Genomic DNA, 72089 nt, shown 5'->3' with positions numbered 1-72089 from the left:
GTATAGGAGGTACATGGGAGGCTTTTGTGAATGCATTCCAGGAGAAGTTTTTATCTCCGGCAGTCAGGGAGAAGCTACGAGACCAGTTTTGTCAGCTTAAGCAGGCGAGTTCTTCAGTGGCCGAATTTGAGGCTGCATTTACTAGTTTGTCCAGGTTTGCACCTGAGTTGGTGGCGTCTGAGGAACGCCGTTGTATTGAGTTTGAGAAGAAGTTGAGGCGTGGCCTCAAGCTGAGAGTTGGGGGAACTATGATTCGAGATTATGGGCGTATGGTTGATGCTGCAGCCCATATGGAGATCATGATGCTGGAGGAGGAGGAAGGGCAGAAGGGCTCCAAGAGGAGTCAGGATGGTCAGAATGATGGTAGGAGACAGAAGGGTTATAATTCCCAGCAGTCTCAGGGTAGCTTTTCTCGATCGACTTTTCCTGTACCGAGTGTTAGTTCGGGGAAAGGCAGCCAGGGAGACATTACCTGTTTCAAGTGTGGCCAGCTAGGCCACAAGTCTCCAGTTTGTCCTCAGAGGGGAGGAGTTCAGAGAGCAGCATCATCTTCGGCTCGATCTCAGAGCCAGAGTCAGGGTAGAGGCCAGCCACTCTCGTGTTATCAGTGTGGTCAGCCAGGGCATATGAAGAGGTATTGCCCGCAGTTGGGTGGCACACCTGGTGCATCCGGTATGAGGCCGATTCAGGGACAGCAGCCAGCTCCGTCAGGTCAGGCCTCGAGGGCCAATCAGGGGGCTTCATCGTCCCAGTCAGTACAGCAATCTTATGCTCCTAGGGTTGAGCAGGTTGATCAGAGGTCGTCTGGGCGAGTGTATGCTGTTACCGCACAGGATCTTGTGCCAGCACCATCAGTTGTGAGAGGTACCTTCTTGTTTTGCAACTCGGTTGCTAATGTTTTGATTGATACGGGTGCATCTCATTCCTTTGTGTCTGCTGCATTTGCATCTGTTTTGGGGTTGGAGTTAGCACAGTTAGCATCTCCTATTTGTGTAGTGTCACCTCTTGGAGGTGAATTGATTTTGAAACAAGGTGTTAGGGGTTGTGATATAGAGGTTGATTATCATAGAATCCCATTTTCCTTTGTAGTTATGCCTATGAGGGGTTTCGATGTTATTTTGGGTATGGACTGGTTATCGTCATACCGGGCAGTTATTGATTGCTACCGCCAGAGGGTCACTTGTTGTACCGTGAGCGGAGAGTATTTTCATTTTCTGGGGGACCGGGTTGGTGATGTGTTGCCACCGGGGTACATTCCGCGAGGACAGAGTGAGCTTAGTAGTCTACTTGCTAACTTTTTGATTAGTGAGGATGATGAGACTCAGATTGTGTTGCCAAGGGTGGTTTGTGAGTACTCGGATGTCTTTCCCGAGGATCTTATTGGTTTGCCACCGCATCGGGAGATTGAGTTCTCTATTGACCTAGTGCCCGGCACGGCGCCGATTTCCATGGCACCTTATCGTTTTGCCCCAGCCGAGCTAGTTGAGTTGAAGACTCAGCTCCAGGAGTTGCTAGACAAGGGTTTTATTCGTCCTAGTGTTTCGCCGTGGGGAGCACCAGCTCTCTTCGTTAAAAAGAAAGGTGGTGCTTTGAGACTTTGTATAGATTACCGGAAGTTGAATCGGGCTACGGTCAAGAATAAGTACCCTATGCCCCGTATAGATGACCTGTTTGACCAGTTGAAAGGTTCCCGTTGTTTCTCTAAGATAGATTTGAGATCGGGTTACCACCAGTTGAGGGTCAGGGAAGAGGATATTCCGAAGACGGCATTCCGTACGCGGTATGGCCATTATGAGTTTTTGGTGATGCCATTCGGGCTCACCAATGCACCGGCAGTTTTTATAGATTTGATGAACCGGATCTTCCGGGAATTCTTGGATCGGTTTGTAGTCGTTTTTGTGGACGACATCCTTATTTATTCACCTTCTGAGGAGAAGCACAAGGAACACTTGAGAGTGGTGCTTGAGTTACTTAGAGCCCATAAGCTTTATGCTAAGTTTGGGAAGTGTGAGTTCTGGCTAGAAGAGGTCAAGTTTTTAGGCCATGTTGTTTCTGGGGAAGGAGTGTCTGTTGATACATCCAAGGTAGAGGCAGTGCAGGATTGGGCACAGCCTAAGAACGTTTTTGAGATCCGTAGTTTTCTGGGATTAGCTGGTTATTACCGTCGGTTTGTAAAAGATTTCTCCAGATTAGCTTCGCCTTTGACTAGGTTGACCCGGAAGGAAGTCAAATTTGTATGGAGTGAGACTTGTGAAAAGTCGTTCCAGGAGTTGAAAGTTAGACTGACCACCGCTCCGGTCTTGATTATTCCAGAGAGAGGGTTGGGTTATGCAGTCTATTGTGACGCCTCACGAGAGGGTCTGGGTTGTGTGTTAATGCAAGAAGGGAAAGTAGTTGCCTATGGCTCTCGTCAGTTGAAAATTCACGAGCAGAATTACCCTACGCATGATCTAGAGTTAGCAGCTGTGATATTTGCCTTGAAGATTTGGAGGCATTATCTTTATGGTGAGAGATTTGAGGTATTCTCGGATCATAAGAGTCTGAAATATTTGTTTACACAGAAAGACTTAAACTTGAGGCAGAGGAGGTGGATGGAATTTATAGAGGATTATGACTTTGAGTTGCATTATCATCCGAGAAAGGCCAATGTGGTGGCCGATGCCCTTAGCAGGAAACCTATTGGTGATATGGCTGGTATAGTCATCCGAGAATGGGAGATGTTGGGTGCACTTGGGGAGTTTGACTTACTTCTGGGCGAATCCGTTGAGGCTGCGGCCTTATTTTCTGTTGTTGCACAGCCCACACTTGTGACTCGAGTGTTAGAGGCTCAGAGAGGTGACCTTGAGGTAGAATCTCTCCGTGAGAAGATTTCCGGTGGGAAGGTAGAGAAGGGTTTGACGGTGTATTCCGACCAGAGTGTGAGATATCGAGACCGTCTGTTTGTGCCGAAGTCTTGCCGAGAGGAAGTACTCCGAGAGTTCCATCATTCACGCCTTGCGGTGCATCCGGGAGGCACTAAGATGTATCGGGATTTGGGTCGCCAGTTCTGGTGGCGGGGTATGAAGAGAGATGTGGCAGCTTTCGTATCTAAGTGCCTTACTTGTCAACAAGTGAAGGCCGAACATCAGAGGCCAGCGGGTTTATTGCAACCCTTGCCTATTGCCGAGTGGAAGTGGGAGCATGTCACTATGGACTTCGTTGTGGGTCTTCCGAGGGCTCAGCGGGGTAGTGATGCTATTTGGGTAGTTGTGGACCGGTTGACTAAGTCGGCGCATTTTATTCCTATGCGTGTTAGAGATTCAGTAGATCATCTTGCTGACTTGTATATTCGGGACATAGTGAGATTGCACGGGGTCCCAGTGACGATCGTCTCAGATAGAGATCCTCGTTTTACTGCTAGGTTGTGGCAGAGTTTGCAGAGTGCCTTAGGCACTAAGTTGACCTTTAGCACGGCTTACCATCCTCAGACTGACGGACAGTCCGAGCGTACTATTCAGATACTTGAGGATATGCTTCGGGGTTGTGTTCTAGACTTTAGTGGGTCGTGGGAGAGGCACTTGCCGTTGGTAGAGTTTGCCTACAACAACAGTTTCCAGTCTAGCATCGGTATGGCACCATTTGAGGCCTTGTATGGCCGACCGTGTAGATCTCCTGTGTGTTGGGCCGAGGTGGGTGATGCACCTCTGTTGGGTCCAGAGTTGGTGAGGGAAACGACGGAGAAAGTTGAGCTTATCCGTAAGAGACTTGTTACAGCACAGAGTCGTCAGAAATCGTATGCCGACCGTAGGAGGAGACCTTTGGTGTTTGAGGTAGGTGATCATGTCTTTCTGAAGATATCACCTAGACGGGGTTTGATGAGGTTTGGGAAGAGTGGGAAGTTGTCCCCTCGGTTCATTGGTCCGTTTGAGATCCTTGAGAGGATTGGCGAGGCTGCTTATCGTTTAGCTTTGCCGCCGCAGTTGTCCGGAGTACATGACGTGTTTCATGTGAGTATGCTTCGGAAGTATGAGCCGGATCCATCACATGTGTTGGATTGGACCGATTTAGTAGTTGATGAGGTTGTTTCATATGAGGAGAGACCGATTCGAGTCTTGGATAGGCGGGATCAAGTTTTGCGAGGCAAGACCATCCCTTTGGTCAAAGTTTTGTGGAAACACCATGGAGTGGAGGAAGCCACTTGGGAACGTGAATTGGAAGTCCGCGAGAAATATCCGGACATGTTTGTTGATTTGTAATCTTACAACTAGATTCTGTTATATTGTTGAACTTAAGAGCTTTATATATGTCTTAAGTTGTAAAACATTGAATATGTTTTGGTAATTGATTGTATCTTGAAACTTGTTTCATTATAGAAAATTAGTTTAACATTGTATATGTTGGTTACATTGTTGGATGTGTTATATATATCATGCAATTGAATATGATATGGAAATTGTTAACATTGAAGGGAATAATGCGTAATAGTGGTGCAGGTTGAAATATATGTTATTTTATATATTGTGGGATACCTCTTGATAAAAAGATGAAGTGACCAGTATTGGGTCAAGTTGTTTATTATGGTTATATTATATCATTGGAAAAAAAAAAATCTGTTTTCAACAAAAATTCATGCTTAATTTCGGGGACGAAATTCTTTGAAGGAGGGGAGGTTATAGCGACCCTGGTCTTTTCCCATTTAATTATTGTATCCGGACTGTTCCGTAGATTTTGTCATTGTATAATGGTTGTTGTTGTTTTTCCTTATTTTCTCTTTTGGAATTATAGGATGTGTTGGGCAGGTTTGTTTCAGGTTGGTTGGGTTTAGAAACCAAGAGTTGCTGTCCAGGTTTTTGGTTCTTCGCTCGAGCGAGTAGTTGTTCGCTCGAGCGAGAGGTAGTGTTTGATTTGGACCTGTAGCTGAGCATTCTTGGCTCGAGCGAGCTTTTCTTCGCTCGAGCGAGTTAGTTCATCCTTCGCTCGAGCTATAGTTCCTTCGCTCGAGCGTGTGTCTGGGTTCAGACCTGAGGGTTTGAGTTTTTCGCTCGACCGAGCTTTCTTTCGCTCGAGCGAGCATTTGAGTTGTTGGCTCGAGCAAGGCTTCCTTGGCTCGAGCGTAGTTTCTCTGTGTCTGGTAGCTCGAGCGACCAAGTCTTCGCTCGAGCGAGCCTGTCCAGTTTATATACACAGCAGCGGGATTTGATCAGTCTTTTTCATATTCTTTTGATTCAAAACCCCAGGTTCGACTTCTCTCTCTCCCTACTCACCTTCTTTCTTAGATTTGATCCACATAGGGTGTGTTTCTACCCTAGATCCTTCATTAAAAAGATAGAGTGAGGCAAGGGCTACCATTTAATCTGAGCATTTGACGATTTGGAGCACTTTGGTATTTTGGGCATTCATCTATTTCTTCACCTTTTTGGGTTGTTTTCTTTGAGGTAGGGATTTCCTACTCCATTTTATAGGTTTTGCTCTAAGTTTTGGTATTTTGATGTGTTGGGTTACTTTGGTAATTTTCGGGAAAACCCTAGTTGTTGTAATAAATTAATTTATATAATCAATTCAGGGAAAATTGGGGAATTTAGTTGAATTCATGGAATTAATGAATTTATTGATTAAATGGTGTAGTTGGTTAGTTTAATCACTCACCTATGAAAATGTTGGAATTATGTTAGTTGATACATTTATTTCCTGTTTAGAAATAACTGTTTTGGGCTATCGGTGGAGGATAGTCGTGATTGTTGTAGACATTGCATGTGGATTAGGAATAACTGAAACTAATCACATTGGTTAAGTCATTTACTTTGATTATTGCATTGATACAGAAAATACGTGTATTGATTGAGCATTGCATTTGCATACATTGTTTTGTGTGGGAGGAGATAGGGGATGTACTCCACGGTTTAGGGGAAGATAGGGGATGGACCTCTAAACCGGATTTTGTTTGGGAGGAGATAGGGGATGGACTCCATTAGCATCACTTTTATGTGTGCTTATTTATATAGAAGTGTTTTATTGATACAGCACTAAAATGTGTATCAATCTGGAAGTATGAAGTGTTGTGAATTGAGCTTGAGTCTCATTTGTTTGTTGATATTGGAAGGATATGAATATGGTATATGTAATTCACTGTTGTAGGTTGGCCAGGTTCTGAGCCATGTTGATAAAATTGGAGAGTAAATTGTATCTTAGACAATAGTGTCATGAGACTGTAAAATGAAGTGGTTGATTATCTTGGTTAACCATCTGTCAAATACTATTGCTTTATTCATTGCTTATATGTGGTTTAGTATATTCCTACTGGGCTGTGGCTCACCCTTTATGGGAACATCATTTTCAGGTTCAGGTGATAAGCAACCTCCCAGGAATTAGTTTGGAAGGATGCGGATTTTGAAGACTTGTCTTTAGTTATTTATTTTAAATAAGGTTACATGTAAACATTCAAGCCAAGGGCTTAACTTGTAAATGGGTTAATACTCATTCTTTTGTGTCCAAGTGTTAGCTTGGAAAGATGTAAGCCCTTAGGGCATTTATTTTGATGTTCCATGTAATGACTTTTAATAAAAGTACTCTGATGAATAATTCAAAAGATTCATTTTCTTTTAATAATGCACGTTAATGCTATGTACATTATGGGTTTAATTTGAGGGCGTTACACTATCCATCAACATTCACATGGCATGAAAGTCAACCTTTTTTTAACTTAAAATATGCCTCGCTTCTTTTTCTTTTTATTTACAATACCCAATTGGCTCATATCCGTTATTTTATTAAAGGATTTTAACATTTCCTCTTTTCGGTCCATCTACATTGACATGGCATGAAAGTCAACATTTTTTTGACTTCAAATCTGTCTCTCTTCTTTTTCTTTTTGTTTACAATACCCAATTGGCTCGTATCCGTTACTTTATTAAAGGATTTTAACATTTCCCCTTTTCTATCCATCTACATTGACATGGCATGAAAGTCAACATTTCTTTAAATTAAAATATATCTCTCTTCTTTTTCTTTTTATTTACATCACCCAATTGGCTCGTATTCGTTATTTTATTAAAGGATTTTAACATTTCCCCTTTTCTATCCATCTACATTCACATGGCACGAAAGAAAACTTTTTTTTAACTTAAAATATGTCTCTCTTCTTTTTCTTTTTATTAACGTTACACAATTGGCTCGTGTCCATTACTTGTTGGAACAATCTTCTGTGTAAATAAAATAAACTGAAATAAATTCAAACAAAACAAATAAATAACATACCGGATTTATTTTGTCGAACCAAATAAAATTACAAGACCAAGTCGAGTGTGTGACACTCCGTCCTTAAGACAGATTCGCCCCGCTATGGTACTTACGGTTGAGTGGCGTCTATCTCCCAGGATACAATGATCTTCACAAATTGTAGTAGTACTCCAAACAATTTGTTCGGCGAACCAAACCTGTGTTCTAACTCTCTGAATATTTTTCCTAAAACTAAATATGAAGAATAATGCACTAAAAGAAATGAACAGCAAAGGGACCAAATATCAGACTGAATTTCCGGATTGAACTTTTATATCTCAGACTGATTTTTTTTGGAACTTTTAAACTGCTAGAATAAGCTCTATTTATAGGCAAAAAAATACACAATCCGAACAGGTACTGATAGACAGAACCGGTGCAACAGTTTTCGAATTCAAAAAAGAGATTCTAACTGAAGCACATTTGAATACAAATATTCAAACCAATTGTCCGCTAGTGGAAATTTTGTCCGTTAGTGCAACTGATACAAACTATTGCATCTTTTATTTATATAAACTATTTTGAACAAATTGAATAGTTTACTAAATAAATAAAGAGGTACAAACTTTAAGAAATCACTTAAGAACTTAAAATTTGAATTTAGAATTAAATTAAATTCTCATAATTACAATTTTTAAGAAACCACTCAGGAATCCAAAATTTGAATTTTTAGAATTAAATTAAATTCCCACAATAATTTTTTATTGAAAAAATTCAAATGAATTTTATCTAAAAAATTAATGTAAAACCCGAAAACGACGTCAACTACCCATTCACTCATAAATGGTTTTGACGTACCGTCTTCACCGTGTGACTTGCCACGCGGCAAGGAACACGTCACCTCTTCGGACCCACCCCAAAAGACGTTTGGGGCCCACCCAAAATGGGCTTCAAAATTATGCCTATATAAAACCATTTTCCAACAATCCCCCACATGAATGGAATTTGACGGAGAGAAAATGCAACAACATGATCTAATTACAGAGAGTACAAAAAATGAAAATATTCTGCAAAGGATAGGTAGCTTTTGGCTTTGAACCTTCCCTTGTGAGACACTATCGGATTTACTAGCTAACCAGTGAACATGATGTCTTGAACTGTTCAGCCGTTTGTGTAAACCAAGACAATAGAACTCACACAGTATATTCCCAGACACAGTTTAGTTCTCACTATTGTGTTCATTTTGGCCCTGAACAACCTGGTCTTTCATGAGTGCTCTAAAGACTTGTAGCCTTTCACAAATCTTATAGAACCGGCCCAGTTCACACTCACATAGGTGATTCTTATGAAAAGTATCCTGCCATACTCCACTAGGTTTACCTAGATATAAGAATCATTACAAGTATTACTTAACCTAAATCGCTGCAGACATCACTTATTTCATCATAGAAATGGGTAGGAGTTGGACTCCACAGTGATCCTTCTGAGTCAATCACAACTCGGTTGTCCCTTTGAACCTAGATCTTGGGATCTCCAGTCAACTAGGTTGGGTTGCCGTTGTGGGAACTCTTATTAAATAGGCTTTAGTCCCATTCCCCTCGATGAATTCTCAACTAACTCTCTTGCTAACCCTTTGGTTAGTGGATCCGCTATGTTGTCTTTAGACTTAACATATTCTATGGAAATAATTCCATTAGAGAGTAGTTATCGTACGGTGTTATGTCGACGACGAATGTGTCGTGACTTACCGTTATACATATGACTCTGTGCTCTACCAATTGCTGATTGACTATCACAATGTATGCATATAGCAGGCACCGGTTTTGGCCATATTGGAATATCTTCAAGGAAGTGGCGAAGCCATTCTGCCTCTTCCCCTGCTTTGTCTAAAGCTATGAATTCAGATTCCATAGTAGACCTAGCAATACAAGTCTGTTTGGAAGATTTCCAAGATACAGCCGCCCCACCAAGAGTAAAGACATACCCACTGGTGGACTTCGAGTCTCTAGTATCCGATATCCAATTTGCATCACAGTATCCTTCAAGTACTGCTGGATATCTAGTATAGTGAAGCCCAATGTTACGAGTAAATCGAAGATATCTTAGAACCCTTATCATTGCTTTCCAGTGTTCTACTCCCGGATTACTCGTGTATCTACTTAATTTACTTACTGCATAAGCTATATCTGGGCGAGTGCAGTTCATCAAGTACATTAAGCTTCCAATAATTTGGGCATACTCTAATTGAGAAATACTTTCCTGTACATTTTTAGAAAGATACAAATTAACATCTACAGGTGTTCTAGCTAGATGATCATCATCTTTGCTGAATTTGTCAAGTATTTTCTCAATGTAATAAGATTGTGACAAAGCATATCCTTCTGATGTTTTGGTAATTTTCATACCAAGTATTACATCAGCAATGCCCATGTCCTTCATGTCAAAATGTTTATTCAACATTTTCTTGGTAGTTTTAATCATGTCATTATTACTACCAATGATGAGCATATCATCTACATAAAGACATACAATGACATAACCTTTATCTGTGTTTTTAATATAAACACATTTGTCACACTCATTAATTTTAAATCCATTTGACATCATTGCCTTGTCAAATTTCTCATGCCATTGCTTTGGCGCTTGTTTTAAACCATATAATGATTTAACCAATTTACACACTTTCTTTTCTTTCCCTGGAACAGAAAACCCTTCTGGTTGTTCCATGTAAATTTCTTCATTTAACTCACCATTTAAGAAAGCGGTTTTAACATCCGTTTGATGAATTTCTAGATTGTATAGAGATGCAATGGCAATTAGCATTCTAATGGATGTTATTCTAGTAACTTGTGAGTATGTGTCAAAGTAATCAAGACCTTCTTTTTGTCTAAATCCTTTGACTACAAGTCTTGCCTTGTATTTGTCAATTGATCCATCCGCTTTCATTTTCCTTTTGAAAATCCATTTATATCCAAGAGGTTTACAACCTGGTGGTAAATCCACTAATTCCCAAGTGTGATTTTGTAAGATGGATTCAACTTCACTGTTGACAGCTTCTTTCCATAAAGGAGCTTCAGGACTGGACATAGCCTCTTTAAAAGTTAAAGGCTCATTTTCTAACAAATATGTTAGAAAATCTGGACCAAAAGATTTTGAGGTTCTAGCACGTTTACTACGCCTAAGTTCCTCTTCCTCATTTTGATCTAACTCTTGTTCTTGATCATGTTCTTGATCCTGACTAGTAATAGCATCAAAAGATCTTTTATTAGTACTAGTCTCTTGTCCAATCTTCTTTGGAAATATATGTTCAAAGAAAGATGCATTCCGAGATTCAATAATAGTATTTACATGCATTTCGGAATGTTCTGATTTATGAATCAAAAACCGATATGCACTACTATTCTTGGCATAACCAATGAAAATGCAATCAATGGTCTTAGGACCTATCTTAGTCTTTTTAGGACTAGGAATAGCCACTTTAGCAAAACACCCCCACACTTTTAAGTATTTGTAGGATGGTACTCTTCCATGCCACAATTCGTAAGGTGTTTGATTCACTTTCTTTCGGGGTACTTTATTAAGTATATAAATAGCAGAAAGTATTGCTTCCCCCCACAAGTTCTGAGGTAATCCAGAACTTATTAACATGGCATTCATCATTTCTTTTAAAGTCCTATTTTTCCTTTCAGCAATTCCATTTTGCTGAGGTGAGTAAGGAGCAGTGGTTTGATGAATTATTCCATGTTCTTTACAAAACTCACCAAAAGGTGATTCATATTCACCACCTCTATCACTTCTAAGTTTCTTGATTTTCTTACCAAGTTGATTTTCTACTTCATTCTTATATTGAATGAAAGTTTCTAAAGCTTCATCCTTGGTTCGAATTAAATAAATATAACTATATCTAGTATAGTCATCTATAAAAGTGATTACATACTTTTTTCCACCTCTGGTTTGAATTGATTTAAAATCACAAATGTCACTATGAATTAATTCAAGTGGTTCCGTACTTCTTTCAATTGAATGAAAAGGAGTTTTAGATAATTTTGCCTCAACACAAATTTCACATTTATGATTTGAATCAATGTCAAATTTAGGTAAACATTCCATATTAATTAATCTACGCAAAGATCCATAATTAACATGTCCTAGTCTACCATGCCATAAATTTGAAGACTCAAGCAAGTAAGAAGAAGATGTAGTATTATTAATAACTGAGGGTACAACGGTCATTACATTTAACTTGAAAAGGCCATCAGACATGTAACCTTTTCCTACATACATCCCATTCTTAGTAAGTACAAATTTATCACTCTCAAATACTAGCCTAAACCCATTCTTACTCAACAAAGATCCGGAAACAAGATTCTTACGAATGTCCGGTACATGCAGCACATTGTTGAGAGTGAGTTCCTTTCCAGATGTCATCTTGAGTACAATCTTTCCTTGTCCTTCAACTTTGGAAGTTGAGGAGTTGCCCATAAAAAGTTGTTCACCATTATCCACTGTAGAATAAGATGTGAACATCTTTTTGTCGGCACAGATATGGCGAGTAGCACCAGTGTCCACCCACCATTCTTTAGGATTTCCGACAAGATTTGCCTCGGAAACAACTGCAGAAAGATTGATGTCATCGACACCATTGGAAATATTATCCACTTCGGTCATGTGGGCTTGAGCAGGCTTCTTGCTTGTTCTTCTTTTGTTTTTGCCTTTGCTACGGCAATCTTTGGCCCGATGTCCCTCTTTGTCACAGATGTAACATTTGCCATTAAACTTGTACTTTTTATTATCCCCCCCTTTAGAGCCTTGTGATGAACTTTCTCCAGAAGACTTTCGTTTCTTGGTTTTTGAAGCATGTTCCACCACATTTGCCTTAGACTCCATAGGAAGCTTACCAGCCCGCTTTTCAGAATTGCGGTTGTCCTCCTCAATCCTCAAACGCACAATCAACTCGTCTATAGAAATTTCTTTGCGCTTATGTTTGAGGTAGTTCTTGAATTCCTTCCAGCCTTTTGGTAATTTTTCAATTAAGGCTGCAACTTGAAAGGATTCACTAAGAGACATACCTTCTGCGTGAATGTCATGCAGAATGAGTTGGAAATCTTGAGCTTGGCTGATCACAGTTTTGGAATCAACCATTACAAAATCTAAGAATCTGCCAACTACAAATTTCTTTGAGCCGGCATCTTCTGTTTTGTACTTTTTCTCCAACGATTCCCAAAGTTCCTTTGCAGTCTTGATTGGACTATAGACGTTGTATAATGTGTTGTCAAGTCCGTTCAAGACGTAATTCCGGCAAAGGAAATCGGCATGTTTCCAAGCATCAACCGCAGCAACCACTTGCCGGTCGGTTTCATCCTCTTTCAGGATAGGAGCATCTTCACGAAGAAAACGAGCCAGGTTCAGAGTTGTAAGATAGAACAACATTTTCTGTTGCCATCTTTTAAAGTCAGTTCCTAAGAACTTCTCTGGCTTTTCACCGTGATTTACCGGTACTGTTACAACAGGAGAGGGGGTTGGCGTCATTGCAGCCACCACAGTAGTACTTGTTTGGGCATTTGTTTCAGTAGCCATCAATTCTAATATATAAAACAAAATTATAATTCGAATTTACACTACACAGAAAATTAAACCAAATTCACAGAATTAAATTCCGTAAAAATAAAAGAAACAAGAATGTAACTTTTATTTTCCAATTAATTTGAAAATAAAATAAAATTTTATTTAAACAAATTAATTCCACAGAATATTAAATTCTGTAAAATAAAATAAATAAAAACTATAACTTTTATTTATCAATTAATTTGGAAATAAAATAAAATTTTATTTAACCAAAATAATTCCACACAAGAAATTAAATTCTGTAAAAATAAAAGAAATAAAAACTATAACTTTTATTTTTCAATTAATTTGGAAATAAAATAAAATTTTATTTAACCAAATTAATTCCACACAGAAAATTAAATTTCTGTAACACTTCAATAATTAAAATACTGAAACAGAATTTTAATTAAAGAAAACTCAGAAAATAATTTCTAAAAAACCAAAATTAATTTCTGAAAAAATTTCACAAAAATATATTCTGAATTGTTAATGACACCAGTATCGTACTACTAGTTGTTGTCAAAGAAAAGAGACAGTATATTACTACTATCTGTCAAATAGCATATAATCACTATTTGTTTTTCCAACCAGAATATTATTTTGTAAATTCACAGAAAATAATTTTCTTCCGAAATTATTTACGAAGTATGAAAAAGGAAAACAAACGAAAAATTCTGTAAACAGAATAATTCGAATCTGTCTTAAGATTGTTGGAACAATCTTCTGTGTAAATAAAATAAACTGAAATAAATTCAAACAAAACAAATAAATAACATACCGGATTTATTTTGTCGAACCAAATAAAATTACAAGACCAAGTCGAGTGTGTGACACTCTGTCCTTAAGACAGATTCGCCCCGCTATGGTACTTACGGTTGAGTGGCGTCTATCTCCCAGGATACAATGATCTTCACAAATTGTAGTAGTACTCCAAACAATTTGTTCGGCGAACCAAACCTGTGTTCTAACTCTCTGAATATTTTTCCTAAAACTAAATATGAAGAATAATGCACTAAAAGAAATGAACAGCAAAGGGACCAAATATCAGACTGAATTTCCGGATTGAACTTTTATATCTCAGACTGATTTTTTTGGAACTTTTAAACTGCTAGAATAAGCTCTATTTATAGGCAAAAAAATACACAATCCGAACAGGTACTGATAGACAGAACCGGTGCAACAGTTTTCGAATTCAAAAAAGAGATTCTAACTGAAGCACATTTGAATACAAATATTCAAACCAATTGTCCGCTAGTGGAAATTTTGTCCGTTAGTGCAACTGATACAAACTATTGCATCTTTTATTTATATAAACTATTTTGAACAAATTGAATAGTTTACTAAATAAATAAAGAGGTACAAACTTTAAGAAATCACTTAAGAACTTAAAATTTGAATTTAGAATTAAATTAAATTCTCATAATTACAATTTTTAAGAAACCACTCAGGAATCCAAAATTTGAATTTTTAGAATTAAATTAAATTCCCACAATAATTTTTTATTGAAAAAATTCAAATGAATTTTATCTAAAAAATTAATGTAAAACCCGAAAACGACGTCAACTACCCATTCACTCATAAATGGTTTTGACGTACCGTCTTCACCGTGTGACTTGCCACGCGGCAAGGAACACGTCACCTTTTCGGACCCACCCCAAAAGACATTTGGGGCCCACCCAAAATGGGCTTCAAAATTATGCCTATATAAAACCATTTTCCAACATTACTTTATTTAAGGATTTTAGCATTTCCCCTTTTCTATCGATCTACATTCAGATGGCATGAAATTCAACTTTTTTTTAACTTAAAATTTGTATCTCTTCTTTTTCTTTTTATTTACGTTACCCAATTGGCTCGTATCTGTTGTTTTATTAAAGGATTTTAACATTTCCTCTTTTTTATCGATCTACATTCACATGGCATGAAAGTCAACATTTGTTTAACTTAAAATCTGTCCCCCTTCTTTTTCTTTTTATTTACGTTACCCAATTGGCTCGTATCCGTTATTTTATTAAAGGATTTTAAAATTTTCTCTTTTTCTATCGATCTTCATTCACATGGCAAGAACAACAACATTTTTTTTAACTTAAAATATGTCTCTCTTCTTTTTCTTTTCATTTACGTTATCCAGTTGGCTCGTATCCGTTATTTTATTAAAGGATATTAACATTTCCTCTTTTCTATCCATCTATATTCACATGGCATGAAAGTGAAATTTTTTTTAACTTAGAATATGTCTCTCTTCTTTTTCTTTTTATTTACATTACTCTATTGGCTCGTATACGTCATTTTATTAAAGGATTTTAACATTTCCTCTTTTCTATCGATCTACATTCACATGGCATTAAAGTCAACTTTTTTTTAACTTAAAATATGTCTCTCTTCTTTTTCTTTTTATTTGCGTTATCCAATTGGCTCGTATCCGTTATTTTATTAAAGGATTTTTAAATTTTCTCTTTTCTATCGATCTACAGTCACATGGCAAGAACGTCAACATTTTTTTAACTTAAAATATGTCTCTCTTCTTTTTCTTTTCATTTACGTTACCCAATTGGCTCGTATCCGTTATTTTATTAAAGGATTTTAACATTTCCTCTTTTCTATCGATCTACATTCACAAGGCATGAAAGTCAACTTTTTTTTAACTTAAAATATATCTCTCTTCTTTTTCTTTTTATTGACGTTACCCAATTGGCTCGTATCCGTTATTTTATTGAAGGATTTTAAAATTTTCTCTTTTCTATCGATCTACATTTACATGGCAAGAACGTCAACATTTTCTTAACTTAAAATATGTCTCCCTTCTTTTTCTATTCATTTACGTTACCCAATTGGCTCGTATCCATTATTTTATTAAAGGATTTTAACATTTCCTCTTTTCTATCGATCTACATTCACATGGCATTAAAGTCAACTTTTTTTTAACTTAAAATCTGTCTCTCTTCTTTTTCTTTTTATTTGCGTTATCCAATTGGCTCGTATCCGTTATTCTATTAAAGGATTTTAAAATTTTCTCTTTTCTATCGATCTACAGTCACATGGCAAGAACGTCAACATTTTTTTAACTTAAAATATGTCTCCCTTCTTTTTCTTTTCATTTATGTTACCCAATTGGCTCGTATCCGTTATTTTATTAAAGGATTTTAACATTTCCTCTTTTCTATCGATCTACATTCACATGGCATCAAAGTCAACCTTTTTTTAACTTAAAATATGTCTCTCTTCTTTTTCTTTTTATTTGCATTGCTCAATTGGCTCGTATCCGTTATTTTATTAAAGGATTTTAACATTTCCTCTTTTCTATCGATCTACATTCACAAGGCATGAAAGTCAACTTTTTTTTAACTTAAAATATGTCTCTCTTCTTTTTCTTTTTATTGACGTTACCCAATTGGCTCGTATTCGTTATTTTATTGAAGGATTTTAAAATTTTCTCTTTTCTATCGATCTACATTTACATGGCAAGAACGTCAACATTTTTTTAACTTAAAATATGTCTCCCTTCTTTTTCTTTTCATTTACGTTACCCAATTGGCTCGTATCCATTATTTTATTAAAGGATTTTAACATTTCCTCTTTTCTATCCATCTACATTCACAAAGCAGGAAAGTTAACTTTTTTTTAACTTAAAATATGTCTCTCTTCTTTTTCTTTTTATGTACAATACCCAATTGGCTCGTATTCGTTATTTTATTAAAGGATTTTAACATTTCCTCTTTTCTATCCATCTACATTGACATGGCATGAAATTCGATATTTTTTTAACTTGAAATATGCCTCTCTTCTTTTTCTTTTTTTTTATTTATGTTAACCAATTGGATCGTATCCGTTATTTTGTTAAAGGATTTTACCATTTCCTCTTTTCTATCCGTCTACATTCACATAGCATGAAAGTCAACATTTTTTTAAATTATAATATGTCTCTCTTCTTTTTCCTCTTATTTCTGTTACCCAATTGGCTTGTATCCGTTATTTTATTAAAGGATTTTAACAGTTCGCCTTTTCTATCCATCTACATTCACATGACATGAAAGTCAACTTTTTTTTTAACTTAAAATGTGTCTCTCTTCTTTTTCTTTTTATTTACGTTACACAGTTTACTCGTATCTGTTATTCTATTGAAGGATTTTAACATTTCCCCTTTTCTATCTATCTACATTCACATGGCATGAAAGTCAACTTTTTTTTAACTTAAAATATGTCTCTCTTCTTTTTCTTTTTATTTACGTTACCCAATTGGCTCGTGTCCGTTATTTTGTTAAAGGATTTAAAATTTTCCCCTTTCTATCGATCTACATTCACATGGCAAGAACATCAACATTTTTTCAGCTTAAAATATGTCTCTCTTCTTTTACTTTTCGTTTACGTTACCCAATTCGCTCGTATCCGTTATTTTATTAAAGGATTTTAACATTTCCTCTTTTCTATACATCAACATTCAAATGCCATGAAAGTCAACATTTTTTTAACTTGAAATATGTCCCACTTCTTTTTCTTTTTAACTACGTTACCCAATTGGCTCGTATCCATTATTTTATTAATGGATTTTAACATTTCCTCTTTTCTATCCATCTACATTCACATGGCATCAAGGTCAACTTTTTTTTAACTTAAAGTATGTCTCTCTTCTTTGTGTTTTTATTGAGGTTACACAATTGGCTCGTATCCGTTATTTTATTAAAGGATTTTAAAATTTTCTCTTTTCTATCGATCTACATTCACATGGCAAGAACGTCAATATTTTTTTAACTTAAAATTTGTCTCTCTTCTTTTTCTTTTCATTTACGTTACCCAATTGGCTTGTATCCGTTATTTAACTAAAGGATTTTAACATTTCCTCTTTTGTATACATCTACATTCACATGGCATGAAAGTCAACTTTTTTTTAACTTTAAATATGTCTCTATTCTTTTTCTTTTCATTTACGTTACCCAATAGGCACATATCCGTTATTTTATTGAAGGATTTTAACATTTCCTCTTTTCTATCGATCTACATTCACATGGCATGAAAGTCAACTTTTTTTTTTAACTTAAAATGTGTCTCCCTTCTTTTTCTTTTTATTTATGTTTCCCAATTGGCTCATATCCGTTATTTTATTAAAGGATTTTAACATTTCCTCTTTTCTATCCATCTGCGTTCACATGGCATGAAAGTCAACTTTTTTTTTTAACTTAAAATATGTCTCTCTTCTTTTTCTTTTTATTTACGTTACCCAATTGGTTCGTATCCGTTATTTTATTAAACGATTTTAACAGTTCCTCTTTTCTATCCATCTACATTCAGATGGCATGAAAGGCAACTTTTTTTGATCTTAAAATGTGTCTCTCTTCTTTTGCTTTTTATTTAGGTTACACAATTGGCTCGTATCCGTTTTTTTATTAAAGAATTTTAACATTTTCTCTTTTCTATCCATCTATATTCATATGGGATGAAAGTCAACATTTTTTTAACTTAAAATATGTCTCTCTTCTTTTTCTTTTTATCTACGTTACACAATTGGCTCGTATCCATTATTTTGTTAAAGGATTTTAACATTTCCTCTTTTCTATCGATCTGCATTCACATGGCATATAGCGATCCCGATTTTCCCTTTCTGTATCTGTTGTTTTCTAGACTTTGGTTCCGTGATGTTGGTGGTTGTATACCTTGTTGTCATCCTTTAATTCCGCTTGATTGAGTTTTAGGATGTATTGGGCAGAGATGTTACAGGTTGGTTAGACTTTGGTTTCAATTCCTTGTTGCCCAGTTTTTAGGAGGTCCGCTCGAGCGGGTCTTCTTCCGCTCGAGCGGAGGTTGCATACTCCCAGTATTTTGGTGCTCTGCGAAACTTCAGCAAGCATGTTTTTCACGCTCGAGCGGGTTTCTTTACGCTCGAGCGGTCGCGCTCGAGCGGGTACTCTGGAGCTCGAGCGAGTAATACTCTTTTTGGTGTAAGTTCTGGGAAAGGGAAATCTACGCTCGAGCGGACTGGTTTTCACGCTCGAGCGGATATGCTTTATTCTTGTGTCTTGGAGCTCGAGCGGGCTTTCTTGCGCTCGAGCGGACCTAGTTTTTTGTTCTTGATCCTCGAGCGTTGTGTTTTTCGCTCGAGCGGGAATGTCGTATAACAGAGGGTAGCTAGGCATTTTTGAATCATTTTCTATACTTTCTCTCTCACTCTCTTACTTTTCCAAAACGCCATTTGAGAGCTTCTCTCTCTAGAAACTCCCTTCTCTCCAAGGTTTGATCTAGTTAGAGTGCTTCCCTCCCCCTTTGTCCTTTGTAAAAGTTGTGTTGATTGTCGAGGGCTTCGTTTTGATCCATGGATCATGGAGTTTGAAGCATTTTGGTTTTCTTCATCCTCTTCTCTTGGGCTCCGAATTTGAGGTAGGGATTCCTACTCACTCTTATGGTATTTGACATAGATTTTTGGTTGTTTTTGATAAAGTGTTGAAGTTGGGTAATTTTGGGACTTAGGGTTTCAAAATGTTAAAAGGGGGTTTTTGCTATTTTGATTCTAAAATGTGTATTTTGGGTTTCAAAAAAACGAAATTGTTGTTGGTTGTTGATATATAGACCATTGGGTCAATATTGGGAAATGGGGTAGAAAACCCTAATTGGTAGTATAAATTAATTGGTATGATTAACTTGAAAAAATTGTGGTTATATGGAATTGAGATGGAAATAATGAAATTGGTTCATTATATAGTAGAATAGTGGAGTTGGATTTATTAAGCTCACTTTTGAAAACATTGATATTTTTATCTGTTGGAGCTTTTATTATCTGTTTAGAAATAATTGCTTGGGCTACCGGTGGAGGGTAGTTTTGATTGTTGTAGACAATGCATGATGATTAGGTAAATTAAAACTAATCAATTGGATATGTCATAGAGTATGACGGTTGATACAATGCATTAGAGTTATGTATTAATTGATTATGCATATGACCTATGTGTATATACGTTGTGTGTGTGGGAGGATATAGGGGATGTACTCCACGGTTTAGGGAAAGATAGGGGATGGACCTCAAAACCGGATGTTGTTTGGGAGGAGATAGGGGATGGACTCCACTGATACAGCTCATATGCTTGTCAGTTAACGTGTTGATATAGCTTATATGCTTATCTATGGAAGTGTTGATATAGCTCATATGCGTATCTATGGAAGTGTTGATATAGCTCATATGCTTATCTTTGGAAGTGTTGATATAGCTAATATGCATATCTGTTGAAATGTGGATACAGCTTGTATGTTTATTTGTTGAGATGTTGATACAACTATATATGTTTATCTATTGTAAAATGAGAAACGTTTAATATGAGTCACTGTCTCATATAAGTGATTGGCCAGGTTCTGAGCCGTTGATGTAAATTGTGAAATTGATAAGAAATGGAAACTGAAATGAAACATGAACATAGTGGTCATGAAATGGAAATGGGTTATGAATCGATTTATGGAAATTGAACATTTATCAATTGCTAGTGTCTTAGTTATTGCTTTTATTGCTCATACTGTGTTTAGCATATTTCTACTGGGCGTCGGCTCACCCTATATGGGACATTATTTTCAGGTACAGGTGGTATGCCACCTCCAAGGTCATAGCTTGGATGATGATGAGAGTTGAAGACTCTTTTTTATTTATTTTGTTTGTATTACATGTATATCAAGCCAAGGGCTTATTTTGTATAGAGTTAGCACTCTTCTTTTGTGTAACCAGGTGTTGACTTGAAAAACTATAAGCCCATAGGGCATTTGCTTTTGTTGTTAACATGTAATACAGTTGTAAGAATTACTTTGATGAATATAAATGGTTGGTTTCTTTTATATCAATGCATGTCTAAAACGATGGGTTTTATGTATTAATTTGAGGGCGTTACATGGCATCAAGGTCAACTTTTTTTTAACTTAAAATATGTCTCTCTTCTTTTTCTTTTTATTGAGGTTACACAATTGGCTCATATTCGTTATTTTCTTAAAGGATTTTAAAATTTTCTCTTTTCTATCGATCTACATTCACATGGCAAGAACGTCAACATTTTTTTCACTTAAAATTTGTCTCTCTTCTCTTTCTATTCATTTACGTTACCCAATTGGCTCGTATCTGTTATTTTATTAAAGGATTTTAACATTTCCACTTTTCTATCCATCTACATTCACATGGCATGAAAGTCAACGTTTTTTCAACTTAAAATATGTCTCTCTTCTTTTTCTTTTTATTTACGTTACTCAATTGGCTTGTATCCGTTATTTTATTAAAGGATTTTAACATTTCCTCTTTTCTATACATCTACATTCACATGGCATGAAAGTCAACTTTTTTTTTTAACTTTAAACATGTCTCTATTCTTTTTCTTTTTATTTACGTTACCCAATTGGCTCGTATCCATTATTTTATTAAAGGATTTTAAGATTTCCTCTTTTCTATCGATCTACATTCACATGGTATGAAAGTCAGCCTTTTTTTCAACTTAAAATGTGTCTCACTTCTTCTTCTTTTTTTTTATACGTTACCCTATTGGCTCATATCCGTTATTTTATAAAAGGATTTTAACATTTCCTCTTTTCTATCCATATGCATTCACATGGCATGAAATTCAATTTTTTTTAACTTAAATATGTCTCTCTTCTTTTTCTTTTTATTTGCGTTACCCAATTGGTTCGTATCCATTATTTCATTAAAGGATTTTAACAGTTCCTCTTTTCTATCCATCTACATTCAGATGGCAAGAAAGTCAACTTTTTTTTAACTTAAACTATGTCTCTCTTCTTTTTCTTTTTATTTAGGTTACACAATTGGCTCGTATCCGTTATTTTATTAAAGGATTTTAACATTTCCTCTTTTCTATCCATCTACATTCACATGGCATGAAAGTCAACATTTTTTTAACTTTAGATATGTCTCTCTTCTTTTCCTTTTTATTTACGTTACCCAATTGGCTCATATCCTTTATTTTATTAAAGGATTTTAACATTTCCTCTTTTCTATCGATCTACATTCATATTGCATCAAGGTCAACTTTTTTTTAACTTAAAATATGTCTCTCTTCTTTTTCTTCTTTTTTTAGGTTACACAATTGGCTCGTATCCGTTATTCTATTAAACGATTTTAACATTTCCTCTTTTCTATCCATCTACATTCACATGGCATGCAAGGCAACATTTTTTTACCATAAAATATGTCTCTCTTCTTTTTCTTTTTATTTACGTTACCCAATTGCCTTGCATCCGTTATTTTGTTAAATGATTTTAACATTTCCTGTTTTCTATCCATCTACATTGACATGGCATGAAAGTCAACATTTTTTTAACCTAAAATATGTCTCTCTTCTTTTTCATTTTATTTACATTACCCAATTGGCTTGCATCCGTTATTTTATTAAAGGATTTTAACATTTCCTCATTTGAATCCATCTACATTCACATGGTATGAAAGTCAACTTTTTTTTAACTTAAAATATGTCTCTTCTCTTTTGCTTTTTATTTAGGTTACACAATTCGCTCGTATCCGTTATTTTATTAAAGGATTTTAGCATTTTCTCTTTTCCATCCGTCTACATTCACATGGCATGAAAGTCAACATTTTATTAACTTAAAATATGTTTCTCTTCTTTTTCTTTTTATCTAGGTTACCCAATTGGCTCGTATCCATTATTTTATTAAAGGATTTTAACATTTCCTCTTTTCTGTCGATCTACATTCACATGGCAACAAGGTCAACTTTTTTTTAACTTAAAAAATGTCTCTCTTCTTTTTCTTTTTATTTAGGTTACACAATTGGCTCGTATCCGTTATTTTATTAAAGGATTTTAAAATTTTCTCTTTTCTATCGATCCACATTCACATGGCAAGAACGTCAAATTTTTTTTCACTTAAAATGTTCTCTCTTCTCTTTCTTTTCATTTACGTTACCCAATTGGCTCGTATCTGTTATTTTATTAAAGGATTTTAACATTTCCACTTTTCTATCCATCTACATTCACATGGCATGAAAGTCAACTTTTTTTTTAACTTAAAATATGTGTCTCTTCTTTTTCTTTTTATTCACGTTACTCAATTGGCTCGTATCCGTTACTTTATTAAAGGATTTTAACATTTCCTCTTTTCTATACATCTATATTCACATCGCATGAAAGTCCACTTTTTTTTAACTGTAAATATGACTCTATTCTTTTTCTTTTTATTTACGTTACCCAATTGGCTCGTATCCATTATTTTATTAATGGATTTTAACATTTCCTCTTTTCTATCGAGCTACATTCACATGGCATGAAAGTCAGCTTCTTTTTCAACTTAAAATGTGTCTCTCTTCTTTTTCATTTTCTATGCGTTACCCAATTGGCTCATATCCGTTATTTTATTAAAGGATTTTAACATTTCCTCTTTTCTATCCATCTACATTCACATGCCATGAAAGTCAACTTTTTTTTAACTTAAAATATGTCTCCCTTCTTTTTCTTTTTATTTGCCTTACCCAATTGGTTCGTATCCATTATTTTATTAAAGGATTTTAACAGTTCCTCTTTTCTATCCATCTACATTCAGATGGCATGAAAGTCAACTTTTTTTTAACTTAAAATTTGTCTCTCTTCTTTTTGTTTTTTTTTAGGTTCCACAATTGGCTCGTATCCGTTATTTTATCAAAGGATTTTAACATTTCCTCTTTTCTATCCATCTACATTCACATGGCATGAAAGTCAACTTTTTTTTAACTTTAAATATGTCTTTGTTCTTTTCCTTTTTATTTACGTTACCCAATTGGCTCGTATCCGTTATTTTAATAAAGGATTTTAACATTTCCTCTTTTCTATCGATCTACATTCATATGGCATCAAGGTCAACTTTTTTTTAACTTAAAATATGTCTCTCTTCTTTTTCTTTTTTTTTTTAGGTTACACAATTGGCTCGTATCCGTTATTTTATTAAAGGAGTTTAACATTTCCTCTTTTCTATCCATCTACATTCACATGGCATGAAAGTCAACATTTTTTTAACATAAAATATGTCCCTCTTCTTTTTCTTTTTATTTACGTTACCCAATTGGCTTGCATCCGTTATTTTATTAAAGGATTTTAGCATTTCCACTTTTCTATCCATCTACATTCACATGGCATGAAAGTCAACATTTTTTTAACCTAAAATATGTCTCTCTTTTTTTCTTTTTATTTACGTTACCCAATTGGCTTGCATCCGTTATTTTATTAAAGGATTTTAACATTTCCTCTTTTCAATCCATCTACATTCACATGGCATGAAAGTCAACTTTTTTTAACTTAAAATATGTCTCTCTTCTTTTTCTTTTTATTTAGAATACCCAAATGGCTCGTATCCATTATTTTATTAATGGATTTTTACATTTCCTCTTTTCTATCCATCTACATAGACATGGCATGAAAGTCAACATTTTTTTAACTTAAAATATGTCTCTCTTCTTTTTCTTTTTATTTACGTTACCCAATTGGCTCGTATTCGTTATTTTATTTAAGGATTTTAACATTTCCTCTTTTCTATCCATCTACATTCACATTGCATGAAAGTCAACTTTTTTTTAACTTAAAATATGTCTCTCTTCTTTTTCTTTTCATTTACGTTATCCAATTGGCTCGTATCCATTATTTTATTAAAGGATTTTAAAATTTTCTCCTTTCTATCGATCTACATTCACATGGCAAGAACATCAACATTTTTTTAACTTAAAATATGTCTCTCTTATTTTTCTTTTTATTTACGTTACCCAATTGGCTCGTATCCGTTATTTTATTAAAGGATTTTAATATTTCCTCTTTTCTATCTATAGCGATCCCGGTTGTCCCTTTACGGTTTTGTTGTCTTTCGGACTCGGATCCGTGAAGTTGGTAGTTGTATCTATCTTGTTGTCGTCCTTTAATTCCACATGATTGAGTTTTAGGATGTTTTGGGCAGGGTTGTTACAGGTTGGTTAGGCCTTGGTTTCAATTACTTGTTGCCCAATTTTTTAGGCTGTCCGCTCGAGCTGGTCTTCTTCCGCTCGAGCGGGGTTTGCACACCTCCAGTATTTCGTGTCCCTGCAAAACTTCTGCAGGTGTGATTTTTATGCTCGAGCGGATTTCTTTACGATCAAGCGGTAGCGCTCGAGCGGGTTTGTTGGCACTCGAGCGGGTATCACTTTTTGGGTATAAGTTCTGGGAAGGAGAAATCTACGCCCGAGCGGACTGGTTTTCGCGCTCGAGCGGATGTACTTTATTCTTGTGTCTGGGCGCTCGAGTGGGCATCCTTGCGCTCGAGCGTACCTAGTTTTTTGTTCTTGACGCTCGAGCGTTGTGTTCTCCGCTCGAGCAGGAATGTCGTATATCAGTTGGCAGCTGGACACTTTTAAAATCACTTTTGCATTCTCTCTCTCTCTCTTACTTTCTAAAAAGCCCTTTGAGAGCTCCTCTCTCTAAAACCACAACTTCTCTCTAAGTATTGATCTAGCTAGGGTGTTTTTCTCACCTTTGGTCTTCACAAAAGTTGGGTTGATCGTCGAGGGCTTCACCTTGATCCGAAAATTTTGAGTTTTGGAGCACGTTGAGTTTCATCATCTTCTTCCCTTGAGCTCCGAATTTGAGGTACGGATTCCTACTCACTGTTATGGTCTTTGACATAGATTTTTGATTGTTTTGATAAAATGTTGAAGTTGGGAAATTTTGGGACTTAGGGTTTCAAAATGTTGAAAGAGGGCTTTGTTATTTTGATTTCAAGAATGTGTATTTTGAGTGTCAAAATAATGATATTGTCGTTGGTTGTTGAAATATAGGCCATTGGGTCAATGTTGGGAAATGGGGTAGAAAACCCTAAGTGGTTATATAAATTAATTGGTATAATTAATTTGGAAAAGTTATGGATTTGTGAAATTGAAGTGAAAATAATAAAATTGGCTCATTATTAGATGGACTAGTGGAGTTGGATTTATTTATCGCTCACTTTTGAAAACATTGATATTTTATCTGTTGGAACTTTTATTATCTGTTTAGAAATAATTGCTTGGGCTACCGGTGGAGGGTAGTTTTGATTCTTGTAGACAATGCATGATGATTAGGCAAACTAAAACTAATCAATTGGATATGTCATAGAATATGACGGTTGATAGAATACACTAACGTTTTGTATTGATTGATTGTGTATATGACCTTTGTGTGTATACATTGTGTGTGTGGGAGGAGATAGGGGATGTACTCCACGGTTTAGGGGAAGATAGGGGATGGACCTCTAAACCGGATGTTGTTTGGGAGGAGATAGGGGATGGACTCCACTGATACAGCTCATATGCTTGTCAGATAATGTGTTGATACAACTCATATGCTTATCTTTGGAAGTGTTGATACAGCTCATATGCTTATCATTGGAAGTGTTGATATAGCTAATACGCATATCTGTTGAAATGTGGATACAGCTTGTATGCTTATCTGTTGAGATGTTGATACAACTAGTATGTTCATCTATTGTAAAATGGAGAATATTTAATATGAGTCACTGTCTTATATAAGTTGTTGGCCAGGTTCTGAGCCGTTGGTGTAGATTGTGAAATTGATAAGAAATGGAAATTGAAATGAAACATGAACATAGTGGTCATGAAATGGAAATGGGTTATGAATTGGTTTATGGAAATTGAACATTTATCAATTGCTAATGTCTTAGTCTTTGCTCATACTGTGTTTAGCATATCTCTACTGGGCGTTGGCTCACCCTTTATGGGACATTATTTTCAGGTACAGGCAGTATGCCACCTCCAAGAATATAGCTTGGATGATGATGAGAGTTGAAGACTCTTTTTGTTGATTTTGTTTGTATTACATGTATATCAAGCCAAGGGCTTATTTGTATAGAGTTAGTACTCTTCTTTTGTGTAACCAGGTGTTGACTTGGAAAGCTGTGAACCCATAGGGCATTTGCTTTTGTTGTTAACCTGTAATACAGTTGTAAGAATTACTCTGATGAATAGAAATTGTTGTATTTCTTTATATCAATGCATGTCTAAAGTGATGGGTTTGATGTATTATTTTGAGGGCGTTACAACTTGGTATCAGAGCGTACCGGGTTCGAATACTTTGGGTACGTGGGAAGCGATTAGTATCACAATGGGTTCATCTCGCTTGATAGAGACTTAGATGTAGTGTCATATGTTATGTGCTTAATTGATAACATGCTTATGTGACTATGTGGGTATGGAATGTAGTTTCTAGGATATTGATTGGATCCTTGGGTTTCTGGAAGTCTTGTTGGAAAAGCACTTGATCAATGTTGTTTCTGACCGGAACTCTAGTAACGCCTCGGGACTGTCATTATCCGGAAATGAAATTCGTAATTGCTTATGTGATTATGTGCTTACGTGGAGTGAATTACAATTGTCCATGCATTAGGACGCGAGTGTTATAGCTTCGGCACGTTTATGAATGTGCTAATGGTCTTGGTTACCTTTATTAGGATGTCAGGACGAGGACATAGTAGACGAGGCAGACGTGGAGGCAGGAGATGCCTTTACCGGATGACATTCCGGCACAACAGGAGGGGGTTGGCCAGGCCAATGTGGCTGAGCCAGCAGGTCAGGAGGCTATGGGCGCTCTAACCCGGGGGATAGCCGATGCTTTGAGGGAGTCTGTGGGTATTTTCCGAGCTGAGAATCCAATTCAGGCCCAGGTTGTTGAGGCAGGGCCTTCCTTCTTGAAAAAGGAATTTTTCTGGTCCAATCCAGATGAGTTTGTTGGGAATCCGAAGGAGCCACTTAAGGCTGACGAGTGGTTGGAACAGATGGAGAAGACGTTCGAGATGCTTGGCATCGAGGACGGGGCTTTAAAGGTGACCTTGGCATCCTTCCAACTGAAGGGAGATGCGGGTCAGTGGTGGAAGTACGAGAAGGGCAGTGTCGGTGGTACATGGGAGGCGTTTGTGAATGCTTTCCAGGAGAAGTTTTTATCAGCAGCTGCTAGGGAGAAGCTAAGAGAGCAGTTTTGCCAGCTTAGACAGCAGGGCTTGTCAGTGGCCGAGTTTGAGGCTACATTTACTAGTCTGTCCAGGTTTGCACCTGAACTGGTGGCGTCTGAGGAACGTCGTTGTTTTGAGTTTGAGCGGAAGTTGAGGCGTGGACTCAAGTTGAGGGTTGAAGGGTCCTTTATCCGAGAGTACAGACGATTGGTTGATGCTACTGCTCATATGGAGATTATGATGCAGGAGGAAGACGAGGGGCAGAGAGGCTCCAAGAGGAGCCAAGATGGTCAGGGTGACAGCAAGAGGCCGAGGGGTTCTAACCCCCAGCAGTCTCAGGGTGGTTTGGCTAGATCAACCTTTCCAGTGCCGAGTTCAGGTTCTGGGAGAGGTAGTCAGGGAGCCTTGACTTGTTTTGCGTGTGGCCAGCTGGGTCACAAGTCTTCGGTTTGCCCGCAGAAGGGAGGGGGTCAGCGAGCTGCTTCTTCTTCAGCTAGACCTCAAGGCCAGAGTCAGGGCAGGGGCCAGCCTTTGTCTTACTATCAGTGTGGTCTGCCTGGGCACCTGAAGAGGTATTGCCCATAGTTCAGTGCTACTTCAGGGGCGTCTGGTTCTAGGCAGACGCAGAGTTATCAGCCAGGTCAGTCTGTGCAGGCCTCGAGGGCCAATCCGGGGGCTTCGTCATCCCAGTCAGTGCAGCAGTCTTTTGCTCCCAGAGGTGAGCAGGTGGATCAGGGGCCTACAGGGCGCGTGTATGCTGTTACCGCGCAGGACCTAGTACCGGCTCCATTAGTAGTGAGAGGTACCTTTCTATTTTGCAACTCGGTTGCTAGTGTATTGATTGATACGGGTGCATCTCATTCTTTTGTGTCTGCTGCATTTGCATCAGTTTTGGAATTGGAGTTGGCACAGTTAGCATCTCCTATATGTGTGGTATCGCCTATTGGTGGTGAGTTGATCTTGAAACAAGGTGTTAGAGGTTGTGATATAGAGGTCGCCGACCATAGGCTTCCTTTTCCTTTTGTTGTCATGCCCATGAATGGTTTTGATGTTATTTTGGGTATGGACTGGCTATCGTCATACCGGGCTGTTATTGATTGCTACCGCCAGAGGGTCACGGTTTGTACCTTGAGCGGAGAGTGTTTCCATTTCTTGGGGGATCGGGTTGGTAGTGTGTTGCCACCGATGTATGATCCGCGAGGGCGGAATAAGCTTAGTGGTCTACTTGCTAGCTTTTTGAGTGGTGAGTGTGATGAGACCCAGGTTGTATTGTCGAGGGTGGTTTGTGAGTATTCGGGTGTTTTTCCTGAGGATCTTGTTAGTTTACCACCTCAACGAGAGATAGAGTTCTCTATTGATTTAGTGCCCGGCACGGCGCCGATTTCTATGGCACCTTATCGTTTTGCCCCAGCCGAGTTGAGTGAGTTGAAGATTCAACTCCAGGAATTGCTAGATAAGGGTTTTGTTCACCCTAGTGTTTCGCCGTGGAAAGCGCTGGCCCTCTTTGCTAAAAAGAAAGATGGTGCCTTGAGATTGTATATAGACTATCGGAAGTTGAATCGGGCTACGGTCAAGAATAAATGCCCTATGCCCCGTATAGACGATCTGTTTGACCAGTTGAAGGGTTCCCGCTGTTTCTCTAAGATAGACTTGAGATCGGGTTACCACCAGTTGAGGGTCAGGGAGGAGGATTTTCCCAAGACGGCATTCCGTACGCGGTATGGCCATTATGAGTTTCTGGTGATGCCATTCGGGCTTACCAATGCACCGGCAGTCTTTATGGACTTGATGAACCGGATCTTCCGGGAATTCTTGGATCGATTTGTGGTCGTTTTCGTGGACGACATTCTTATCTATTCGCCTTCTGAGGAGGAGCACGAGGAACACTTGAGAGTGGTACTTGAGTTGCTTAGAGCCCATAGGCTGTATGCCAAGTTTGGGAAGTGTGAGTTCTGGCTAGGAGAGGTCAAATTCTTAGGCCATATGGTTTCTGGGGAAGAGGTGTCTGTTGATACATCCAAGATTGAGGCAGTGCAAGATTGGGCACAGTCTAAGAGTGTGTTTGAGATCCGCAGTTTTCTGGGATTAGCTGGGTATTACCGTCGGTTTGTGAAAGATTTCTCCAGGCTAGCTTTGCCGTTGACTAGATTGACTCGGAAAGGAGTCAAATTTGTATGGAGCGAGACTTGTGAAAGGTCGTTCCAAGAGTTGAAAGTTAGATTGACCACTGCTCCGGTCTTGATTATTCCGGAGAGAGGGTTGGGTTATGCGGTTTATTGTGATGACTCGAGAGAGGGTTTGGGTTGTGTGTTGATGCAAGAGGGGAAAGTGGTAGCTTATGGCTCACGTCAGTTGAAAATACACGAGAAGAATTACCCTACACACGACCTAGAGTTAGCAGCAGTGATCTTTGCCTTGAAGATTTGGAGGCACTACCTTTATGGTGAGAGGTTCGAGGTGTTCTCGGACCATAAGAGTTTGAAGTACCTATTTACACAGAGGGACTAGAATTTGAGGCAGAGGAGATGAATGGAGTTCATTGAGGACTATGATTTTGAGTTACACTATCACCCAGGGAAGGCCAATGTTGTGGCCGATGCCCTTAGTAGGAAATCCATTAGTGATGTAGCTTGTGTAGCCATTCGGGAATGGGAGATGTTGGGTGCGCTTGGCGAGTATAATTTGCTTCTGGGCGAATCCGTTGAGGCTGTGGCCTTCTTTTCTGTTGTTGTGCAGCCTACACTTGTGACTAGAGTGTTAGACGCATAGAGAGGTGACCTTGAGGTAGAGTCCTTCCGAGAGAAGATCTCCAGTGGAAAAGTAAAGAAGGGTTTGACGGTGTATCCCGACCAGAGTGTGAGATACCAAGACCGTTTGTTTGTACCGGAGTCTTGCCGAGAGGAAGTACTCCGAGAGTTCCATCATTCACACCTTGCGGTGCATCCGGGAGGCACTAAGATGTGTCAGGATTTGGGTCACCAGTTTTGGTGGCGGGGTATGAAGAGAGATGTGGCTGTTTTCGTATCGAAGTGCCTTACTTGCCAGCAAGTGAAGGCCGAGCATCAGAGGCCAGCGGGTTTGTTGCAACCCTTGCCTATTGCCAAGTGGAAGTGGGAGCATGTCACTATGGACTTCGTTGTAGGCCTTCCGAGGACTCAGCGGGTAGTGATGCTATTTGGGTGGTTGTAGACCGGTTGACTAAGTCGGCGCATTTCATTCCTATGCGCGTGAGAGATTCGGTAGATCATCTGGCCGACTTGTATATTCGGGACATAATGAGATTGCACGGGGTCCCAGTGACGATCGTCTTAGATAGAGATCCTTGTTTTACTGCTAGGTTGTGGCAGAGTTTGCAGAGTGCCTTGGGCACTAAGTTGACCTTTAGTACGACTTATCATCCTCAGACTGACGGGCAGTCCGAGCGTACTATTCAAATCCTTGAGGATCTGCTTCGAGGTTGTGTCCTTGACTTTAGTGGGATGTGGGAGAGGCACTTGCCCTTGGTGGAGTTTGCCTACAACAACAACTTTTAGTCTAGCATCAGTATGGCACCGTTTGAGGCCTTGTATGGCCGACCGTGTAGGTCTCCAGTTTGTTGGGCCGAGGTGGGTGATGCACCCTTATTGGGTCCGGAGTTGGTTAGGGAGACGACGGAGAAAGTTGAGCTTATCCGTAAGAGGCTTGTTACAGCCCAAAGTCGTCAAAAGAGTTATGCCGACCATAGGAGGAGGCCTTTGGCGTTTGAGGTAGGTGATCATGTCTTCTTGAAAATATCACCTAGGCGAGGTTTGGGAAGAGTGGGAAGTTATCCCCTCGGTTTATTGGTCCCTTTGAGATCCTCAAGAGGATTGGGGAGGTTGCTTATCGTTTGGCTTTGCCACCGCAGTTGTCCGGGGTTCATGACGTCTTTCATGTTAGAATGCTTCGGAAGTATGAGCCGGATCCGTCCCATGTGTTGGATTGGGCCGACTTGGAGGTAGATGAGGATGTCTCGTATGAGGAGAGACCGGTTCGGGTCTTGGATAGACGGGATCAAGTCTTGCGAGGCAAGACCATTCCCTTGGTAAAGGTTTTATGGAAGCATCACGGAGCGGAGGAAGCTACTTGGGAACGTGAGTTGGAAGTCCGTGAAAAGTATCCGGACATGTTTGTTGATGTGTAATTCTGTAATATTGTTGAACTTTAAGAGCATTGTATGTGTCTTAAGTTGTAAAACATTGTGAATGTTTTGGTTAATGGGAATTTGTTTTAACATTGCGTATGTTAAGTATATTGTGGAAATGCAAGCATGATATTAGCGTTGCATGTGTTAAAGAATTGTGAAAAATGAGTTGGAATTGGTAAATCTCAAAGGAATGCATGTGATAATGCAGGTTGTTATGTGTAATGTGAAATGCCTCTTAAAAAGAGATGGGATTGACCGGTAAGGGGTCGGACTGTTTAACATTATGTTGTAATGTTGTTAAGAATGGAGAAAACTTATTTTTGAAAACTTGTATTTAATTTCGGGGACGAAATTCTTTAAGGGGGGGAGGTTATAGCGATCCCGGTTGTCCCTTTACTGTTCTGTTGTATTCCGGACTCGGTTCCATGAAGTTGGTAGTTGTATCTATCTTGTTGTCGTCCTTTAATTCCACATGATTGAGTTTTAGGATGTTTTGGACAGGGTTGTTACAGGTTGGTTAGGCCTTGGTTTCAATTCCTTGTTGCCCAGTTTTTTTAGGCTGTCTGCTCGAGCGAGTCTTCTTGCGCTCGAGCGGGGTTTGCACACCTCCAGTATTTCGTGTCCCTGCAAAACTTCTGCAGGTGTGAATTTTTACACTCGAGCGGGTTTCTTTACGCTCGAGCGGTAGTGCTCGAGCGGGTTTGTTGGCGCTCGAGCAGGTATCACTTTTTGGGTATAAGTTCTGGGAGGGGGAAATCTACGCTCGAGCGGACTGGTTTTCGCGCTCAAGCGGATGTACTTTATTCTTGTGTCTGGGCGCTCGAGCGGGCATCCTTGTGCTCGAGCGTACCTAGTTTTTTGTTCTTGACGCTCGAGCATTGTGTTCTCCGCTCGAGCGGGAATGTCGTATATCAGTTGGCAGCTGGGCACTTTTAAAATCACTTTTACATTCTCTCTCTCTCTCTTACTTTCTAAAAAGCCATTTGAGAGCTCCTCTCTCTAAAACCACAACTTCTCTCTAAGTATTGATCTAGCTAGGGTGTTTTTCTCACCTTTGGTCTTCACAAAAGTAGGGTTGATCGTCGAGGGCTTCACCTTGATCCGAAAATTTCGAGTTTTGGAGCACGTTGAGTTTCATCATCTTCTTCCCTTGAGCTCCGAATTTGAGGTACGGATTCCTACTCACTGTTATGGTCTTTGACATAGATTTTTGATTGTTTTGATAAAATGTTGAAGTTGGGAAATTTTGGGACTTAGGGTTTCAAAATGTTGAAAGAGGGCTTTGTTATTTTGATTTCTAGAATGTGTATTTTGAGTGTCAAAATAATGATATTGTCGTTGGTTGTTGAAATATAGGCCATTGGGTCAATGTTGGGAAATGGGGTAGAAAACCCTAAGTGGTTATATAAATTAATTGGTATAATTAATTTGGGAAAGTTATGGATTTGTGAAATTGAAGTGAAAATAATTAAATTGGCTCATTATTAGATGGACTAGTGGAGTTGGATTTATTTATCGCTCACTTTTGAAAACATTGATATTTTATCTGTTAGAGCTTTTATTATCTGTTTAGAAATAATTGCTTGGGCTACCGGTGGAGGGTAGTTTTGATTGTTGTAGACAATGCATGATGATTAGGCAAACTAAAACTAATCAATTGGATATGTCATAGAATATGACGGTTGATAGAATACATTAACGTTTGGTATTAATTGATTGTGTATATGACCTTTGTGTGTATACATTGTGTGTGCGGGAGGAGATAGGGGATGTACACCACGGTTTAGGGGAAGATAGGGGATGGACCTCTAAACCAGATGTTGTTTGGGAGGAGATAGGGGATGGACTACACTGATATAGCTCATATGCTTGTCAGATAATGTGTTGATACAGCTCATATGCTTATCTTTGGAAGTGTTGATACAACTCATATGCTTATCATTGGAAGTGTTGATATAGCTAATACGCATATCTGTTGAAATGTGGATACAGCTTGTATGCTTATCTGTTGAGATGCTGATACAACTAGTATGTTTATCTATTGTAAAATGGAGAATATTTCATATGAGTCACTATCTCATATAAGTTGTTGGCCAGGTTCTGAGCCGTTGATGTAGATTGTGAAATTGATAAGAAATGGAAATTGAAATGAAACATGAACATAGTGGTCATGAAATGGAAATGGGTTATGAATTGGTTTATAGAAATTGAACATTTATCAATTGCTAATGTCTTAGTCTTTGCTCATACTGTGTTTAGCATATCTCTGCTGGGCGTTGGCTCACCCTTTATGGGACATTATTTTCAAGTACAGGTAGTATGCCACCTCCAAGAACATAGCTTGGATGATGATGAGAGTTGAAGACTCTTTTTGTTGATTTTGTTTGTATTACATGTATATCAAGCCAAGGGCTTATTTGTATAGAGTTAGTACTCTTCTTTTGTGTAACTAGGCGTTGACTTGGAAAGTTGTAAGCCCATAGGGCATTTGCTTTTGTTGTTAACATGTAATATAGTTGTAAGAATTACTCTGATGAATAGAAATTGTTGCCTTTCTTTATATCAATGCATGTCTAAAGTGATGGATTTGATGTATTATTTTGAGGGCGTTACACTATCGATCTACATTCACATGGCATGAAAGTTGTAACGCCCTCAATATAATACATAAAACCCATCACTTTAGACATGCATTAATATAAAAGAAACCAACCATTTCTATTCATCAGAGTAATTCTTACAACTGTATTACATGTTAACAATAAAAGCAAATGTCCTATGGGCTTACAGCTTTCCAAGTCAACACCTGGTTACACAAAAAAAGAGTGCTAACTCTATACAAAATAAACCCTTGGCTTGATATACATGTAATACAAACAAAATAAACAAAAAGAGTTTCAACTCTCATCATCATCCAAGCTATAACCTTGGAGGTGGCATACCACCTGTACTTGAAAATAATGTCCCATATAGGGTGAGCCAACGCCCAGTAGAAATATGCTAAACATAGTATGAGCAATAACTAAGATATTAGCAATTGATAAATGTTCAATTTCCATAAATCAATTCATAACCCATTACCATTTCATGACCACTATATTCATGTTTCATTTCAGTTTCCATTTCTTATCAATTTCACAATTTACATCAACGGCTCAAAACCTGGCCAACCACTTATATGAGACAGTGACTCATATTAAGCGTTTCCCATTTTGCAATAGATAAACATATTAGTTGTATCAATGTCTCAACAAGTAAACACACAAGCTGTATCCACATTTCAACAGATATGCATATTAGCTATATCAATACTTTCAAAGATAAGCATACGAGCTATATCAACACTTCCATAGATAAGCATATAAGCTATATCAACACGTTAACTAACAAGCATATGAGCTGTATCAGTGGAGTCCATCCCTTATCTCCTCCCAAACAACATCCGGTTTAGAGGTTCATCCCCTGTCTTCCCCTAAACCGTGGAGTACATCCCCTATCTCCTCCCACACACACAACGTATATACACATAGGTCATATACACAATCAATCAATACATAACGTTAATGTATTCTATCAACCGTCATACTCTATGACATATCCAATTGATTAGTTTTAGTTTACCTAATCATCATGCATTGTCTAAAACAATCAAAACTACCCTCCACCGATAGCCCAAGCAATTATTTCTAAACAGATAATAAAAGCTCCAACAGATAAAATATCACTGTTTTCAAAAGTGAGCGATTAATAAATCCAACTCCACTATTCTACTATATAATGAACCAATTTCATTATTTCCAACTCAATTCCATATAACCACAATTTTTCCAAATTAATCATACCAATTAATTTATACTACCAATTAGGGTTTTCTACCCCATTTTCCAATATTGACCCAATGGTCTATATATTAACAACCAACAACGATATCATTATTTTGAAACCCACAATACACATTTTAGAATCAAAATAACAAAAACCTCTTTTAACATTTTGAAACCCTAAGTCTTAAAATTATCCAACTTCAACACTTTATCAAAACAATCAAAAATCTATGTCAAAGACCATAAGAGTGAGTAGGAATCCCTACCACAAATTCGGAGCCCAAGAGAAGAGGATGAAGAAAACCAAAATGCTCCAAACTCCGAGATCCACGAATCAAAATGAAGCCCTTGACGATCAACACAACTTTTACAAAGCCAAAGGGGAGGGAAGCACTCTAACTAGATCAAACCCTAGAGAGAAGGGAGTTTCTAGAGAAAGAAGCTCTCAAATGGCGTTTTAGAAAAGTAAGAGAGAGAGAGAGAAAGTATAGAAAATGATTCAAAAATGCCCAACTGCCCTCTGTTAAACGACATTCCCGCTCGAGCGAAAAACACAATGCTCAAGCGTCAAGAACAAAAAACTAGGTCTGCTTGAGCGCAAGAAAGCCCGCTCGAGCGCCAAGACACAAGAATAAAGCACATCCGCTCGAGCGCGAAAACCAGTCCGCTCGAGCGTAGATTTCCACCTTCCAGAACATACACCAAAAAGAGTACTACCCGCTCGAGCTCCAGAGTACCCGCTCGAGCGCGACCGTTCGAGCGTAAAGAAATCCGCTCGAGCGTGAAAAACATGCTTGCAGAAGTTTCGCAGAGCACCAAAATACTGGGAGTGTGCAATCTCCGCTCAAGCGCAAGAAGACCCGCTCGAGCGAACCTCCTAAAAACTGGGCAACAAGGAATTGAAACCAAAGTCTAACCAACCCGTAATATCTCTGCCCAATACATCCTAAAACTCAATCAAGCGGAATTAAAGGATGACAACAAGGTATACAACCACCAACATCACGGAACCAAAGTCCGGAAAACAATAGATACAGAAAGGGAAAACCGGGATCGCTATAAAAGTCAACTTTTTTCTTAACTTAAAATATGTCTCTCTTCTTTTTCTTTTTATTTATGTTACCTAATTGGCTCATAACCGTTATTTTATTAAAGGATTTTAACATTTCCTCTTTCCTATCCATCTACATTTACATGGCATGAAAGTCAACTTTTTTTTAACTTCAAATATGTCTCTCTTCTTTTTCTTTTTATTTCTGTTACCCGATTGGTTCGTATACGTCATTTATTAAAGGATTTTAACAGTTCCTCTTTTCTATCCATCTACATTCACATGGCAAGAAAGTCAACTTTTTTCTAACTTAAATTATGTCTCTCTCCTTTTTCTCTTTATTTAGGTTACACAATTGGCTCGTATCCGTTATTTTATTAAAAGATTTTAACATTTCCTCTTTTCTATCCATTTACATTCGCATGGCATGAAAGTCAACATTTTTTTAACTTAAAATATGTCTCTCTTCTTTTTCTTTTTATTTACGTTACCCAATTGGCTCATATTCGTTATTTTATTAAAGGATTTTAACATTTCCTCTTTTCTATTGATCTACATTCACATGGCATGAAAGTCAACTTTTTTTTAACTTAAAATATGCCTCTCTTCTTTTTCTTTTTATTTAGGTTACACAATTGGCTCGTATCCGTTATTTTATTAAAGGATTTTAACATTTCCTATTTTCTATCGATCAACATTCACATGGCACGAAGGTCAACTTTTTTTTAACTTAAAATATGTCTCTCTTCTTTTTCTTTTTATTTAGGTTACACAATTGGCTCATATCCATTATTTTATTAAAGGATTTTAACATTTCCTCTTTTCTATCCATCTACATTCACATGGCATGAAAGTCAACATTTTTTTAGCTTAAAACATGTCTCTCTTCTTTTTCTTTTTATTTACGTTACCCAATTGGCTTGTATCCGTTATTTTATTAAAGGATTTTAACATTTCCTCTTTTCTATCGATCTACATTCACATGGCATGAAAGTCAACTTTTTTAATTGGAAATATGTCTCTCTTATTTTTCTTTTTATTTACGTTACCCAGTTGGCTCGTATCCGTTATTTTATTAAAGGATTTTAACATTTCCTCTTTTCTATCGATCTACATTCACATGGCAAGAAAGTCAACATTTTTTTAACTTAAAATATGTCTCTCTTCTTTTTCTTTTTATTTACGTTACCCAATTGGCTCGTATCCGTTATTTTATTAAAGGATTTTAACTTTTCCTCTTTTCTATCCATCTACATTCACATGGCGTGAAAGTCAACTTTTTTTTAACTTAAAATATGTGTCTCTTCTTTTTCTTTTTATTTGCGTTACCCAATTGGCTCGTATCTGTTATTTTATTAAAGGATTTTAACATTTCCTCTTTTCTATCCATCTACATTCACATGGCATGAAAGTCAACTTTTTTTTAACTTAAAATATGTCTCTCTTCTTTTTTTTTTTTATTTACGTTACCCAGTTGGATCGTATCCTTTATTTTATTAAAGGATTTTAACATTTCCTCTTTTCTGTCGATCTACATTCACATGGCATGATAGTCAACTTTTTTTTTTAACTTAAAATATGTCTCTATTCTTTTTCTTTTTATTTACGTTGCCCAATTGGCTCGTATCCGTTATTTTATTACAGGATTTTAACATTTTACGACAATGTAGTAGGCAGATAATGTGACCTAAATAAGAGTACTTATCTAAATAAGTGTACTTATATAGGTTATATCAAACAAAGGCTAAACAATAGTGCTATAATTATAGAATTAAAACATTAAAAAAATACACAAAAAGCATATTGTGTAATTTAAATTTATTTTAAATTTAAATTATACAACACTTAAAATAAATCTCAATTACACATTATACTTTCTCTACAATTTTGTTCTACTATTGTGTATATATCATGTCTCTTTTCAACCACATCAACCACATGTAATAATTGAATTTCTTTTTATATATAATTGTTACGAGTCATATCTGATAAATATTAAATTTTAAATTTGAATAGGGCCCACAGCTGGAAATGAGGGTTTTTATGGGTCCCAAAAACGCCATCTAAACCTTTTGTGACATTTTGCACCAAGCGCCGAAGACGCGGCCGTCGCTATAACTTTGTGACGCTTTAAAAACGTCGCTATATTACTATAGGCGGCATTTTATAAAACGCCGCTAAAAGTTCTACTATGACATCACCAAGCTATTTAGCAACGTTTTTAAAACACCGTCGTATCTCTTTTTAAAAAATCTAACCATTGATATAAATATTTACTGACGTTTTTAGAACGCCATGATAGCCTCCATTTTAAAAAAAAAAAAATTCTACTAATTTTATGTGATTGAACTAAAAAAATTGAAAAATAACACTAACATGAAATAATAACTCTCATTCAAATATCAAATACAACATTAGTTCACTTTCCCATTCAATTTATAATATCCAATCACCATTAATCACAAAATAACATATTCACAAATCATGTTTTAACAAAGACATTAACAGAGAAAGAAGTGTTTAACTCAAATTGATTCAAATTGATGAGAGAGTTCACTGTTAGTCTTCATTGGTCTATATACCTGCATCAGAACATAAATTACAATCAGATTCACCAAAATAAACATAAATTGAAGAATTTGTAAACTTAATTTTCTTAATCACTTGATTGCATTTATTTATTTTTAATTGTTTAATTTTTTTGGTAGAGGTGGTTAGAGTTTTGCTCCTGACACAAATCTATGATTTAAGTTACAACTTTACTCCTTCAATAGTATTTAAACAAAAACTAGGGCTAAAATTTTTGTTTTCGTCCAGAATTGAAAAGAAGCTTTAAAAACAATTTAGATTTTAACAGAAGGCTCTGTTTAAGGGATTTATTACATTTCTTTATTTATTATTTTTCCAAAAAAGACTAAAGCCCATCAATAGCAGGGCAACCTTCCATGTTCAATATGGAGAGCTTGTGCAAACCTGCAATGCACACAGAATAAGAGAGACTATTTTTACAAAGAATTGCAACACTTGTTTGCTTTTCTTGTTGATAAATGACAAGTGCTTTAATACACTATTGTAGAGAAAAACTATTCAAAAAACTATTCATGGAAATCACATCTGCTCTGCAACATATTCGAAGATAAAAAACTCACTCACTTAGAATGACCAAGGCAAAAGCTCTGTATCTCATGAGCTCCATCTAAAGTCTTCTTTGGAAACAGGGTAACCTGTCACAAAATACCATTGTTGAAAACAAATTGAAATGGAATTTAATATTTAATAATTTATTTGTTTCAATGGGTAAGAATCGTCAATTACACGAATTTTAAAATCCCGATCAGCACTAATAATGAATCGTCCATCCGGTGAGAATTCCTGCAAGAACATAAAATTGTTTAGAAAAAGCCCAGCTTACAAGTAAAGGCCATTCATGCATCCACACAAATGTAGCCCTAATTTCAAAGACTTTTATGTAATAACTCATAAGAATTTAACAATGTGTAAATTGGAGCATGTCCTAGAGTGAAGTCACTCACACAAACCTCCACACAACCAAACAAGACCTACATTTTTTTGACTAGCAACAAATTGTTTATTTCTGTACTGTCTTAGCTATGCAAATAGTACAGTAAACATGTATATTTGCCTATGGTAACAGAAATTACAAGAAACTAGGACTAAAATATTATTACAACGCATGTTTCAAACAGAAGGCAATAGCATGCATGGTTAGGATTAAATACAATGGTAACATTCAACAATTTATAGAGATGTAAGTCACCACAATTTATCAAAAAAATTTAACGATAATCAACAGAAGCAAATAAGTACTGCTATAACTTTTCCCATGCCCAATCCACAGTTTAGCATTCACTATTATGTGCAGCAGATTCAAGGAGGGGAAGGAAGGTTTTAAGTCATCAAGAAGAAGTGCATACTCTGAAATTGCTTCATAACCATCATCTGCAGTGGAGATTTGCAAATGCAAAGGCAGAGGCCTCCATTCATGCCCAGAGATGGGAAACTGAGGTTTGTTGGCTTGTTGCATCCCTATTTATTCATGGATTTTGTTTAAGGCAGGCACTCCTTGAGAACCTCAAAGTGCTAGTACATATTTCTCATTAACCAATGACCTCTTAGTGGCGGCTGTAAATTATATTTACACTCCCTCATTCATTTCAGCATAGAACAGAAAAGGTTAGATTAGTTTAGTTTTGGCTGATTATTTGGTTATCTGGATTATGAATTAGCACCCAATACATGAAACTTTCACTAGTTTTGTTCAACATCTTTGCGTCATATCACATGTGCTGTATAATAGTTCACTTCACTGATAACGAAACTATTATGCTTTTTGTTTCAATTGTGGAAACATGTCATTTAACCCTCACCCCCTTATTTTTCTTGTTTCATTAATCAAGCTAGTTTATTTCTATCCTGCTGAGAAAACTTTATTCTCTTGGCGTTGAGATATCAAGTCTGCGCGATACTGTGAAAAGGAATCGCATTGAACTTGGATTGTTGAAACGAGCGAAAACTCTATCCACAATTATTGAAGCCCATGTAAGCATACATTAATATCTTGGATAAATGCTATTATTTATTCGATTGATGAGGACATATCCTATGTTATCATTTTTGTGTTCAATTGCTAGTTAGTTCCCTGTCATCCAAACATCTCTCAAATGTGACTCTGCTGGCATAGACATATCTTGATACCAAAATTTTAGTCATGACGATAACTGAAGAAATTATTCTCAGACATATTTTTAACGAACTCTAGACCTGTGTAGCACTATAAACTTTTTTTCTTCAGCCTTCAGTTTACCATCTTCTGAAATGATTTTCAAGACAAAGACAAAAATCTTTTAAACAAATCTAAACAGATCGAAACAAATGGATATAAAGAGAGCGGCGTACTTATAAAACATCAGTATTTATAAAGAGAGCGACGTATTTATAAAACGTCAGTATTTATAAAACAGATGGATTATTCTCAGACATTTCAGTTTCTCATCAGTATATTGAGTAAACAAATCTAAACAGTGTTGTTCAATAACACATGGATATAAAGAGAGCGACGTATTTATAAAACGTCGTTAAATATTAATAAACGCGGCGTTTAAAAAAACGCCATTAAAAAAAGGCTGCTTAAACCCATTTTAGAAATCACTTATCTTTTCATTATAACATGTTAACAGCGAAGAGCTTAGTTTCAACAATTAAAACTCATACTGCTTGACTAAAGTAGAGAGCACATATGAGTAGGCTTGAAAGAGTACAAACCTGTAGCAGTTCAAGACATCAAATATGGTTTTGTTAATTAAATATTTATTTTATGACTTGAATTATTGTCACACATGGATATAAAGAGGACAGGAGACAGTAAACTTTGAGGTAATTTGAACCACAGACAGTAGACTTGAATTAAATAGTACTAATTTCGTAGTATGCGAGTTCAACATGTGGCCATTGAAACTTCAAAATGTGGGTCTGCTTCTTACATAGTTCATTTACTTTAGTACTATTTTTCCTTCAGAAATAATTATTTTCTTTGGCACTCCTTTTTAATCATGCAATGTATTGTGCTAGTCTGAAAATGAATTGACTCTATTAGCATGTTTTAGCAAACAAAATGTATGGAATATATGTATATATGTATGCAAGCAAACCTATCTTATGCATCAAAAAAAAAAAAAAAAAACAAAAAACAAAACAAAACAAAACTAACCTGCCCTGAAAAAATAGAGTCATGAATAAGACAGAGCTGATCAAAGCTCCTTAGCTTCTATAGAGATCTGCAAGAACCACAAAGATCTCACCAACAAAAATGGCCATCATGGACAGACTAGCCGAAGTTGACTGTTTTGTACAAAAGCCATATATGCGTAACCAACCTAGACAGCCAGAAAAGCCATGGTTTCACAAGCTTCGAGCAACCTTTTCATACAGATCACGAGGCCAGTTCCTATTCAAATTGTTGGCAAGGAAATTCGCAATCTGTAGAGGGCAAAAAAAAAAACCTCACCATCATCAAAGTTCAAATGGAACATACTTCAAAGCAGATACCAGAAAGCTGGTTCAGCACCAAGAAAACTCATCATCAAAGTAAAGTTAAGACAGTATCTTTCATGAATGAGAAATGTTAGAACGGTTCTACTTTACGAATAAACATTCAGTTTCCATAAGCAGTGTTTCATCGTGGAAGAACATCATCATTATCAACAGTAAACAAGTCCAGAATAGCCATAAGTCATGACTAAAGTAGAAGGGCACCCAAATCAGACAATGAAAACAGAAAGAAAGATCTACGTGTATTGCCAAACATACCTTGGTTCTCAGGGCACGATGTGATCCATCTGAATCTGTGAGATTGTCCAAGCAATGAAGAGCAACCTTCAAACGTCTGGCATACAAGCTTGGACATGGGCTAACAAATTTTGGAACGCATCATTTTCTATATCAGGCGCTCGTGGATCTAAAGGAAGAAAAGGAAGTTTTGCAACCTCCCTCAGGGCATCTAAATGACATCCCGCTCTCGCCAATTTATGGATAGACAATATGGCCTCAAGCTGCCTTAACACAGTTTGTTGTTCCGAAACTTGTTCTCTCTCTTGACACCCTGGACAAAGTGATACAAACCCTATGGGTAGAACTTACCCACGAAATCGGCTTGCAAGGGGGGGTGTCCAAACAGACCTATATTCACAAGGCCTCTATGTTTTGATGTGGGATGATGGGATCATAACACAAGCTCCTTTAAAAAGACGTTTAAATAAGAAAATGGAATTTGATGCATCAAATTGCACTGGCCATTACAACATACAAACAAAAGATTGCCCTGTAACATAAAGTCATTGCCCAAATAACTTAAAACAGGACAAATATCCAAATAGGTTTGATTATTGATGTCCTATAGTGGCCTTATATGAGTTAATTGACTCATTTCATAAACAAAGATCATCTCCACATCATTACTCTTCACTCTTCAGAATCCTTTGAATTGTAATATGGATGTTTGATCAACTTCAAAAATGGAGGGCCAATCCAAAAAAAAGCTTCGAAGATGGAAGGGCATCAATTTAAGCCATTAAATATGCAAATGGCTCTCTTTGAGACAATTCAAGAACACCAAGAAAAGGGAAAAAAAAAAAGATAAAAAAGTAAAGGAATAGCCAATCTTTGACCAAAATTACATGCTTCAAATATTGAATGTTCACTAAATCAAACATACAGCAGAAAAAAATGTATCCAATCCTTGACATATACACACAAATTTCACATGCACAAACAAAATACATACAAAACACTGATGATCATGAATGAGAGAGAGAGAGAGAGAGAGAGAGAAAGAGAGAGAGAGAGAGAGAGGGTACCTCTTTATTCAAAATTATGATGCTTATCTTCTCACAGAGATTGAAAACCCTAAAGAACAAAATCCACAAAAATATCAAAACGCCAACCCCCCAAAAAAGAAACGAGAAAGAAAACAAAAGAAGAAACAACAATTGAAAAAATAAAAAAATAAATAAAAATTATAATCTTGAGTCACGTATCCATTTTTTCTTTTAACTGGAATCACAGATCGATCAATTTCAATTTCATAGTTCTTGGTTACAATTTCAATTTCAATAACCAAATCGAGAGAGACGGAAGGAAGAGCTTGTGAGAGACAGAGAAATCGATACCTCGCTGGTGCAGATGGTGGTGGCGATGGAGCTTCGAAATCGAAATCGAAATCAGAGAAATCCAGCCGGTGCAGACGGTGCTGGCAGTGGAGATTCGAAATCGAAATTGCTCCGAATCTCAAAGATGAATCTGTGAGAATGATAAGGGCTTAGAGAGGGTTGAGAGAGGCGAGATTTGAAGCCGTGAGGATTCCAAATAAGATGAACTTCGAAATCAAAATCGAAATAGCCAAGATGAATCACCGAGATTGTATCATTCTGAGATGAATTGATCCATTGAGATGAATCGATCCATTGAGAGGGTTGAGAGAGAGAGCAAACGAGAGAGTGAGTGAGTGAGTGAGTAAAAGATTAGGGCTACAAAATGAGTGAGTGAGAGATTAGGGCTTCAGAGGCTCGCCCATTTAAGGGAGAAAGAAATAGGACATTTGAAGGCGCTTTAAGACGCCTCCTGTTATTGAAACGGTACCGTTTTAATATTTTTAAAAAATGACGTTTGAAAAGTGCCGTCGAATATTATAAAATATGGCGTTTAATAAAACGCCATTAAAAGAACGTCGTCAAAACTCATATTTGCTGTAGTGGCCGAATTCAATTGTGTCATACATTTTATTACAATCCAATCATAATTGTTGACTAAATTTTAAAATTAGAACTGCCAATTTTACTGACTATTTGGTTTGGAATTTTTAAGAATTTTAGTTTGTATTTTTTTGCTTTTATTATTTTTTTATATTTTAGCCTCCTTTTTTAGTTTTTGGATTTACTTTATCTAATTACATTTAAAAAGTGCAATACTTATGCAAGAATATTTTGAAATTCATTGATTACAAAAAATATATTTAAAAATAGTACATTTTTGTTTTTGTTGTATTTAAATTTTTAAAGATTTTTTTTTTATAAATATTATACTTTTTAAGTGTATTTAGATGAAGTTGATCTAAAAAAAATCGATTAAAATGTTAAAAAAAACACTAATAATAAAAAAATATAAATTAAAAACTCAAAAAATTATTTTTTAAAATACCAAACTGAATAGTTTTGAAAAGAATCAACAGGTTGGACAAAACAAGGCCATGCATTAAAGTTTTTGCTTCTGCAAAGGTTGTATCATTGATTCATTCAGAGGACGTATGAACGGAAATATTCTCGAAACTCACAAAGAGAAAACAAATTGAGTTAGACCAAAAAAAAAAAAAAAGTATCAAATTGCGTTTTGGCAGAAACGTTCTTTTAGATATAATCTCCATTAGTAATTAAAAAATATAAAGCGTTCGTTTGGTTTGTATTTTTAAAAAAATTTTCAGAAATTTTCTCTATAAATAAGTTTTTAAAAGTAATCAAACTAAACAAATTTTTTCAAAAAAATTTTTCAAAATTTGTAAATCAAACAAGTTTTCTAAACAAATCTCTCTCTCACATACATCAAATCAATCACTTTTTCCAAAACTCTCTCTCAAAATAATTTTTCAAAACATCTTTTGAAAAAAATCAAATTAAACAACTTTTCATACTTTTTATCTCTAAAATACATCTTTCAAACACAAACCAAACCTACCAGAGAATTTAAATAAGGGCGCTGATTGAGGGCCCGAGACTTCGGGGCTCGAATGCCCCGAAATGCCATTTTAGGTAAAAAAAAAAAAAAGGAAAAAAGGAAAAAAGAAAGAAAAAAAAAAACAGTTTCCAAAAATAAAAATTAAGGGTATTAGGGCCAACTTTTTTAGGGCCACCAATCATTTTCCTTTAAATAAAGGCGCATATGCTTTGAGCATCAACATTTGCACAGCTGCTTTCTTGTCATAATCAAATATCGCGTTGACTTTAAAGTTTTTTTTTTTTTTTTTTTCCGTAAGGAAGTTGGGATATTTTTGTTTTTTTTATTGAGTTTAAAAAATCTATCTAATTTTTGAATTTAAATAACCATACCCATGTAAAAATGTGTCTCAATAAATATGGGAAATCATTCCCATCTGAAAAATATGAGTCCTTTACCTCTACCTATATTCACCTCCCTTTCATTAGAGCATCTTCAACGGTAATAGGCATTTTACCTATCTAAATATTACTATAAAGTATATATTTTATTTTGCCTATCAACTATTTCATATTTCTACTCCAATAATGCTCTTTATTTTAGCTATCCATCTAAATACTATTAATTTTATAAAATGCCACATCAGCAACAAAGATGGAGGGAAATGATCCTAATGATTAAATACATTTTGCCTAGTCTTGAAGGCTAGCTACATGTAGCTAGTGAATGTGAGTTGAGCTAAAATGCCTAATCATATGCCTAGTGCATTGGAGTTGAAAAAATAAGTTATACTAGGCATTTTGACTAACAAGCATGATATGCCTAGTGGGTTGGAGATGCTCAGCGGATATATTGATTCGTCCAAATTGAACCGATTCGTCGTATTTTGAACGGATGCGTGACGACGAGTGGACGGTTACAGATTAATTTTTTCCAATCCGCCTAGTTTTAGACAGACGGCAGATTTGAGGTTCCTTTGACCGCAACCAAACCACCAAACCACGAACATCCCTACTAATTTATAAGACTTTGTGTTTTCAATTTGTTTAGATATTCTATTTGTGTTTTTAATTGAAAAATGGTTTAAATATTATGTTGAATATATTTTTTGAATTGAAAAAAAAATAAATGTATTATTTATCTATATTTTTTTGTTTTTAAATCTAACTTTAAAAATAATGATTTTTGTTTTAAAAAACAGATATAGATGTAACAATACAGAGACATACAATCTCTACTACTACTCTGTTCATGATTTTGGTGGTTTGAATTATTTTTATATTTTAAGAATCACAAATTGTAATACTTTATGTGGATAAGACATACTGTGATTTCAATATGTGGATGAGGCATGCAGTGATTGTAATATTCTAAAGTTTCAAACTTTCTTTTTTTGGATGAGGTATCCAATGACTGTAACACTTTTTTAAGTCATTGACTGTAATATTTTATTTTTTTTTTTAGAAAGTGCACAAGTTGAATTATGTTGAAAATTTACAAAATTTTAAACCGCCAAACCGATTCGCATCCATCCACTAATCCGCCAATCCGCTCAATCCACATCCACCAGATTGGCGGACGGATACGGATCGATTTTTTCCAATCCGCCAACCTAGCGGACGAATGACGGATTAAAGGTTCCGTAGCCGCAACCAATCCGCACCCACCCCTACTTTTAACTGCTACTTTGGTCTTCTTTGTTTTTGTGTGATTAAGTAATGCTTGTGACCACGTTGTTGATATCGCTTCATTCCTCGATATGGCGGATGGGAGATGTTCAATTTTTTTAGTTTTTTTAATTAGCAAAAAAAAATTTATTGATAAATTTTGACAGTAAAAATTTTACATAGCCAAATACATCAATAAAAAAGAAGCTTGGTGACTAACAATGTTTGAGTTGGTGTGTGTATTTTTGAAGGTTTTTGCAAGAAGTTCCATTAGAGATGCTGGTCTAAATTTTGTGCTCCTCAATTTCTGTTTGTAATGTTATCGAAAATAAAAAATTAATGGATCTATTTAAATTGTATTACATTTCTGTGCATGCATATGTTTATGAATTGCATATATACTTGTCCAATAACTTTGTTCTTGGATTTTTTTTATTTTTTTATTTTTATTATGATTTTCTTGAATTTTATAAGTACATGTAACATGCATTTATGTCTCGAGTTGTCTTTCTTATGGGAGGGAAGTTGACCATCACTTTTGAATTTTTTTGAAGTGAATTCAATGAGGGCATTTGATCTAGTGATTGTTTAGCACCTCTTGTGAAATCACAGGATCAATGTCAATAAAAATGAGTTTGATACCCTTTGTGTTAGTTAGTTTATCTCTCCCCCATATTGTAATTTTTTTTTATATTCTATTTCCTGAACATTGGAACAATATTTTTTTCTTTTTTTTTTAGTATAATTGCATCATATATTTTTTTAAAATATTTATACGCAAATTGAATAAGATTTTTAAATTTTTAAATGTATAAAGACTACCAATAAAACACCAAAAAAAAAAAAAAACAAGTATATATTGTTCCTCATTCTCTAATTTTCAATTTCATGTTCCTTGGCATGTTTGATTAGTAAATGATTTAATAAACTAGTTGAATGATCAATTTTAGGGCAATTTACACCAATGTTCCTTATGTCATTTTGATCGTTACACTATCAATTGACTCAATTTTTACTTTTACTTTTACTTTTTTTATTAATTTGATCCAATTGATAACGTCATTAGTATTTTTTATCAAAAATTATTACTGAATTAGTTGATGTTAACTTACTAAATTGAGCAAATTTATATTTTTATCCATAATCATGACACATACGGTCTATGTGCATATTTTGCATTAAAAAATGTTAATAGTTGTAATTGAACTAAATTATAATAAAATCATAAATTTATTATCAAAACCAAGCCAATAAAAATCATAAAAATTAAAATGACATAATAACTAAAATATAGAGTAGTTTTTGAGATAAAAAGTACGAAAACTTCTTTGGTTTGCTTTTTTTTAGAAATGATTTTGGAAAATTGTTTTGGGAAGAGAGTTTTAAAAAAGTGATTGATTGATGTGCATGAGAGAGAGTGTGATTTTGCAAAGTAGGTAACCAAACCAAATTTTAAATTTTTTTTTTGGAAAAATTTGTTTGGTTTGATTACTCTTGAAAATTTGTTTGTAGAGAATTTTTTCTAAAATTTTTTCTAAAAAACAAACCAAACAAGGCCAAAGATTTCTAGTTTGTTTTTAATTTTATGTAGTCTTGGTTGCGTGTCCATGGCGGTGTCATGTCTACCCATTTAAGCACACAACTAAGGGTTGATTATTTAGTTTCGGAGTATGAACACGTGATATACTTCATAAGATTTTGATTAATAGGAAGGGAGAGGGATAGGAGCTTATGATTTATGTTGAAGATGGAGGAACAACATGGAGCTAAGTAATTGGTGACTAACTTGGAATATGATTATGTGGTGTTCCGAGATTATTGAATAATTTGCCCACAACTAGGTTAGGCGGCAAGAATATGCTTATTTTGGAAAGTGATTTTTTTTAGTTTATTAACTTGTTTTAAAAAAATGTGTAAAAAAATAAAGAGATAACGTCAGTCAAATAAGCTAATAAACTAATAAATTAAATTATTTTTTTTTTGCCGTAGGCGGTAATGACCATCCAAATCTCATGTTACCCATATTGTATTATGAATATATATAAGTCAATCAACAATTTCATTAATTATGTTTGTCAAAAATTTGAATGAAGATATTTTTGCTTAAACAATAAAAAGATAATTAATCTTTGAACATGTTGAATCAATAAAACCATTAGTAATACTAAAATTTATAAGTACAAAAATTTCAAACTAAAAGTTTAAGATATATTTTCATTAAAATTTAAAATATTATTTAACTGTATATCCTAAACATTTCAAGTCAAATCTTTACCGAGAATATTCCCTTATTATGTTTATGCATTAAAAAATTTAATACATTTTATTTGATTTTAAGAATTTTTATGCAACCTACATTTTGCTATTTAATTTATCCAAGATCATGTAAAAGTTATCAGTATATCATTTGTGTAAATTTCAAACTTATAATTTCATCTTATACATCGCACGGATTAATTGTTAGTTAACAGGAAAAAGAATGATAGAATAACTTTGATTAATTTTTACTATACAAAAAAATTAAGGTTTTAGAGATTAAAATTTAGGAATAAAATTATTTTTTATGAACCAAATATTTTTGTTGCGAAAAGTGTCATTGTATTTTTAGCAATGAAAATTAGATATTAGTAATGAGTTATTATCCTTTTAGGACCAACTTTTTTATCTCAAAAAATAAATTATTTTGTTCTTGAAAGTTTATTTATTATTATATTTTCAGAATTTGTCGCTAAAAACTTTGTTTTAAACTTTTCAAGACGATTTTTTAGCGACTATTTTCATAACGATGAAAATTGATTCATAAATATCTTTTGCATCAAAATTTTTACTTTTAAAGATTAAAAAATTTGACCTCTAAAATTTTTATATGTCATACTGATAATGGGAACGTTGTTAGCTTGACTTAGCGACTTTGTAAGCTAGGGAAAAATGAACCGTCTACCAAAAACTAATATTATGATACTTTGATCATATAGTCAAATATATTGTGAAAGGAATAGTTTCAGTGGGGGATAATGTTGTGCAAGGCCGGCCTTACCCGTAGGCAATTGAGGCAGTGGCCTTATACTCCGTTTGCTTCAAAGGTCCTTATAATTTATTTATTTATTTATTTGCGTGTGTAATTAAGATGATAATAATGAAATTATAATCAAGGTACATTTAATTATATTTATTTTTTTTCACTTATTTTGTGTGTGTGTTTTTCTCTTCTCCTCTTCATAAGTGGTGTAAGTAATTTAGTTTGATTTAGTCCGGGTTAAAGAAAAATTTAGCACCAAACTAAATCCTTCAATTTTATTCGTTGAGAAACTGAAACGATCACATTTGAGTTTAATTTTATTAATTTTTAATTTTGTAAAAAGTAATAGAATCTCACATAATATTATAATAATAATAATAATAATAATAATAATAAATTGAAGGAGAATGTGGGGATACTCTATTAAAGTCTCCGGATAATGATTGATGGATACAAATTTTATGATTTAAATGATTTAAAAATATTAAAACGATATCATTTTAAATACAAAATAATTTCAAAAATATCAAAATGACATTATTTTGACATTTTTAAAACATTTAAATCACAGAATTTGTGACCAAACATTTTTCATAAAATATTAGGGCAGGTGAAGAGAAGAAGTGAAGATGAAGGGGGCGAAGTCGTCCCGCTGTGTCACCATCCCGCCGCCGCTCCTCCTCACGTTCACCGGCAACCGAAGCATCTCCTCCTCCTCCGCCATCGCCATCGTGACTGCCGCGCTACCACCTGCGTCGCTGCCCTCTTTTCACGCCCCACCTCCCCCTCCTCCGCCGATCTTCGCAGATCCACTACCACCGCCGTGAGATCCAGATGCTTCATCGCTGAGAAGAGCCTCCATTGATGCTCCGTCTCGCGTATGCTCTCTCTCTCTCTCTCTCTCTCTCTCTCTCTCTCTCTCTATATATATATATATATATATATATATATGTTTCAGTAGCAGATTTTTGTTTAACAAATTATGCAAAACATGACCCTACCTTACCAATTTATTTAACAAATTCAATGGGCAGTGATGACTCAAATTGATGTGTACTTGAGGCTTTGGTAATTTTACATTGAATTTTGACTTTAACCTCTGTTTCATTTCATTTGTTCTCTTATTGAAGGGTTTTACTGCTTTGGTCTGCCTATTACTACAAATAATGAAGGAAATAGGGTTTGATCTAATATAAACTATGAAATCCTCACATTTCAATTAGGAATCCTTCAATTTCAGTAATTTTGTGTTGTGTTGTGTTCTTGTTAAATTGAGCCAGATAATTTAGACTTTATGACTTCTCAGTGAAAATAGACTTTTGTTGTGTATCTTCTTCAATTAAGCACCACTACATTGCAACACAAAATGGATTGTAAAGACATGAGCTGTAAAGTACTTCAAAAACTTTTTGAATTTTTTTTTTCTGTCTCTATTTTTGTGGATTTGAATCCATGTCATATGGATCATAGAAATAAAAGATCAAAATAATGTGGGAAGTTGTTGAGGCATGTCTCTCTCTCTCTCTCTCTCTCTCTCTCTCTCTCTCCCCTATTTGTGTTTGGCTATTAGTTACAAGTCACATTCTTTTCTTTGATCTTTTTGTAATTAATTTTCTCATATTACATAAAAATATATATTTCTTTTGTGTTTCTTAATATATATTCAAGGTCTGTTTCATGCATTCAAGTAGTACGTGATGTTTCTGTTTGTCGGCTTCTTGTCGAAGACAGTTTGATCTTGCTAATAGAGAGGCTATGGAGGAATCTGCAGAGTGGAGATTCAAATATGACGAGGAGGTCAAGAAGGCTACCAAGTGCTCAGGAATAGAGACAGAAAAAAAAAAAATTCAAAATAATGTGGGAAGTTGTTGAGGCATGTCTCTCTCTCTCTCTCCCCTATTTGTGTTTGGCTATTAGTTACAAATCATATTCTTTTCTTTGATCTTTTTGTGATTAATTTTCTCATATTACATAAAAATATATATTTCTTTTGTGTTTCTTAATATATATTCAAGGTCTGTTTCATGCATTCAAGTAGTACGTGATGTTTCTGTTTGTCGGCTTCTTGTCGAAGACAGTTTGATCTTGCTAATAGAGAGGCTATGGAGGAATCTGCAGAGTGGAGATTCAAATATGATGAGGAGGTCAAGAAGGCTACCAAGTGTGCTCAGGAACTAAATGAGGTAATCACATGAAAATAGTAGTTTTACATTCATCTCAAGTATATTGATGAAATATTTGAGTATTCCTCTAAAGTTATAATAATACTTAATTGTGTAAATTACGTTGATATTTTTTATATTTCGATCTTTATGTCATTTTGATATTTATAATTTCAGTCTTTATAATTACGTTGATATTTATATTTTCTAAGTTTGTTTGTGTATTTTTGTGATTGATTATCATACGAGTAATTGAATTTGGGGCTACAAAATTATTCAATTGAAGTCGAATGTGATTCCACTCGTTGTTCATGGGTTGGAGTCGAATGTGACTCCAATCATTACCACAACCACTTTGTAGTTTCTTTAAACCTCTCTGGTTTTCAAATATTGGGTCGATTATGACCTGAGATAGCTGAATTGACCCAATTGAAGTCCATTGATTTCAGCAACAATGGTTTCGCAGGCTCAATTCCTTCTGAATTAGGTAATTATAGTCTGGTTGAATACTTGGAACTCTCCCAAAACAGCTTCACTGGTGATATACCAGAGAGCTTTGGGAATTAGCTGAATTTAAGATTCATAAACTTATATTCTAATTTCATGAAAGGTTCAATCCCTGAATCTCTGTTTTGAATCCCACATTTGGATACTGTTTGGCTTGATTTGAACGAACTTAACGGTTCGATCCCATTGAATGTTGCCAACATGAGTGAGATTTCAACTCTTTGGCTATATGGTAATCAATTGTCAAGCACCATTCCTTCCTCCATAGGAAATTGTACCAAATTGGTAGAACTTTACTTGAATGATAATCAATTTGTTGGGAATTTACCGGAGAGTTTGAATAATCTTGAGGGGCTAATGTATCTTGATGTTAGTAATAATAGTCTAGAGGGTACTATTCAATTGGGTTTGGGTAGTTTCAAGCAAATGGATACTTTGGTCTTGTCTTTCAACTGTTTTAGTAGTGGTATTCCACCAGGGTTGGGAAATTGTAGTAGCTTAACTCAAGTTGTCCTTTTTAACTCATCATTCACAAGAACATCTTGGCCGAAAAAGGGTGTTTCGGGGGCGAAAATTCAAAGCAGCCCCCAAACCATTGTGTGACTCACACGGACAGTTTTCCCATGATAAATAGGACTAGTGAGAACTGACGGCATGTAATTTGGATCCGTAGATAGGGAGCTAGAGCCAAATACGCCCTAAACTTAGTCAAAAAAGGGCGTTTCGGGGGTGAAAATTCAAAGCAGCCCCCGAACTATTGTGTGACTCACACGAATAGTTTCCCCATGATAAATAGGACTTCTGAGAACTGACGGAATGTAATTCGGATCCATAAGTACGGAGTTAGAGCCGAAAATGCCCTAAACTTAGACGAAAAAGAACGTTTCAGGGGTGAAAATTCATAACAACCCTCGATCCACTGTGTGAGTCACACGGACAGGTTCCCCATAACAAATAGGACTTGTGAGAACTGACGGAATATAATTCGGACCTGTATACGCCCTAAACTTAGTCGAAAAATAGCATTTCGGATGCGAAAATTCATAACAGCCCCCGAACCACCGTGTGAGTCACACGAACAGGTTCCCCATGACAAATAGGACCTGTGAGAATTGACGGAACGTAATTCGGACCCGTATGTAAAGAGTTAGAGCCGAATATGCCCTAAACTTAGTCGAAAAAGAGCATTTCGGGAGCGAAAATTCATAATAGCCCCCGAACCACCGTGTGAGTCACACGGACAGGTTCCCCATGACAAATAGGACCTGTGAGAATTGACGGAACGTAATTCGGACCCGTATGTAGGGAGTTAGAGCCGAATACGCCCTAAACTTAGTCGAAAAAGAGCATTTCGGGGGCGAAAATTCATAATAGCCCCCGAATCACCATGTGAGTCACATGGACAGGCTTCCCATGACAAATAGGACTTGTGAGAATTGATGGAACGTAATTCGGATCCGTATGTAGGGAGTTAGAGCCGAACACGCCGTAAACTTAGACGAAGAAGAGCATTTCGGGGGCAAAAATTCATAACAGCCCCTGAACCACTGTGTGAGTCACACAGACAGGTTCCTCATGACAAATAGGACTTGTGAGAATTGACGGAACGTAATTCAAACTCGTAGGTTGGGAGTAAGAGCCGAATACCCCTAAACTAAGTCAAAAAAGAGCGTTTCGGGGGTGAAAAATCAAAACAGCTCCCGAACGACCGTGTGTCTCACATGGATAGCTTCACCATAACAAATAGAACTTGTGACAATTGACGGAACGTAATTCGGACCCGTAGGTTGAGAGTTAAAGCCGAATATGACCTAAACTTAGTGGAAAAAAGGCGTTTCGGGGGCAAAAATGCAAAACAGCCCCTGAACCATCGTGTCTCTCAGGTAGATAGCTTTTCCATGACAAATACGACTTGTTAGAATTGACGGAACGTAATTCGGACCCATAGGTTGGGAGTTAGAGCCGAATATGTCCAAAACTTAGTCGAAAAAGAGCGTTTTGGGGGCAAAAATGCAAAACAGCCCCTGAACCATCGTATGTCTCAGATAGATAGCTTTGCCATGACAAATACGACTTGTTAGAATTGACGGAACGTAATTCGGACCCATAGGTTGGGAGTTAGATCCGAATACGCCCTAAACTTAGTCGAAAAAGGGCGTTTCAGGGGCGAAAAATCAAAACAGCCCCTGAACGACTGTGTGGCCTGCACGGATAACTTCTCCATGACAAATAGGACTTATGAGAACTGACGGAATATAATTTGGACCCGTAGGTAGATAGTTAGAGCTGAATACGTCCAAAACTTAGTTGAAAAATGGCGTTTCGGAGGCGAAAATTCTAAACAGCCCCCGAACGACCGTGTGGCTTAGACGGATAGCTTTTCCATGAGAATGGACAGGTCCCCCATGACAAATAGGACTTGTGAGAATTGACGAAACGTAATTCGGACCCGTAGGTTAGGATTTAGAGCCGAATATGTCCAAAACTTAGTCAAAAAATGGCATTTCGGGGACAAAAATTCAAAACAATCTCCGAACGACTATGTGGCTCACACGGATAGCTTCACCATGCCAAATAGGACTTGTGACAACTAACGGAATGTTATTCGGACTCGTAGGTTGGTATTTGGAGACAAATATGCCCAAAACTTAGTCGAAAAAGGGCGTTTCGGGGGCGAAACTTCAAAACAGCCCCGAACCTCCGTTTGACTCTCACGGGCAGCTTCCCCAATACAAATAGGATTTGTGACAACTGACGGAATGTATTGTAGATGTATAGTAATGGAAAATTATGGGAAAAATATTCAGAAACCAATATGAACTCAGTTTACGCCTTGTTATAAACTTGCTAATTTTTTGAACGTACACGTGTGTTATATTATATTTAAGCTTTCATACAAGTATAGAACATGCTCATGGTGTTTCTGAGGCCATGTGTGTCATGAGATATCAAGTATTCTTTCTTTGATGAACCATTTATAGGTGTCTCAACATACATTTCTACATATTTCCTTTTATGATTGAAATTTATTTTTGTTATTATTTTTATCACATGTTCTAAAATCCTTTCTGAAATGGCACTGACATATATTAATAAGCAGCGATGGTTTTATATCGAATCTAATGATTCAAGTGCCTTTTGCAAACAAATAATGAGGAAGTTGGTAAAAAGAATACTTTCTATTCACATTGGGCTTTGATATTGGGTTAGCCACAGAATTTGGATATATGTTGCATACAAATAGAAGATTGTTACATTAGCTTTATGTTACTAATGAAAGATTTAGTAATGATTGTTCTGCATTTAACAATGTCCCTTATAACAAAAGACTTTAGAAAGACTATAGAATGACTGATAATTGATTCATCATGGAAGGTTGTTTCTCACTTATTTTTATTTGTCACTTGTTGTCAAATTCATTCATGAAGTTGGGCATTTTTTTATCCAATTCTAATGTTTTTTTTTTTTTTTTTTTTTTTTTTTTTTTTGTAGATGACTTTGATGCGTGGACTTCCAGAGATATTTTGGTGTATGGAGAAGAAATTGTACTTTTGTAAATGTCATTTCACATGGTATAGTAAATGTAATTTTTGTATATGGAGGGCTTTACTTTTTGAATGATTCTATATTTTGTATGGAATTATTATTTTAGTTTGCACAATAGTTGGTTTGTATGTACTTGGACAGTTAAAGTAATTTATTTTTTGTATACGGATGCAGATTGTGGAATGATTGATATTTTATATATTATTTTATTTATATACTTATTAAAGGTTGCATGGAATACAGATAGGTTATGGACACATTATAATATTTGCAATGAAACATAATATCATGTTTTTGTCGACTAAACGTTTTGTAGCCAAAAAAGGGGGAGGGGGGGGGGGGGAACCTTTCGCTACTAAAAGTTTTGTAACCAAAAGAAAATCAAACATTTGACTTCTAAATTTTTTGTAGCCAAAAGAAAAACAACCATTTGGCTACTAAATGTTTTGTAGCCAAAAGAAAATCAAACCTTTGGCGATTAAAATCTTTCGTAGCTAAAAACAAAAGTTGAAGAATAAAAAATACTTTTGCCGACTAAAAATTTAGTAGCAAAAAACGTGGGAGTTTGGGCGACTAAATTTTTAGTACCTAAAAATGTGGAAGTTTAGGCGACTAAATTTTCCAACATTTGGCGACTAAATGAAGTTTAATCGCCAATTAGCTTTGCCAACTACTCTTTGGCTACTAATTTTCCGACCAAAAAATTTAGTCGCTAAAGACTATAGGCGATTAAAAATTGACTTTTGGCGACTAAAAATTTAGCCGCCAAAAGTGAAAATTCTTGTAGTGAACGAATACGAGCTAATTGGGTAACGTAAATAAAAAGAAAAAGAAGAGAGACATATTTTAAGTTTAAAAAAAAAAGGTTGACTTTCATGCCATGTGAATGTAGATCGATAGAAAAGAGGAAATGTTAAAATTCTTTAATAAAATAACGGATACGAGCCAATTGGCTAACGTAAATAAAAAGAAAAAGAAGAGAGACATATTTTAAGTTAATAAAAAGTTGACTTTCATGCCATGTGAATGTAGATGGATAGAAAAGAGGAAATGTTAAAATCCTTTAATAAAATAACGGATACGAGCCAATTGGGTAACGTAAATAAAAAGAAAAAGAAGAGAGACATATTTTAAGTTAAAAAAAAAGTTGACTTTCATGCCGTGTGAATGTAGAAGGATAGAAAAGAGGAAATGTTAAAATCTTTTAATAAAATAATGGATACGAGCCAATTGGGTAACGTAAATAAAAAGAAAAAGAAAGGAGACATATTTTAAGTAAAAAAAAAAAGTTGACTTTCATGTCATGTGAATGTAGATAGATAGAAAAGAGGAAATATTAAAATCCTTTAATAAAATAATGGATACAAGCTAATTGGGTAACATAAATAAAAAGAAAAAGAAGAGACATATTTTAAGTTAAAAAAAGTTGACTTTCATGCCATGTGAATGTAGATTGATAGAAAATAGGAACCTGCATTTAAGGTTGGTTTAATACCTGCTAGTTGCTAAATTACGACTGCTTCTTCTATAAATAGACATGCAGGACACAACAACCCCATCATCCCTTATCCAAGAATAAGAGTAATAAATCATCCCATATTGCTCCTTTTCTTCTATTGAGAGAAAAAACATGTTGTCACTAGGAGTAGTTTTGAGCACTTTCGTGGTAGCATCGGTTACCATATTCATAACTCATTGGGTTCGCAAATGGAGGAATCCCAAGTGCGAAAATGGTGTTCTTCCACCGGGTTCCATGGGTCTCCCTCTCATCGGAGAGACCATTCAGCTCCTTATTCCCAGCCGATCATTAGAACTCCACCCCTTCATTTCTAAGAGAGTCCAGAGGTAGTATACACAATCAAATTTGAAAAAAAAGGGTTTTCAGAAACAGTTTGTAAACAAGTATTCTATTTTTATTTTATTTTTTTCATTATTAAAGTGTAATTATTTGTTGTCTTTTGTTTTTTTGATTGTGTGTAGATATGGGCCAGTGTTTCGGACTAATATAGTGGGTAAACCGGTAGTTGTAACAACCGATCCAAAATTCAATCATTACATCCTTACAGAAGAAGGGAAATCGGTTGAACTATGGTACTTGGATACGTTCACAACCATGTTGCCGATATATGCAGTGGGCAATGTTCAGAAGTACATAAGAAACACTACATTGAGTCGGTTTGGCGTTGAGGGCATCAGAGTGAATTTGCTCTCTCAAGTCGAACAAGTCATTCAGACAACTCTACGTCATTGGTCTACTAACCAAATTGTTGATGTCAAACATGAAGCTGCATGTGTACGAGAAAAAATAAAATAAAAAATCAAGCTCATTAATTTGATCTTTGATTAATCAGCCTTAATTTATGGTGCTTAATTTCATTTATCTCTATTTGGTCACTGCAGATGATTTTTGATTTTACATTGAAGCAGTTGATTAGCTATGATTGGGAAAAATCATCCGAGAAACCGCTAAGTAAGAGATTTTCTAGCTTATTACACGGTCTTTTGTGCCTTCCCTTAGACATTCCTGGTACTACATTCCACCAAATAGTGAAGGTAGTAGCTCAAAGAGAAATTATGACTTTGTTTTTGAAGATATATATATATATATATATATATTGAGAGATAGTTCCCAAGTTTTATATGTGTGTTTTTATCTTGTTCAATATTCAGGACCGAAAGGAGATGCTAAGCATAATGAGGGATGCCATAGTGGAGAGAATGAATTTCCCCAACAAGATTCAAATGGACTTTCTTGACACAGTCATGGAAGACTTGAAAACTCAGAAGTTTGTGACTCCCGAATTCCTATCCAACTTTATGTTTGGAATTTTATTTGCCAACTTTGAGCCCGTCACTTCAGTTATACTATTGAGTTTGAAGTTACTCTCAGAGCATCCTTCAAGTTTAGAGGAGCTAACAGTACGTTTGCACTCCTAAATTTTAACTAATTGACACGATTGTTGATAGCTTTTTCAATTTTGGTTGATAAATGATTTAGTAGAACTCTCCATGCATATAAATTTGTGATATTAATGATTGTTTACTTTTGTCAGGCTGAAAATGAAGCAATCATTAGAAATAAGAAGAATCCAGATTCTCTACTTTCATGGGAAGAATATAAATCGATGACTTTCACACTTAATGTAAGTTTGTACGATGATCTCAATTTATTTTGTTTCTGCCTCAAAAGGATTAATTAATTGAAATTTTATTCTTACTTTACTAATGATGTGTATTTCTTATTATTATGTGAAATTGCAGGTTGTGAACGAAATTCTTAGGTTGGGAAATATAGCTCCAGGGTTGTTAAGAAAAGTAACAAAAGATATCAAATTCAATGGTATGTATTATAAATTCCTTCATAATAACATCAATTAGCTCCACATCTTTATTTTTTATTACAAATATAAGGTCCATATAATAGAATTTGAAATATTTATTGGTTAAAAACTTAACAGGATATACAGTTCCAGTTGGCTGGGCCATTATGATTGTTACTTCTGCTCATCAACTGAATCCAGAAGCCTTTAAGAATCCAGTTGAATTTAATCCATCACGTTGGAAGGTGCATCTTGAGCTTTTAAATTATTTTTTTTAATTTTTTTTTTCGGTTTCAAGAAGGGATCGCATGAGAGATTTTAAATTTTTTACTGCTGCATGCACATCATTTTGATGCCTTAATTGTTCAAATGTTTAAAATAGTGACATTGATCATTAATGATAAATTATACTAGCAGTCCCTATAGTTTGGAACTTGTGTCATTTTGATCCCTAACTTTTCATGTGTAACACATTTGACCTCGAATTTTAAATCTTATTCCAAATAAGGACAATTAAAGATATCACTGCTCAATTTTAAGGACAAAGTCTTCAATTTGATAAAATATAAACTAATTTGATAAAAATAAATGTCAAAAAAATATTTTTGATTTTTTAATAATTATTTCTACTCACCAAAATAAAATTATGTAAAATTGATAAATCTTTACACATTTATTTATATATTTTTATCAAATTAATTTTTATTACGTGTTTGGATGATGATCATATAATGGACGGTTGTTTTTATTTTTATTAAATTAGTTTCTATTTTTCCAAAATTGCAGACGATATTGTGCTAGTAGATGAGACTAGAGAAGGAGTTAACACAAAGTTGGAGATTTGGAGAAAAGCTCTTGAATCTAAAGGATTTTGGATAAGCAGAACTAAGACAGAGTACATGAAGTGTAAATTTAGTAACAGTAACAATGAAAGCAGAGGAGAAGTGAAGATTGAGAACCAAGAACTGCCTAAGAGTGAACATTTTCGATATTTAGGGTCGATTATCACAACAGCGGGAGAGATTGATGCAGATGTGGCCCATAGGATTAAGGTGGGATGGTGTAAGTGGAGGAGTGCGTCTAGGGTATTGTGCGATAAACGAATACCCACTAGACTAAAAGGTAAGTTCTATAGAACGGCTCCAAGAAACAACATGTAGATAAGATGAGTGTGGCTGAGATGAAGATGCTAAGGTGGATGTGTGGTAAGACTAGACAGGACAGGATTAGGAATGAGTGTATTTGGGAATGGGTAGGAGTAGCACCGATAGAGGATAAGTTGAGAGAGAATCGTTTGAGATGGTTTGGTCATATTCAATGGAGACCAACAGAGGCAGCAGTGAAGAGATGCGATGCTGTAACGATAGATGGAAGTGTTAGGGGACGGGGTAGGCCTAGATTAACGTTGACTAGCGTTATAAATAGAGATATGAATCTACTTAATTTGACTAATGAAATGGCCTGTGATAGGGCCGCGTGGAGAAGAAGGATTCATGTAGCCGACCCCATTTGATGGGACTTAAGGCTTGGTTTGGTTTAGTTTAGTTTCTATTTTTCCAAAAGTTAAATATGGTGATAATTTTGATATCATTATTAAACCAATCCATTAAATCAAAAAATTCAAAACTAAAAACATTTCATATATTAAATATATCGATTACATATTAACAGCCTAACAACTATCCATTACATGGTCATCATCTAAACACATAATAAAAATTAATTTGGTAAACACAAAATTAAATAAATGTGTAAAAGATTGATCAATTTTACATAATTTTAGCTTTAGTGGGTACAAATAATTTTTAAAAATTTAAAAACATTTTTTTGACATTTATTTTTGTCAAATTAGTTTATATTTTTATCAAATTGACGATTTTACCGTTGAAATTGAGCAATAGTATTTTTAACTGTCCTTATTTGAAACAAGATTCAAAATTCAGGATCCAATGTGTCACAATTAAAAAGTCAGGAATCAAAGTGACACAAGTCTCAAATTATAGGAAGTGTCAGTGTAATTCGCACATCATTAAAAGAGGGCATTGACAAGTATTGACATTGCACCTTAATTATTGGAAAATAGGATCTTGATCCGACTGTGATATCAAAGAATTTTATGCCTTTTGGAGGAGGGATAAGACAATGTGCAGGAGCAGATTACGCTAGGGCGTTTGCGTGCACCTTTCTACATGTATTGGTCACCAAGTATAGGTAAAACATCTTTTCTTTTTGCTTCTCTTCTTTGTTTTTTTGTTTTTAATTTCTACTTGTGTTACTCAAGCTTGTTAACAAAGAGTAGTATTTGTTTTCAACTTAATTTGTGATTTTATTTTGGATATACAGTTGGACAAAAGTCAAGGGAGGAAATATTTCTCGGAGACCCGTTTTGGATTTTGTAGATGGCCTTCATATCAAAATCACAGAAAAGAGCAACTGAATGGGATAATATTTCAGAGAAGCAAAATCCAGTTCTGCCTTATAGCCTTACGTGCACTATCTTTTCTTGGTTGCTTTGTTTTAGTTTTTTTGTTATGTAATTCATACTGTTATGTTGTTCAAAACTACATACTGTTCTGAAATAGCTGCCCCATGTTTGTGATATGTATGTATACTTTTCATTAATAAAGTTTTTTTTTTATTATATTGATCCAAATATATATATATATATATATATATGTAAACTATGCTCTATGCATAAACAATATTGTTTCCTTTGTACTTCGGTAAATAAATTTCTGAATACTTTCCTTAACCATTGAATGAGCACTATAGGTTTTTAGTGAAAAATTATTTAAAAGTTATTTTATGTGAGTAAAAAAAAATAATTTTACAATTGACTATTTTAGCTCATAACAGTTTAATGACTTTTGATTTATTTTTAGCCCACGTTAATTTTTGGGGGGTGTTGCCATTGCCAAACGTCTTCCTCTTTCACTCAATTTCTCTCTTTTTCTATAGGAAAATTGTATTGATCTTTCTTGATATTTAATATATATATATATATATAATAAGTTTTACAATTTTAACATAATCGTATTAATATTTCTTTTAGTGAAAGTAAAGAGATTAAAACTATTGCAAATAATATTACAACATAAATATATACAAAGTAAAATGTTAATTTCAATATAAAGATGAAAAAATTCATTTTTTTTATTTATATAATTAATGAATTTCGGACAAAAATGAAAAAAAAAAATTGATTATATGTGATGATGCAATTTGATCGGCAAGAGGTGAGTTGGACAGGATCCAAGTAGTCCACTGGTTGATTAGCCTTCATCTTCTCAGCGATACCTGCAACAAGCCTAACAGGAAGGTTTTGAAGTGGGGGTGGTTCCTTTCTGATTACCCTTCGATGATCAAGTTAGTTGATTGTACAAAAAAAAAAAAAAGCTTAGAGAGAATTGAAAGTAGAGTGAGAGAGTGAAAGAGTGATTGGATACCAATTGTCCTCCGGCCGCTTCCCTATATCCCTTACCAATCATTTTCTCATCCATTCACACTGTCCAATTGGCTAAAAATTTATCGGCTACCTGCCATCGACTATGGTGGTTTCACAACACCCAAAGGGGGTTTTCTTACATTTAATGCTTGATAGTCTCATTTAATACTTAGCACGTGAGCCCAATGACTTGTAAGATCTTTTTATTGGCCATGTGGCCAATCTCCAACTTAACATGTGGCGAGCTCGTCATTGGGTTTGATTGCCATAGACTCTTTGATTGGGCCCAGTACTGGGCCTTATCTGCTGGACCTTATAGTGATAACTAATCAAGTGGTCGTTCGAACAACCCATGCCGATTATGAATTGGGCCTTCTTAGATCATACTAGGGCTAAGCAAGGAATCCGTATAATCTGTAATCCGATTCGGTCCAGTCCAATCCAGTAGGATTGGATTGGTTTTTTGAATCTGTAGTTCAGTTCCGGATTAGGAATTTGAAAATCCATAGGTCACGGATCGGTTCCTGATTGAACCTCACAGTTCCAGATTGGAACCGATCCAGACCGTATACATTTAGTTTATATTTATACCATGTACCCTCACACATAATATAATTTCTTGTTTTATATAAAAGCTCAACACTAACCCTAGCCGCTCAGCAACTCACTCACTGCCTTAGTGCCTCTCACACTTTCATCTCTCTCTCTCTTCTATTTCTCATCGATCTCCGATCATCATGCATCTCAGACGCCGCTCACTCAGTTACTGCCTCTTACACTCTCATCTCTCTATCTCTCTATCTCGGTACTCTCTCTCTCTCTCTTCTCTTTCTCAGACACTCAAATCCTTCATCTCCGATCATGCATCTCAAACGCCGCTTATAGCGATCCCGGTTTTACTCTGACCTTTATTATGTTCCGAACTCGGGTTCTGTGATTGTATATTGTTGTCTATGTCTTGTTTCCTCTTTTTAATTCTTTGAATTTGAGTTTTGGGACTTGTTGGGTGAGTTTGGGACAGGTTAGTTGTCTTTTACTACAAATGGTTGTTGCCCAGATTTTGGCCTTTTCGTTCGAGCAAGGCTTCTTACGCTCGAGCGAGCCCTGTGAAAATGTTTCTTCGCTCGAGCAAGGCTCCTTGCGCTCAAGCGTGCGTCTACGTTGGGTGGCAGACCTGAAGCTTCGCATTTTACGCTCAAGCGACACTTCTTGTGCTCGAGCGAGGCGACCTTTTTGTGTCTGGTCGCTCGAGCGAGAACTCCTTCGCTCGAGCAAGCCTGCTGTACATTAGTTCACAGCAGCGCCGTTTTGCTTCTTTTTTTATCTCCTTTTTCACTCACAAACCCTAAATCTACAGCTTCTCTCTCTAGAAGCCACCTTCTCTCTAAGGTTTCATCTAAATCCATTGAGCTCTTGACCCTAGTGTCTTTGAGAATAAGGTAGAGGACTTCGAGAGCTTCGTATTGATCTAAGTAAAAGTGGGTCTCGTCATTTTTGGAGTTCAACCTTGCTTTGCACGTCTTCTCTTTTTGAGGTAGGGATTTTCTACACTCTAATATGATTTTTAGTCTAGTTATTTGCTATTGTGTATAAATGATGAGATTTGATTGTGGTTTGGACAAATCTAAGATTTGGGTGTTATATGGAAAAGAGGGGTTTTTGATGAACACGAGGTAAATGAGTATGAGGCTTGAATATAAGACCATGTTGTGCCAAAATAGTTGTTTTGGTGTTTGGGTTGAAAATTGGTAAAAGGGGGATTTTTGCCCTAATGTTGATTAAATTACTATTTTGTATAAATAATTGGGATTAACATTGACAATGTGAAATTAGAAGGTTGTAGTTATAAATGGTGATATTGGGTATGTATCATTTCACCTATGGAAGTTTTGAATAAACTATCTATTTTGATATTGAACATTTCTTTTGAAATAATTGCATTAGGCTATTGGTGGAGGATAGTTATGATTGTTGTAGAAATTACATGAGAATTAGGCGATTTAATGCTAATCCATTGTTGGTGTCATTGAATATGACCATGTTATAAATACATTGTATATGTATATTTATTGGGAGGAGAAAGGGGATGTACTCCATATGTGATTATGTTTATAAATACATTGCATATGTATATTTGTTTGGTAGGAGAAAGGGGATGGATTCCATTTAAAGCAAGTTGGCCAGAGTGTCCTGGGTTAAAGACCCAAAATATCATATATAAATGGGTGCCGATTCCTTCGGACGAAATATCCGTAAAATGGCAAGCTTGAAGTGTTTATGTGTGTTTTGCATAGTTGGAAAACTATTGAGTTGTAGTCTCATTTTGGTTGTTGAAAGATAATAAATTTAACTCATGAATTGAGTAGCATATATGAACTGGAAATGAATCGAAGGAAAATGGAACGAGGTTAGGTCTTAGTGGCATATTAATAGGCAGGCCTTGTGGATGTTTTAGTATCGATATTTTTTATGCACGTAGTATTTATACCTTTGCTAAACCTCATATATTGTGTTAGATTATCTCTGCTGGGCTGTTGGCTCACCCTATACGGGAATATCATTTTCAGGTGCAAGTGAAATGTTTCCTCTAAGCAATAGCGTGGATGGACTTTCGGGAAGCAAGAACTTCTTAATTATTCCTTATGTGTGTACGTTTGTTATTTGTAAAGCCAAGGGCTTAAGATGTAATGAGTGAGACTCAATTTTTGTAACCAAGTAATGACTTGGAAAGATATAAGCCTACACGGCATTTAATTGGTTGTTAAACAGTGAACTATGATATATGAAAGTATGTTGTTTCTCATATTTATTCCGCATATGAGTTATCTTTATTGTATTATTTTGGGGGCGTTACAACTTGGTATCAGAGCGTACCGGATTTGAATACTTTGGGTACGTGGGAAGTAGTTAGTACCACAATGGGTTTGTCTGGCTTGATTGAAATGTTAGCATGCATTTTATGCTTATATGATAACATATTTATGTGACTATGTGGGTATGGAATTTAGTTCCTAAAATGTTGATTGAGTCTACGGGTTTGTGGAAGTCCTATTAGAAGAGCACTTGATCACTGCTATTTCTAATTGGAACTCTAGTAACGCCGTGGGACAGTCATTATCTGGTAATAAAATTCGTATGTGTTTATATGACTATGTACATGCATGGAATGATTTACTGTTGCCCACTGTATTAGAACGCAAGTGAGTTAGCCTTGGCACGTTTGAAAATGTGCTAATACTTGTTGTTTCCTTTATCAGGATGTCAGGACGTGGGCGTGGTGTTAATAGGCGTGGTAGGCCTAGGAAGCATGAGGCGCCTTTACCGGATGATATTCTGGCACAGGAATAAGGAGTTGGTCAAGCTAATGTGGCCGAATCGGTTAATCAACAGGCCATAAGCGCCTTAGCCCACGAAATAGTCGGAGCATTTAGGGAGTCTATGGACATTCTCCGAACTGAGAATCAAGTCCAGGCCCAAGTAGCTAAAGTAGGGCCATCTTTCTTAAAGAGAGAGTTTTTCCGGTTGAATCTGGATGAGTTTTTGGGTGATCCTAAGGAGCCATTGAAGGCAGACGAGTGGCTAGAACAGTTAGTGAAGACATTCGAGATGCTTGGCATCGAGGATGATCAGTTGGAAGTGACCCTGGCGTCTTTCCAGTTGAAAGGGGATGCGGGTTAGTGGTGGAAGTATGCGCGTGGGCGCATTAGAGGAACTTGGGAGGCTTTTGTTGAGGCTTTGCAGGATAAATTTCTACCTCCCACGGTTAGGGAGAAGTTGAGAGATCAATTCTCTAAATTGTTGCAGTTGAACACGCCAGTGACTGAGTTCGAGGCAACCTTTACTAGTTTGTCGAGGTTTGCACCTGAGTTGGTGGCGACTGAGGAGCGTCGTTGTTTGGAGTTTGAAAAGAGGTTAAGGACCAGGCTAATGTATAAAGTTGCCGGTTCCATGACTAGAGATTATGGGCACCTTGTGCAGTTTGCAGCCCACCTTGAAACTATTATGTAGGCAGAAGATGAAAGGATAAAAGGCTCCAGGAGGAGTCGGGATAGTTAGGGAGACAGTAAAAGGCAAAGGGGTTCCTACCCTCAGCAGTCCTAGGGAACTTAGTCGAGGTCCACTTTTCCAATACCAAGTACAGGTTCTGGGAGAGGTGGGCAGGGAGATTTTACTTACTTTAAGTGTGATCAGTTGGGCCACAAGTCTCCAGCTTATCCTCAGAGAGGAGGAGGACAGTGAGCAGCATCATCTTCGGCTCGTTTTTCAGAGCCAAAGTCAGGGAAGAGGCTAGCCGCTCACTTGTTATCAATGTTTGCAGGCGAGGCACCTGAAGAGGTTTTGTCCACAGTTGGGTGGTACACTTGGTGCATCTGGTTCAAGACAAACACAGAGTTACCAGTCAACACAGTCAGCACAGGCCTCGAGGGCCAATCAAGGAGTCTCTTCGGCTCAATCTGTGCATTAGGCTTATGCTCCGATGGGTGAGTAGGTTAAGCAGAGGCCTACTGGACGTATGTATATAGTTGTAGGGCCTGATCTTATACCTGATCCTTCTGTAGTGAGAGGTACCTTTTTGTTTTGCAATTCAGTTGCTAACGTGTTTATTGATACAGATGCATCCCATTCTTTTATTTCGTATGCGTTTGCATCGGTTTTGGGTTTGGAGTTGGCACAGTTAGCATCTCATATTTGTGTAAAGTCACCTATCAGTGGTCAAACTGTCTTGAGATAGGGATGTCGGGGTTATGACATTGAGGTTGCTGGTCGTTGATTACCTTTTGCATTTGTATTGATTGGCATGCTTAGTTTTAATGTCATATTGGATATGGACTGGTTATCGTCATACTGGGCTGTTATAGGTTGCTACCGTCAAAAGGTTACTGTATGTACCTTGAGCAGTGATTGCTTTTATTTCTTGGAGGACCGGATGGATAAAGTCTTATCACTGATATATAATCTGTGTGGGCGGAGTGAACTTAGTTGTCTCCTTGTTAGCTTTTTAAGCAGTGAGTGTGAAAAAATTCAGGTTGAATTGTCAAGGGTAGTTTGTGAATACTCAGATGTTTTTGATGAGGATCTTGTCAGTTTAACGTCTCATTGAGAGATCGATTTCTCTATTGATTTAGTGCCTGGCACGACACCAGTTTCTATGGCTCCATATAGATTTGCACTTGCTAAATTGAGTGAGTTGAAGATTCAACTCCAGAAATTGTAAGATAAGAGTTTTATTTGCCCTAGTACTTCACCTTGGTGAGTGTCGGCTTTCTTCACTAAAAAGAAAGATGGAGCATTACGACTTTGTATTGATTACCGAAAGTTGAACCGGGTTATTATTAAGAATAAGTACCCAATGCCTTGTATAGATGATCTGTTTGATCAGTTGAAGGGGTCTTGTTGTTTCTTTAAGATAGATCTAAGATCGGGTTATCATTAGTTGAGGGTAAGGAAGGAAGATATCCCGAAGACGGCATTCCGTACGCAGTATGACCATTATGAGTTTCTTGTAATGCCTTTTGGGCTAACTAATGCTCCAGCTATGTTTATGAATTTAATGAATCGGATCTTCCGTGAATTCTTAGATCGTTTTGTGGTTGTCTTTATAGACGGCATTCTGATTTATTCACCTTCTGAGGAGAAACACGAGGAACATTTACGAGTAGTACTTAAGTTACTTAGAGCCCATAAGTTGTTGCTAAGTTTGGGAAATGTGACTTTTGGTTGGAAGAGGTTAAATTCCTAGGGTATGTAGTGTCAAGGGAAGAGGTGACTGTAGATTCATCCAAGGTAGAAGCAGTGCAAGATTGGACACAACCTAAGAATGTTTTCGAGATTTATAGTTTCTTGGGGTTGGCCGGGTATTACTCTCAGTTTGTGAAAAATTTCTCTAGACTAGCTTCACCTTTGACTAAGTTAACGAGGAAAGAAATCAAATTCATGTGGAGTGAGACTTGTGAGAAGTCGTTCCAAGAGCTTAAGATTAGACTCACCACTGCTCCAGTATTGATTATTCTGGAGAAGGGTTTGGGTTATTCAGTTTGTTGTGATGCTTCACGAGAAGGTCTAGGTTGTGAATTAATGCAAGAGGGTAAAGTAGTAGCCTATGGCTCATGGCAGCTAAAAATATATGAGAAGAATTATCTTACTCACGACTTAGAGTTAGCGGTGGTGATTTTGCCTTGAAGATTTGGAGGCATTATTTGTATGGTGAGAAATTTGAAGTGTTCTCTAATCACAAGAGTCTGAAATATCTGTTTACATAGAAAGACATGAATTTGAGGCAGAGGAGGTGGTTGGAATTCATAGAGGATTATGACTTTGAATTGCATTATCATCCGGGTAAGGCCAACGTTGTAGCCGATGCTTTGAGTAGAAAGCCTATTAGCAGTGTACCTTCTATCGCCATCCGAGAATGGGTAATGTTGGGTACTCTTACTGAGTTTGACTTGCATCTGGGTGAGTCTGTTGAGTCTGCAGCTTTGTTTTCAGTAGTTGCACAACCTACACTTGTGAATTGAGTGTTGGAAGCGCAAAAGGGTGACCTTGAGGTGGAATAGTTCCGAGAGAAGATTTCTAATGGGAAGGTAGAAAGAGGTTTGACTGTGTATCCCGACCTGAGTGTGAGATACCGTGACCGCTTGTTTGTACCGGAGTCTTGCCAAGAGAAAGTACTCCGAGAGTTTCACTATTCGCGCATTGTTGTGCACTCGGGAGGCACAAAGATGTATCATGATCTTAGTCGCCAGTTTTGGTAGAGAGATATGAAAAAGGATGTGGCTGTATTTGTATCAAAGTGCCTTGTTAACAAGTGAAGGCCGAGCATCAGAGGCCAGCAGGTTTGTTGCAACCCTTGTCTATAGCTGAGTGGAAGTGGGAACATATCACGATGGATTTTGTTGTGGGGTCTTCTGAGGACTCAACGGGTAGTGATGCCATCTTGGTAGTCATTGATCGATTGACTAAATCGGTGCATTTTATTTCCATGCGCGTAAATGACTCGGTAGATTATCTTGCCGACCTGTATATTAGGGACATAGTGAGGTTGCACGGGGTCCTTGTGACGATTGTTTCGGATAGAGATCCACGTTTCACTGCTCGGTTGTGGCAGAGTTTGCAGAGTGCCTTGGGCACTAGATTGACTTTTAGCACGACTTACCATCCTCAGACTGATGGGCAGTTCGAGCGTACCATTCAGATCCTTGAGGATATGCTTAGAGGCTGTGTCCATGATTTTAAGGGGTCGTGGGAGGGACACCTACCCTTAGTGGAGTTTGTCTACAATAATAGTTTCCAGTCGAGTATTCGCATGGCACCATTTGAGGCCTTGTATGGTCGACCGTGTAGATCTCCAGTGTGTTGGGCTGAGGTGGGTGATGCACCTTTCTTAGGTCTAGAGTTGGTTCGAGAAATAACGAAGAAAGTGGCACTTATTCGTAAGAGACTAGCTACGGCTCAGAGTCGCCAGAAATGTTATGCCGACCGTAGGAGGAGACCTTTGTCTTTTGAGGTGGGAGATCATGTCTTTTTGAAAATATCACGTAGACGGGGTTTGATGAGGTTTGGGAAGAGTGGAAAGTTGTCCCCTCGGTTTATTGGCCCTTTTGAGTCCTTGAACGGATTGGGGAGGTTGTTTACCGTTTGACATTATCGCCACAAATTTTCGGGATTCATGACGTGTTTCATATTTGTATGCTTTGGAAATATAAGCCGGATCCATCGCACGTGTTGGATTGGACTGACTTAGAGGTAGATGAGGATGCCTCATTTGAGGAGAGACCAGTGGAAGTCTTAGATAGACGGGATCAAGTTTTGCAAGGCAAGACAATTCCCTTGGTAAAAGTATTGTGGAAACATCACGGAGTCGAGGAAGCGACTTGGGAACTTGAATTAGAAGTCCGAAAAAAATATCCAGATTTTTTTGTTGATGCATGAGCATGTATTGAGAATATATTGTATTAATGAAAAGTCTAAGCATTGTATATGTTTTAACTTATGAAAACATTGTATATGTTATGGTTGTTTGGGAAGAACATGGATTCAATATAAACATTGCTTATGTTTTGAGAATTTGGAATATTGATGATGTTGTATCATTTTTGGAAGCATTGTATATGCTATGTGTGATTTTTGAAATTTTGGACTTTGGTTAAACATTGTAAATGTTTTGAAAAAATTGAAAATTTCATTTTAATTTGGGACTTGTGAATCAAGTCGGTGCGAATAGATGACTGGAGAATGGGTCATGGTGTTGAACTTGTGAGAATAACATGGTTGTGAATAGTTCAATTATGTTTTAGAGCCTGATTTGTAATTTCAAGGACTAAATTTCCTAAGGTGGAGAGGTTATAGCGATCCCGGTTTTACTCCGACCTTTATTGTGTTCCAGACTTGGGTTCCGTGATTGTATATTGTTGTCTATGTCTTGTTTCCTCCCTTTAATTCTT

General features: G+C 36.2%; 1 protein-coding gene and 3 long non-coding RNA genes across 6 annotated transcripts; 2 read left to right on the top strand and 2 right to left on the bottom strand.

Moving 5' to 3' along the window:
• Positions 1-39205: 39205 nt before the first annotated feature.
• LOC114273490 (uncharacterized) lies at positions 39206-40219 on the bottom strand. Its single transcript, XR_003633119.2, has 3 exons — positions 40076-40219; positions 39914-39984; positions 39206-39342 (listed from the first exon to the last, which is right to left on the bottom strand). It is a non-coding gene; the product is annotated as an uncharacterized LOC114273490 (long non-coding RNA).
• A 2269-nt stretch (positions 40220-42488) lies between these two features.
• On the bottom strand, positions 42489-43188 carry LOC145796501 (uncharacterized). The gene is made up of 3 exons (XR_014336967.1): positions 43088-43188; positions 42655-42757; positions 42489-42555 (listed from the first exon to the last, which is right to left on the bottom strand). It is a non-coding gene; the product is annotated as an uncharacterized LOC145796501 (long non-coding RNA).
• Positions 43189-50651: 7463 nt separating this feature from the next.
• On the top strand, positions 50652-57048 carry LOC114273620 (uncharacterized). 2 transcript variants are annotated; one of them, XR_014337506.1, is made up of 5 exons: positions 50652-50732; positions 51274-51546; positions 52337-52541; positions 52684-52851; positions 56830-57048. It is a non-coding gene; the product is annotated as an uncharacterized LOC114273620 (long non-coding RNA). The 2 variants fall into 2 exon arrangements; XR_014337505.1 differs by lacking the exon at positions 50652-50732 and having other exon boundaries at positions 52400-52541.
• A 1186-nt stretch (positions 57049-58234) lies between these two features.
• LOC114273507 (beta-amyrin 16-alpha-hydroxylase CYP87D16) lies at positions 58235-62844 on the top strand. Of its 2 annotated transcripts, none has more exons than XM_028215311.2 (9): positions 58235-58728; positions 58864-59176; positions 59284-59436; positions 59554-59802; positions 59937-60026; positions 60145-60223; positions 60342-60448; positions 62287-62414; positions 62547-62844. In XM_028215311.2, the coding sequence occupies exons 1-9, from the start codon at positions 58514-58516 to the stop codon at positions 62638-62640; spliced, it is 1428 nt and encodes a 475-aa protein (XP_028071112.2). In that variant the 5' UTR covers positions 58235-58513; the 3' UTR covers positions 62641-62844. The 2 variants fall into 2 exon arrangements, 1 of the variants encoding a protein (XP_028071112.2); XR_014337504.1 differs by having other exon boundaries at positions 58336-58728; positions 60990-62414.
• The last annotated feature ends 9245 nt before the right edge of the window (positions 62845-72089 follow it).

Source organism: Camellia sinensis, chromosome 8, assembly GCF_055761805.1.
Source record: "Camellia sinensis isolate YWXY chromosome 8, ASM5576180v1, whole genome shotgun sequence".
In the NCBI taxonomy this organism is placed as follows: Eukaryota; Viridiplantae; Streptophyta; class Magnoliopsida; order Ericales; family Theaceae; genus Camellia; species Camellia sinensis.
The sequence above is the reverse complement of the archived record's forward strand: the minus strand, read 5'-3'. Positions and strand labels throughout refer to the sequence as shown.

What these genes read in the sequence shown, in the direction of transcription:
- LOC114273507 (XM_028215311.2), top strand. Translation starts at nt 58,514, where the DNA reads ATGTTGTCACTAGGAGTAGTTTTGAGCACTTTCGTGGTAGCATCGGTT. An exon ending in CAAGTTTAGAGGAGCTAACA is followed by an intron (nt 59,803 to 59,936) that starts GTACGTTTGCAC and finishes TACTTTTGTCAG; the next exon opens with GCTGAAAATGAAGCAATCAT. An exon ending in TTAATCCATCACGTTGGAAG is followed by an intron (nt 60,449 to 62,286) that starts GTGCATCTTGAG and finishes ATTGGAAAATAG; the next exon opens with GATCTTGATCCGACTGTGAT.